The 72,089-nt window shown below is 34.7% G+C and overlaps 4 protein-coding genes across 4 annotated transcripts; 2 read left to right on the plus strand and 2 right to left on the minus strand.

Moving 5' to 3' along the window:
• Positions 1-16,729: 16,729 nt before the first annotated feature.
• On the minus strand, positions 16,730-24,631 carry LOC124642370. Its single transcript, XM_047180767.1, has 6 exons — positions 24,429-24,631; positions 21,506-21,641; positions 19,001-19,134; positions 18,397-18,512; positions 17,863-17,966; positions 16,730-17,516 (listed from the first exon to the last, which is right to left on the minus strand). Exons 1-6 carry the CDS (start codon positions 24,561-24,563, stop codon positions 17,416-17,418), a joined length of 726 nt encoding a protein of 241 aa, XP_047036723.1. The 5' UTR covers positions 24,564-24,631; the 3' UTR covers positions 16,730-17,415.
• Positions 24,632-41,168: 16,537 nt separating this feature from the next.
• Positions 41,169-42,945, plus strand: LOC124642377 (putative nuclease HARBI1). The gene is made up of 5 exons (XM_047180775.1): positions 41,169-41,689; positions 41,789-42,121; positions 42,199-42,343; positions 42,427-42,753; positions 42,829-42,945. Exons 1-5 carry the CDS (start codon positions 41,456-41,458, stop codon positions 42,888-42,890), a joined length of 1,101 nt encoding a protein of 366 aa, XP_047036731.1. The 5' UTR covers positions 41,169-41,455; the 3' UTR covers positions 42,891-42,945.
• LOC124642378 lies at positions 42,941-45,186 on the minus strand. Its single transcript, XM_047180776.1, has 9 exons — positions 44,606-45,186; positions 44,285-44,489; positions 43,998-44,183; positions 43,841-43,907; positions 43,727-43,762; positions 43,525-43,617; positions 43,373-43,447; positions 43,188-43,279; positions 42,941-43,095 (listed from the first exon to the last, which is right to left on the minus strand). Exons 1-9 carry the CDS (start codon positions 44,665-44,667, stop codon positions 42,943-42,945), a joined length of 969 nt encoding a protein of 322 aa, XP_047036732.1. The 5' UTR covers positions 44,668-45,186; the 3' UTR covers positions 42,941-42,942.
• A 15,729-nt stretch (positions 45,187-60,915) lies between these two features.
• LOC124642170 lies at positions 60,916-61,566 on the plus strand. The gene has a single exon (XM_047180483.1). It carries the CDS (start codon positions 60,916-60,918, stop codon positions 61,564-61,566), a length of 651 nt encoding a protein of 216 aa, XP_047036439.1.
• The last annotated feature ends 10,523 nt before the right edge of the window (positions 61,567-72,089 follow it).

A 72,089-nucleotide genomic window follows, 5' to 3' on the forward strand; every position in this document is an offset into this window, starting at 1 on the left:
AACGGTACCCACAATAGGTTTTCTTTTGGATTTTTGAGGTCTATCTAGGTAGTTCTGAGAGATTCATAAAAACCATCATCCTCCGAGCCTTTTTCCCAAACTATGTTGGGGTCGGCTTCCAGTCTAACCGGATTCAGCTGAGTACCAGTGCTTTACAAGAAGCGACTGCCTATCTGACCTCCTCAACCCAGTTACCCGGGCAACCCGATACCCCTTGGTTAGACTGGTGTCAGACTTACTGGCTACTGACTACCCGTAACGACTGCCAAGGATGTTCAATGACAGCCGGGACCTACAGTTTAACGTGCCATCCGAAACACTGTCATTGGTGTCTAAGATATACTTAGAAAGTACATACAAACTTAGAAAAGTTGCATTGGTACTTGCCTGACCTGGATTCGAACCCGCGCCCTCATACTCGAGAGGTTGGTTCTTTGCCCACTAGGCCACCACGACTTTTAGATTCATAAAAACCAAGAAATAATATTTTATGAATAGCCTTAAAAAAGCAGGAAGTTCTCAATTCGTCGGTTCTTTTTTGTGTGTTTGACGGATTATTCAAAGACGCGTGGACCGATTTGCATAACTGATTTTTAGATGTTTATTTATTTTTTTAGAATCTCTCAATGCGTTTATGGTAATTTCCTTCAGAAAGTGACAATAAATACTGATGAAAAATATTTGTAGATTGATTTAAATCTGACAACCTACCAACCTGCATAGGTAGCTCCCAATTTTTTTATTTACATCAAAACTTTTTTATTTTATTTATCCCAAACCTGGCATTTATAAACCCTCTATATAAATACAACTTTTTCAACTGTATCGGTATCTAACATGGCGTTTGACGTACAATATGTGTTCCTCCGGGTTCGGAACAAATGTTTGTAGTGCCTCCAGATATTTTTACCATGCCACTTTTGGAAATTGTGGTCAAATGGCCTTGCCTTGCTTGTGGGCCTTAAAAACTGGTAGCTGTCAACTGCACAAATGACGCGGCTGCACTTATAGTGGTACGAAATCTTTCGTGCAGTTGACAGATGTCAATTTTCAAATGATATTTTTGTTCTGACTGACAGGACTGTAAGTTGCATCAAAAATTCACCAGATCATACCTATGCATAGTTTTATACAGATTTTAGTTTTTCTGCTAGCCTATAAAACCCTCCATAATACTCGAATATATAAACCTATATAAATACAACTTTTTCAACTGTATCGGTATCTAACATGGCGTTTGACGTACAATATTTGTTCATCCGGGCCCGGAACAAATGTTTGTAGTGCCTCCAGATATTTGTGTCGGGTTTGGTCATCAGCCACTTTTGGAAATTCTGGTCAAATGGGCCTTTTATTATCTACATAATGAGAATGAGAATAAAGCGATGACCCAAGGATATTTGCAAAGTTTTGTTTTGTTTTGTAATCTGGAGTATTTAATGACTGAAGGCTCCAGAGAAATTAATAAATTATTTGTAGTGAATATATTAGTGTAGATAAGTATACTTAGGTACATACCATACGTTCTGTGCCTAAGACCGTAAAAATTATGCCTAAGCATACTTTCCCAAGTGGTCATCAAAATAATCGGACTATGGTTTAGGTATAAAAGTCAGTATTACGCCTATTTATAAACATATAGGTACTTGAAACAATTTTCATGGTATCGTAAATTCTCTTCGAGCAATTCCAGAAATATTTTAAAACTAGGTTTTACTACAATTTTAACGGTTTGAAAGCATTTCAAGCGTTTATGGATTTTTTAATACGGCCTTAAAATAAATGGTCACGAATGGATACGATCATAAAGCTAGTTAATATATTATAAAAAAAAAACTCTTTATTATATTTTTTTATTAGTATGGATTTCCAACAAAGGATACATCTTAACATTAAACACAAATCTTATCTACGACTTAAAAAATAGTTCTAAAAATTAAACAATTTTATTGGAAGAAGGCGCCCAAAGATGACAGAAGATTCGAATCTATAAAAATGTGTAAAGTGTGTTTTTGTAACAGCCGTTTGTTTAACTTTTTATAATAACACCAACAAGCTTTAGACTGGGTCTTTTAAGTATTCGCTTGGCATGATATAACAAAGATCACAGTCGCACTTATTTGACGGGTCATCATCCTCCGAGCCTTTTCCCAATCATGTTGGGGTCGGCTTCCAGTCTAACCGGATTCAGCTGAGTACCAGTGCTTTACAAGAAGCGACTGCCTATCTGACCTCCTCAACCCAGTTACCCGGGCAACCTACTACTTGGTTAGACTGGTGTCAGACTTACTGGTTTCTGACTACCCGTAACGACTGCCAAGGATGTTTAATGACAGCCGGGACGTACAGTTTAACGTGCCATCCGAAACACAGTCAATGGTGTCTAAGATATACTTAGAAAGTACATCTTACTTATTTGCATATATAGTACTTATTTGACGGGTACCGTACATAATAATACCTAGGTATAGGTATTTATTAACATAGCTACATATTACAACAGTTTAGAAACATTCTCTTGTAAGCAGTTGTGAAGCTTCAGACTAACGTTCGTGGCAACGTCACTCTCACACGTATGTGCCCGATGCACGACACTCAGTACTGACAGCACCGGTTTAACCGATAGAAGCTCGTCGATGCACATGCGTGTGTGAGTGACATTTTTGCGAACGTTAGTAGGTACCTTTATTATTTACAAGAGAACATATGTATCTAAACGGTGATATTACTATTGACAAGACCTCAAAACTTTCATACCTACTACTACATATATCACGATAAACCAACATATTATAGTTTGAAAGCCTGATATAAGGACGCAGCAATATGAAAACTCTCTGACAGGCTTCAAAGCGTTTGAGGTCGTTAAAATCCCGTCAGTTTTACGAGTGTACATCGGATCCATATTTTGAAAAGATAATAACTAGAACAGATATGAAATCGCTTTATCGTTAAGTTTATGAGTTAAATGGTATTATGTTTAAGACTTTATGTACTAGGCTTTACTTATCTGTTTTTGAGGGCTTCATGTTAACTCGGATTGGGTAATTTTGCTTCTGTAGGTGAATATCAGGTACTAATAAAAAAGAAAAAAAAAACAAAAGAATACTTTTTCTATATTCACCTTTGACAGAACCCAGTTCAGACAATTTGTTTCATTATTTCTCTTATACAAATATACTTTAACTAGCTTCTGCCAGCGGTTTCACTCGCATCCCGTGGGAACCTCTGCACGAACCCGGATAAAAAGTATAGCCTTCCTCGATAAATGGGCTATCTAACACCGAAAGAATTGTTCAAATCGGACCAGTAGTTCCTGAGATTAGCGCGTTCAAACAAACAAACAAACTCTTCAGCTCTATAATATTAGTATAGATAACGTCATGAAGTTCATTGATATTTCATATTATGAATATTATTCGGTTTCACCCGCGTCTCTGAAAAAAAACTTCTTCCTATTTAAAAAATAGCTGACAAATCGGTTCCGTAGTTTAGGAGCTATTTTGGGTACCTACAAGCAAACAAATAAATGTTTCCTATTTATTATATTAGTTAGTATAGATAGATATACCTTTAATTTGTTTTTGTATTACCAAAGGCTTCCCAGTGATTTCGATTATACAACCGTCTATTCCCAGAGGTAAGTCGGTCGATACGTAATCTGATCGCTCCATTAATCCATACGAAATCCTTTAACATGTTTGCCGAGGTTAAAAGGGGATGGATTGCTTCCGAATAATTATTTTTTGGTAGTCTTTGTTTTGGTTTTGTTTCTTTGGTTTGTTTTATTTCTTTGGTAATTTTGGAGGTGCTAGGTTTTTGTATAAGGCAAAAAATTATGAACATATTTTAAAATACATAGTACTAAGAGCTAAAATGTATTTATTTAACAAGTTGTCTGTTCTATGATACATAGCTATTGTTTGTTAGTCACTTATATTCTCCTGAATGGGTGGACTAATTTTGTCGAAAATTGAAAACTCGGTGAAGGTTGGATGGTCTAGGTGTGCTGATACTAATGTGATACTAAAGTACTTAATGACAAAAAGTCGTGATTTTTAATTCCAATATACGATTTAATTTTGAGTTGGAGATCAAACTAAATTTCCTTTCAAATATAAACTTAATGAAGCTTTATAGTACTATATTAAGAATGATTAAATGTAATATAATGCATCTGTTTATTTAGCGTTTGCCTTATCTTCCTCAGTAAGTGACAGTGCGCGAGGATCGTTAAGTATGATTTATGCAAGTCCGTGCCCGGACAGAGCTGAAATGCATTATATTATATTACAAAGTATTTTTGCTTGTTCACTGCACTGTTTTCATTTACTTTAAAGAAGGCAAAAGATGCTTGCACTGAGCATAATAATATGAGTGCTTAGAATATTTTGTTTCACTACCAATCAATGACCCTTTCACAGTCTATCGTCATTTTGACAAAAATAACCATGCTTCACTATCATCATCATCATCGCCCGAGCCTTTTCCCAACTATGTTGGTGTCGGCTTCCAGTCTAACCCGATGCAGCCGAGTACCAATATTTTGCAAGGAGCGACTGCCTATATGACCTCCTCAACCCAGTTACCTGGGTAATCCCTCCGTACTGGTGTCAGATTATTATAACTACTTGCTTTCAAACCTACCAAATTCATCCACCCAATCAAATTTCTCAACAAGAAACATTTCCATTCACGAAGTCAAACAGCCAACAGTCCCATTTTAACCTGATTCCGTCATAAAATATAGAATAGCACTCGTAAACGACAGTAGTGATCACCGGTATAAATGATACCCATTACTGGGGAGCGCGCGACGTGTTTGAGAAATAACCCTTTGGATGCAGCTGCAGACGTGGCGAGGGAAATGCTACTTTCGGACACACGGACCCGTGGGCGTTCTAGGGGTTAAGTTTATTTTAGGACGCTATTGTCTCGTAGTTGTGGTGCTTATAAAAATTATTTTGAAATTGGAGCTGTGTGACATACAGCACAAAATATGCCACTGTGACACAAATTGGAAATTATGTCAAATAATTTTTCACTAATTGCCTGGGTTGAGACGTTGGAAATCAGATAGGCATTGATCAGGCAAGAATGAGCCAGGCTACTAAATTACACATAAGAAACCCAAGGTCACAATGACAAACATATTTATTTATTCAATCTAGAAAGTTAACGTCAAAGAAAAGTAACTATAATGTCCCTTGTTGATACATTTAAGTACTACCCATAAAAACTTCCCAATCACAAAGAACTTTGACAGAAAATCGATAAATAAACAAAAGCACTAAAACTTTTGGAAAAATACCGAACCACGAGATCCATTAAAGTATCAAAAACAAAAATCCAAACTTCCTAAATACACCTGGATATTTCTTGAAGATTATTACGGGAATAAAAAGTTCAGTAAAAGTCTTAATAATTCCGGACTAGATTATTCTGGGCTCAAATGAAGGAAAGGCGATGGGTCTCATTGTAAAAATTGTGGCTCCCTCGCGCACAATTTGGACTTTATAGTATGCATTGCGTAATCAACTTGAAGATCAAGCTTGAAGACTTTTTTTTGTTTATTATCTTTGCCTTATGTTTCTTTTTAAAATATTGTCGTGTTAGTATAGTTTTCTGTGGAAATAAACAATAGAGTTAATGGTGGCTTTCACGTTTTTTGTCGCTTACATTTGAACATAATTGATGTGACGGGTAGTCAGAAGCCAGTAAGTCTGATAGACAGTCTTACCAAGGGGTATATGTTGCCCGGGTTATCGGGTTGAGGAGGTCAGATAAGCAGTCACTTTTTGTAAAACACTGGTACTCAGCTACATCTGATGCGAAAAGGCTAGTCAGATGATGATGTCAGTCAAGCTTAAATAGACTCTTGTGTACTAAGAGTCCTGATGTCTCTACAGAGCATTTTGGTTTTCTTTATGTAAACATCAGAATGTGTTTTGCTATTTAACTTCGAAAGCGATACAAACTAACTTCTTTTTAGTATGAATTGACACCTTCTTGACTCGTCGTATTATCTTAAAATCACCCCAGATTCAACTAAGCTTATTTTGTCTAGTTTCTCTAATTAAATAATTATATTATTCATATATTAATATAAAGCAAGTTATTCGCCAGTGTGTCGCGCTAAGCTATTACGCCATTGCAGCGGTGTTTAGAATTGTTGCTAATGTAAAAATGCATTTGTTCTTTGTTTCTTACAGGGAAACATTCTGATATTGTTTGTATTATAGTATTTGTTTGTATTGCTTGATTTCTTGGTCTGGCTTTGTACGACGATTTTGGTAAGATTTTCGGTTTTAAATATTGTTTATTTGATTCTGGTCTAAGTTCGATTTAAAAAGGGAATATGAGGATGATGTCATCAAGTATGCTGGGACTGAGAGATTGATCTGATGAAAAGAGCACGGGTGGTTTCAGTCATTAAAAGTTCGTATCAATTCATGCATGTGGTGTAGTGTTTTGTTTGTAATTTTTTTTCACTTTTATGAAGTCAAGGGTCAAAAATATCTGCATGAGCTGATACACAAGAAATGAAGAATGAAAGAATGAAGAAATGAAAGAAAGGTAAAGTTGATTTGCGTGAACTGTAGATGATTGAGCCGTTTGTCAACATAAAGAAGAAGTACCTTTTTTGTAGCGAGTAAACCTTAAAGACCGGTCTAAAAACTAACGTCAAACACATCCAAAAAAGCACAATAAAATAACTTATCAAACAAAATCGTACGTGACAAAACCAGCACAAACAATGGGCAAATAATTTCACGTGCCAGCTAAAATATCCTTGGAGCTCACTTGAAAGGACTGAACTACTATAGAATTCTATTTGTAAGTCTCAGGTCAGCGCCGACCACGAGCTGAATAATTCAATGGTCAACCCACTGGTGAATGTTATGTTTTAACTGATGAAGTCTTACTTCTACTGGGGAGTAGGTAAGTACTAGTGTTGTACTAAGGTCAATTCTTAAAGGGATGACCTATCGAAGTTGTCAATTCTGAAAAGAAAGGACCTCACATATTATACTCAAGATCATATTATTTATCGTCGAGGAAGTACTAGTGTTATATCAAGGTCCTTCTTTAAACGACGCACCATGACCTATCGAAATAGTCAGAAAATAACATAGATGTAAAGTTATAAGGTCAGATATATTTAAGGCAAGTTTATATATTTTTTTCTTTCATTCTAGCTAGTGTAAAAAGTTATTATTAAAATATTATGTCAGGCTAATTAATAATGATGAAGCTAAGAATAAAAATGATGATCGTCATTAATTGGAAGTTACGATGTCAAACTGCAAGCCAAATTAATGCAGGTTAATTTTACCAAAAACATTTTAATGTTGAAAGAACTTCGAGGAAAAAAATGCGACTTTTTAACCAAAAGCACCCGTTTTAACACCAAATGAATTTCGTTGTACAAAAGCATTTTTCAGGAACGCCGACACTACCAGATGCGGTTGGTCGCTTTCAGTGAAAACAGATAAGTAAATTAATGAATATCCGTAAATTTCATTAATAAGTCGGCACTTTGAATAATAAAGTAAAAATATAAATGTAATATAAAATTAATACCCACCAAAAATATGCTTTCTTTTGGTAATATTTGCTGGTATATTTTGATATGTTTTAACAAATGTTAATTCCTAGGCGTTATCACTTTTGCATTAAACAATAAAACAAACAGCAACAGAAGGGGTTCTTTTTGTTACTTTTTAATAATTATTCAAAATTCTCCTGGCTGGCTCCTCAGTAAAGTCAAAGTCAAATAACTTATTTCTTTAAGGCCTTATGGCCTTCATTAGGGCCTTACAAGCACTTATGAACGTCAAAAATATAACTGAGTTTGATTCTAGTTCAAGAGTTAGAGTGATTTCACAATGTCTGAGATCCAGTCAGTCCAGCCAGAGTTATAAAATTCTGGCTAAACTATTAAACTTACCTGTACATCTATTTTTAACCTAAAGTACAACATAAACGTAAAATTCCAATCCAAGACTATTTTCCAAACTAAAAGAAAAAATAACCATCTCACAGAACAAACTGTACAATTTAGTGCTCAAACTTTAAATGCTAAATGAAATTAAAACAATAAAATATCCGTGGATTAATTGGAGCGGAACAATAGTTCAACTAGCCGAAATAATTAAAATAAACTTTAGCCAAGTTATAACTAAGTTCATTCAGGTGAATTTCCTTTTGCACTTAGGTAAGTAAGTAGCCAGACGAACTGAATGTAACTCACCGTTAGTTTAAAGAAACTTGTAATAGTTCCATTTAATTTCTTAGTCGAAAATAAATGTGTGAATCACCCTTTTTTTTCAAGGTGTTTGGAATTTCAATTGCTTAAGTTAAGTAATTTTTGGCTGAATTAAAGACAACATTTTTAGTCTTTTTCCGACTACTTACATGTCTGTACCAAAAACGAAAATATCGGTAGGTTTGTTTAACCAATCAATCCATTCATTTGCAATTAGAGATTTTTTATTCTTTAATCAACGTAAACGTAGTAAAACAACCGATAGATCGGATATAGAAATCCGTGGTATGTTTAGAATATTTGACCCAATCTAAAGTTTGACCAACGTTCACGAATCATTCAACAACATACACGATACAACGATTGTATCCCATATACAAGAAACACCACAACAAAAGACAGTAAATCAATACAAAACAATAAAAAAAGATCCCCTCATAATATTCCCAAAAGAATATTCGAGAAACAAATTATTGCCAACCACCCAAATATACGACTACATTTCGCACCTACAAACGAAACTCCAACATTTATTAACTTCGTACTAAGAAAAGAAATAAATTCAGAAAATGCTTCGCTACATCATATATTTTTCTTAAATTCTTCCGAGAAATTTAACAAGTAGGTTACCTACTATAGGTCGTATATTGTAAGTTTTGTCGTTTGAGACTGTTAACGTTTTTGAAGAAATCGGTAACATAATATTCTTAGGATAGAAAGTTCTGAAGTATGCTATCAGGTAATGGTGTATAATATTGGGTAATGCCCGTTGAAAATACATTAAGTTTTGTTATATATTTAGGCATTAGAGTTTTGTTTTTGCTATTTACCTACCTCAGTTATACCTCACCTACATATTTCATTCAAATTCTTCATCTCAATTTGCTTGGCAGTATAGCAGGACCAATATTTCTGCGTAAATATTAACTAGAAGTAAAGAAAGGTCTACGATTCTAAAACTTCATATTATTTTTCCTTAACATAATTTTTAAAATAAGTTACTCAATTTAGACATTTGCTCCTTCTGAAACTGGTAACTACTCGGCTGCAGGTGGTTAAATTGGAAGCTGAACCCAACATAGTTGGGAATACGCTAGGCAGATGTCTAATTTAGACCTTCTTAGGCATGGAAATATCCCAGCCCTTGAAGTGTGGTTTCGATAGTGTGTTTTTCCAATATTTGGGGTACAATTAATATTAAGTAATATTGCTCCCAGCTTCTTACTACTGCACCAAAGAGTCCAATCTTGGTAATAATATTTCGATAAATTGCTAATAGCTGGTGCTGTGCTGCATGGTAAATAGTAAAGTTCTTGATAGCTTTAGTGGCAAAATTGTAGTTCACGAGTTACTGACTAGAACATGAGATTGGTCCAAGTTGTGCAATTTGGCGTTTTGAATAAATCAACCAATTTTCATCTATGCTAATATTATAAAGAGAAAAACTTTGTTTGTTTGGTTGTAATGGAGGCTACATTTTATCCCGGTGCGGGCAGTAGCTCCCACGGGACGCGGGTGAAACCGCGGGAACGGCTAGTAATAAATAAAATTGTGATGACTTAGAAAAAAAACCAAGGACAATAAATAAAACACACGCAACTTATTATTAAATAATTTATTTACACGTACAATAACACCTTTTTTTTTAGCGACGTAAAATCATCAAATGACCCCTCCCGCTGTGGGTTAGCAGCGGTGAGGGAGTGTCAGACTCTTACTGACTAAAACCGTCGTGTTCCGTCATAGGCCTTTTATGTACCAGGGCCGCGGTATCTCTTTCGAACAACCCGCAGCCCCGGCAGGCACGTACAATAACACCTTACTTACACTTCAGACTCAGTTGCACTATATAACCAAAACAAAAACCAAACTATGTATAACCAGTCGTCAAACGGCGATTTGAAAACTGACAATGGTTTGGTAAGCGTTAAATGGTGTAACTCATATTTGGTGTGACAAGCTGCGGAGAGATAAATATTACATACAGGACGAATAAAACTATTTTCTTCTCACTCTGCTATGATGAAAGTTAACACGTCTGTCCCTCATAACTTGTACCACCTAAAATATGAATCTAAACTCAGTGAACGCCAAATATTTAGTTTCACTATTTGTGTAAGCAAACTGATGTTTCAAATTGTGGTAATAAACATCAAAACCGTAATTTGAATACGGCTGTAAATTAAATTTTGGTTTGGTAACACTTCCTGGTTCGATATAACGGTGTACGGTTATTGGGTTTTGTTATTCAGTGTTCTAGTATGCTGTTTGTGGTTTTCTCTGCTTTTTAGATAAGTTTATTAATCGGCACTCTAGAGCTGGAGGCATTTATAAAAGGACATATTTGAAGATGCCTTCAAAAGTGGACGATGATGTCCACTTAGCGTGTAGTTCATAATAACTTGCCATAATGTGTAGCGTTTGGGAAAATGAAAAATAATAAACGTGAGTAAATCAAGTAAGTTATAGTGACTAAATAAGCGGTTATCTTCTTCGATCGAATATAAATATTAAATTTAGGTCCAATAGTTCTGGGGGCATATAAGTGGGGTGGCATATAAGTTTTTTTATGTACAAGACTTGAAACATATCGGGTTGCTAGAAAGTACCTAATTTTTTGGTGTAAGTTAGTAAGTTTATACACATTCGTAAATAGGCGTCCAAAATCAGCAATGGTTAAAAGCTGTTTTAGGTAAATAGCAGATTAGATGTCTACCATTAACGAAATTATTTAACAATGGCCAAATATTACACTTATCTGCAAATATACAAGCTGTTGATTTGCATCCGTGCCATAGTCAAGGACGTAATTATGCTAATGATTCTCGACCCAAATCAACAAAAAAATCGGTACGTAATTTTTATTTTTTAGTTTTTTTCCGGAATTCCGTCAATGTCATCTAGCCGTATTTAAGCTTGGCGCGTGTGTTACTGGCCTTAAAACCGTGCTGCGCCCTCACACAAACGCAAACACAAAGCATACGCAACGATTATTCATAAATTTCATTCATAAAATTGGGTTACTTCTGAAATACTACGACATTACAATGACAAAAAAAGCAGTGTATATTAGCTATTTCCCGTCTTCTATAATTCCAATCGATTATTTACGTATTTTATGTCCTCCTCCTGAAGTATGGCACAAATGCAAATCAACACCTTGTATATCTTCATTTGTAATAGCAGCTGTTGGCACTGAATCTATTAATAAAACAATTACAGCAAAGCTTTTAGTGGCCACAGTGAATACATTAAATTTGAGTTAGTTTACATTACTGTATGTGTAATCACTACTATATGTATATACTGCGGTTTTCATTAATGTTTCACGACTCACAGGTATGTATTAATAACGTGTTTATGAATTGTCACCAGAGGCCTAAATAGTAAATATTATATGACAGTTACAAATTATATAAAGAATTATCTTAAACTTGCAATCATTCTAGTACCTAGTAAAATATTGGTATCATACTTAATTATTCAAATAAGAACAAAACAAAATATCAACTTTTCGCATGATTTTTAAGAACACTGTATATAAAAAGAGGAGAAATATAACAATAACTACTATCAAATCCTTATTTATTAACTTTCAAACATCAATCTTTACAAATTATTATCGAATAAAAATCAAACACTGAAATCGATTAAATCGCAGTTTGTAAAACAAACCAGCAACAAGCCAGCAGCTTTATTTAACAAAAGCTGTCTTATTTATTTACCAAAAATAAATCTCAAAAAAAAATCGAATAAAAATCGAACAACCGAGAAATTGCTAAATGGTCGCCGTTTCCACTTGACGGAGGTAACAAACAGCTATCCTTTCAATATGTCTTATGACCACTTTTTAGTTTATAATGTATGAAATTAAACAACAGCGTATGGTGAATTACTATTTATTTACAAAAAATATTTTTCTAATCTCATTGTTTGTACCCGGAAGGCTCCAAAACTACTAAAACGATTTGATAAAATTCTTCACTGTTAGAAAGCTACTCTCTCCCCGAGAAAAAAACTCTATATTTTATCTAGGTACGGGCAATAGTTCCCAAGGAACGCACATGATGAAGAAAACGGCTAAATCGAATAAAATTGGAACTCTGGGAATCGATACCTACACAGACTAATCATACAACTTAATATCAGCCATCGAAATTGCTAAATGGTCGCCGTTTCCACTTGACGGAGGTAACAAACAGTAATAAATTTCGTGCGCACTATGCCGGAACTACTATCTCAGTGTGAACGGCCCGGTGCACTATGTCACAACTAAAGATGTGCTAGTCGAGTTGTTATTCGATTTTTAAGTCAAAATAAAATATCAATACCATAAGTATATAAAATATCGATACTATAAGTATCGATATTTTATTTTTTGGTGGAATAATAAAAAAATGAATATCTGATTTTTTGTTGTGCTTAGATAGAAGGAGATTAATTCGTGATGCTTAGTTTTTGAGTCAGGAATTGACTTACTGGCACCATCTTTGGTTGTTGTCTATAGAGAGTTTTGGGGTACTTTTACGTGAGTTATGCATTTGTCCGGATAAGTCAGTAAATACCTATTCATTGAAAGGGTAGCAGTATTCATATTTATTATATAAAAAATACTACGATTTTATGGTATTATTTATCATAGATACAAAATACTGATAAACTATTTCAAATGTTGGACAAATGTTGTTGTCGCACACCGAATTAATTAAAATCGACTAGAATTAGAACATCGATGTACACCCTCACTACACCCATCTCGATACTAGCATGTCTCTACTTTAAACAAAAGCTGGGAACTCGGTATTTTTAACGATACGCGAAGGTTTTTGTACATGAATTGTATTCGGATGTAGTACAAAGTGACAGGCGTAGAGATAGTCATGTTATAAAAATGTTTCCTCGTTGCTACCAAACTATTTGGAAGCTGAGGCTGATATGCGTAATGTATTTCGTTTTGTGACTGTTTTTTTGCTGTGTTTGGGTTGGGATAAAACAGGGTTAAAATAAGATACTTTTTGGAGGGGAAAAATAAATATAAGACATGCCCTTTGGTGAATTGTAGTTATAAGTTTTTAAACTGTATCTGTGAATTGAGAATTATGTGACAGAAATAATACTGAATACTTTAATCAATTTTTCATATTGAAAAAAAAAAATATCCCATACGCATTGTGAAAACAAAAAATTGGCATACCAATTGAGTCATTATATAAAATAAAGCCAGGTGCCAGATGACAATAGACACGTCCAAAAAAAAATGGCGTAACAAAATATGGCATGACACTCCAAAACTCTAACAATTAACACGCATCAATCTGAAATACGAGCACACTTTCCTTAGACCCCATTCAATAACGTACTATTCATCATTTAAAAAAAGAACGCCCAACCGGCCTGTAGTAAACAATCAATGAATTATTATCAGTCGGTCGCAGGCGCTCGCTCTATTCAATGACGCACTGGCAATACAAAAAGAAAAATAATGTTCACCTGTGCTATTATTGTTGTGGTGAAAATTCGAAATATGAATTATTCAAAAGGTAGGCATGTAGCATAGAGAACAAAATGATTGGCGGAGGTGCCATAACAGAGAATCTTCCAAGAAAGTAGCGTGCCAAAATGCGGGTGAGCGAGGACGACGAACGTTTCTGTTTCCACCCTTATGCCCTTTTGTAATATCAAATATCGTTTACAAATGTCCCAAAGACTCCGAATGCCTCATTAGTTCACTCGTAATTAACTCTTTGGTCATGCCCACGGTGCCTAAGTATGTGACCGAGAAGAAGGCGCCTCACCTACCTGCATTATGTCATCTCCGCACATCTTTCCTTACTCCGTGGCACACAGGCACCCAGTGGTCGTGATTTGTTTCCGCGGTTTTATTTCTTCAGAAAAAAAATCGGGCTTTCGAATTTAGAACGCAGTATTTTTCTTGGTTATTTTCTTTTAATTGGTCAAGGATTTGGTAACGAAGTGGCTTGCGAGCTTTGTTTATGATTGTTCAAATGGGAAGATTTTCGGCATTTCAAATTAAATGATATTATTTCATAAATTATAACAATGTCATTTAATCAGCCTATTAGTATATTCATCGTCGTACATTTGTAATATACATACTGTAAAACCTATACTTACTAAGAAATATTTCAGGTGTATCTTTAGTAGATACTGACTTTTAGAACTCGTGGTTATTATAACATATAATAATATCAATATGAATAAAGATTTAAATTGACATTTCATGTAGGTAAACGGTGTACTGGTCTTTGGCCTCTTATATATAGAAAGCTACATGTATCAGACTTTATTTATCTCCAATCGTCTTTATTAACGCCACCGTGCCTTCGAGACCAACTTAAACTATTGATCCTCTAACCGATTTTTTTTCCAGTTAAATTGTCTCATGGAGAACAAAACGACTGGATTCTGTCCCATAAAACTATGAGAGTTAGGGGCCTAAAGAGTGCACCTGTGGTCACGCCAGTTCATGCATGCATACTTAAGTACTTTTCAAATGCAAGAAGTATGAAAAAGATAGGTAAATGAAATAAAAAATCATGTATACAATTATTACTTTCTTTATTTTTTTAATTCCTGTTTATTTTATGAATACATTATCAGCTAGAATTATGTTCAATTTAATGCACAATTAGGTGAATATATTGTAGACAAGAATTTAAGAAAAGACAAAGAAAAAAGGAATGTTTATACAGACAGGATTACGATGAGCATAAATTAAAATCATTTTGAATTAAAATTCGCATCAAAATGAAACTAACATTAAGCAGTGAAAATAATTATAAGTAGGTATTTATTTTCGTAATAAAGTCTTCATTTCGTCGAATGTTTAATTTTAGAATAAAGTGAAAAAGTTTTTCATAAAAAAACATATTAATTTCGAAATAGGAATTTTATTTAATAAAGATGATATAATTTTCTTCGGACTTTATTGGTCAAATTAAAGACTGACAAATCATTTTAATATTATTTTAATTGGAAAATATATTATGGACACGAGCATTCGAGCTAGTATTTAGGTTATAGTGAAAAGTCCACTTTTCTCACAGTTTCTGGGAAATGTAGGCGTGGCTTGACACAGAAGTATGAATAAGACAAACTGTAGAAACAACTAATGTGACGTTTCATAGGTGCCTGCAAAGGCCTGTGTGAAATAAAAAGATTTTGATTTTTGAGGAATAGTAATAGTAGTTAGTATTTCTTCATTGGATAAAACAATAATGGTCTTACTACAAAAACTTAAACATGTGTCAAACACTTGTCAAAAAAATGTGGCTGCAAAATAGACCTTATTTCAACGTTATAATTTGACATTTTTTTAGACAAGTGATAAACTGACGTTTGACAGCCAGTTTCTTCATCAAAAGTTAAAGCCAAAGTAAAAGTCAAAGTAATGTATAAAGTGAAAGTAACGGTCAAATTCAATTTTTCTATTAGTTTTGCTGTCACTTTAGCCTTGAAAAAACGAATTTGACCGTTACTTTTACTTTAGACATTACTTTAACTTTAACTTTTGATGAAGAAACTGGCCGTAAAAGATTTTGTGGTAAGACGGTAAGCGTTCGTTGGTACTCGTTGGAAAAAAAGACATAGATAATAACATTTTAAAGGAAAAAATGCAATAAAGAAATTCTTTTTTATTTATTTTGCTTTTGACTTGTAATCGATAGTTGAATATTATTACAAATCACTATGTAACTTCCCTCATTAATACTTTGTAGTCATGCAGTGTGTAGGTATATTCTATAGCTTATAGTTTGCGATTTTCTAGGGTAATACAGTTTCGAAATAAATAAATCACTTATAGTTCGGCCATTCAGAGAATGCGTTCCTGACACGTCGCGATTGAACTGACGACGTAACTTTGCAATGGCGTTGCAGTTACGATAAAAATATTTTTGCTGGTTGTTTACCGTTTTAACAATTGAGGAGCATTAAAACAACATTATTATATCAATAATCAATGAATGTTATTACGTCGTCAGTTCAATCGCGACGTGTCAGGAACGCATTCTCTGAATGGCCGAACTATAATGCACAAATTCATGGTCTTAAAAACTTTATTACTCTTATCATTTTAAGAATTATTTACAATTAATAATATCGTTTACAATATTTAACATTTTATTTAATGCACCATCAATCTTAAAGTATAGCAAATTAATATAAACTAATAACAGTAACAGCTCGACCTTTTATTTTTAAACACAGCCTTTTAGCTACAATTTTCAATTTATTAAATTCAAAATAACAATCATAATTACGTATTTTCTCTATAAAATTTTAAACCAATAAATATTTATTAACAGTCTTCAAAATAATTGTCAACATATTTTTTTTTTCGCTAAATAAAAAGAAACTTATTTTACAAAGAAAAATAATCGAGATACATTTACAAAATGTAATTGTAATAAAAGTACAAATATTAAAGATAAAATACAATTATTATTAAAAACAGTATAATTTTATTTTCATTCCCCTCGCATACAATTATTTGGACTACCACCTTATTTTTACGAAATATTAACATTATTACGTTTAAAAATGAACATAATTAATAATTTCGTTTGTAAATCACAAACAGTAACTATTATATTTATTTACACAAATTATTCTATATAATCAGTCTATGTTAACAATATTATGTTCTATATAAGTATATTCAAGCGTGCATTTTCATTCACGATTACAAAAAAATATATAATAATTAATTACAATAAAAATATAATATTAAGTTATAAATAAAATATGAATAAAAAATCTATTATTTTTAATTATTTACAGTGAAAAATATATTACTTACATAAAAATGCACTCTGTAATATAACCATAACTTTATAATTAAACATTAACTATAAACATCGGAACAATTGAATTACGCTCAATTCCATTTTCAAAATAAAAATAACAATTACGAAAGAAAATAACAGGCATCCAAACTATTTCAACTGTCAGAAAAAATATTAGAATGTTCGATAGTCAAATTCATAAAAAAGGAAAATAATTCTTAACACTTATACATATTATCTCCATTCATGTACCAACACTTTATCTTCAAACCCTGACGTATCTAAATTTCGTATTACACGTACAAATTATTTAGTCTACATAACATGGTAGCGTTACAGCTATCTTATTGACGTCCCGCTGTACCTCTGGAGAAGAAGTTGTAGGAAGAATTGGAGAAGCAACACCATTATTGTTGGCAGGCAGGTTTCTGTCGCAGCTCCTGTATAGAGAAAAAAAATATTATTAGACTGAACCAAAATAATTATCAAATTAATAGAATCATTTGCCTGGCCTTTTCCAAAACGTTTCGAATAAATAATTAAAAACAAAGGACATTCATTTAGGTCGCAAAACTGTCACAACCTAAGCAAGCAAGAATTTCCCCGACTTCATGAGTAGGTATTTTTTTATCAGTCTAACCGCATGAAGCTGAGTACCAGTTTTTACATCGAGCGACCGTTTATCTGACCTCCTCACTGCCCGATCCGGTTAAAAGAGCAAAGTCGATACCACCGATTACTAGGACTGGTTCTTAGACTGACTAACTTCTAATTACCCATAATTACCTGTAAAACTTCTGCCCAAAGCAGAAGCAGGATTTGCGTTCCTCTCTCGTAATACTATCGTGTGACTTGTCGACCTCCATACGTCGAAAATTGACGCTTCACACCTGAAACAATTATATTTGATTTTTAATTTTTGTTCTTAGTCCGCTCCTCTTTCACAGTTTTTGAGAACCGAGATAAAAGAAACCAGCCTTAACACTTTTAGACGCTTTTAGAGAACACGTAAAGCGATCTGACTCGCAACTGATCAATCTTCTATTTTTTTGAGATTGCCTTCGCGTATGACTTCGAGAAAAAGGGAATAGATAGTGTTTCTGTGTCTGAGCATTCACTGAGGCTGCGTCTTGGAACATCAGCGTGATCGCGAATACATAATGACCCGATACTTTCACAGGCTTGGACTGTTTGTTACTTTCGCGTCGCGCTACGTCGCTTCGCGTTCCCAAATAAATCGCACATAGGACCCACCGTAAGCGCTGTAGGCATAATATACTTAGGTAAATACATATACATAGGTAAATAGTGTTATCTCACCGTATCATGAGTGTAGGCACTGGGGAATGCACGGCGGCCTCCAACTCGAGCGTTGCTAAGCTGGACGCGTAGCCGTTGCTGAAGTTCAGCACGTGGTTCGCTGTGAAACCGGGCACCTAAGAAAAAATACTCATTAGTCGAAACAAAATCTTGGTAATTTCTCAGCATAGTATCAATTTTCAAGTACGGTGTGCGGTTCCAGGGCAGGCAAGAACCCTAAGTTACATGTGCAGTGCCGGAATTAAAAGGTTCGTCAACTTGTAGTCACGTTTTGCTTGCACTATATAGAACTACAAGAATTAAAATTAACAAAGCCAGCTACATAAAACAGTATTTCAAAAAATGAAGTATGAAAAAGGTAAATTAGCTTACAGTACGTTAAACGAATCAATTTAAAAAACCTTTTCTTTCCGGGAGTATGCTGTAAGTATATTTTGAACACCAATGTCTGACTAGTAAAGGTGAAAAAAAACATCTAGAGGCAAGCTTTACTTCAAAGTCTGAAATCGACTTGACCAAGCGTGCTGGCTAGCTTTCATTCCTAAAAAGCCTGATGATTATCTCTCTGTGTACAACATCATCTGTGGTCCTTCTCAAAACTCACCATTTGCTCGTTGACGTACCACGTGATGTTGGCAGCGGGTAGAGAAGGTGGTGACGAGCAGTTCGCCCTGATGTGGTCACCACCGATGTAGGAGATACGATCTGACGTCACGTTTGGACTTGCTAGAGGCGGTTCTGTAGGAAAATGGTATTTATTAGTCGTTGTGTAGGGTATGTTTTTCTTTGCGAATGGTGAAACTTTCAAGAATGTTAAAGTATCTTTATTTTTCTTAGGTAAAAATTACATTTCACAAACTGATTTCAAATTATTGTAAATGGCAAAAACAGTTATCTGCCTAAATAAAATAAAAATTTTAAAATCTTCAAAATAAGAAAAGGACAACGGACCTGCTAAAAGAGACTTCATTAGAAATAAGCAGTACCTTCGTACTATTTTATGTCACTTCTACTTCTTTCATGTGTTTACTGTGTACATAAATAGTTAAATAAATAAAAATAAAGAAATAGGTTATGCTTATCAGAAATAACCGGTATTGATACCAGATAAAGCTATCTGCTTAACTACTGCCAGAACCCGGATATAAAGCCTATTTTAAATTAGGTACGCCATTTTGATGTAGGCATAAGCGTGAATACGTTTTTGCGTGAAAAAGTAATAAATATACATCCAAAAATTCTTACAAGCTTTCGCCTATATAATAATAGGATACGGACCGAATTTTGCAACTCAACACAAACCCAAAACAACTCGAGCCGGTTTCGATAAAATATTCCGGCTATATACACTCCAAAAGTACAGTGGAGCAATTCCAAAATTAGAACTGGCTAGCGAAAACTCTTTTCTCTTCTATTGAAATCGAACTTTTAGGTTTATTTTTGGCCGACAAAATGCCAGCTGTATTGTGAATATGCAATATTTCAACGAACCTAATAAAAGATTCGGGAAAGGGTAGGTACGGTGGCAGATGGTGTCCGAGCCTCCCTGACTGATAACTGGACGCTTTTGTTCGTAACTATATCATTTCGAAAGTGGAAGTGTTCCAATCATTATGCAGGCATTTGTTTCTGGTTTGATGAATTATGGAATACTGTGCCATCTCTTCTTTAAATTCGGATCTCATCATATCTGTAGGTTGTTTCTATATCATATCTGCATGTTGATAATTTGCCATTAGAGGTTACACAAATCCACACACAGTAAACAGACAGTACACAGAAATCCATCTCTAGTCATTCGTAATCATAAAATGGTACAGAGTAGCAATTATAAGCGATTTTTAAATAAAATATTTTTATCTAAATCAACGTTTGCACTGTAAATGCCATCCATTTTATAAAAGTACATAAGACAATACCGTTCATCAACGGGTTCGCTGGCATTGTCAGATTAGTAAAAGGGTCTAATTCAACAAAGTAAAACGAAATTAACATTATTAAATAAATAACCCCTACCTTTTATTACATCCCTAAAAATTCGACAAATTATTCAGCAGAACTAAGAGTGGAATTTAAAAGAAAATTTGCTTTACAAGACATTAACCCTACGTTTCGCGTTGGTGAGGAAACACTGCAATTTATTTATGTAAATGTTGGACTTTGGAATATTCTACACCGAAATTTTTCAACGGAATGAATTAAAAGTGTACGAGTTTCGCGAACAGCTGGTCGGATTAGGTGTAGGCTTGAAAAATGCGTTGTTTATATTATCTTGAGATATTGCCAAATCCCGGAGCTTATAAAAAGGATCAGAGGAAGAATATTCAGGATTGTATTTATAAAGTAAACTTAAAAATACGATTAATCGCCTTATTAATTTGAGAATAATAAAGCTTATTTTTTTCATCTGTAAAAATCCGTTCTGAATACGAATATTCAATTTTGAGATTATTATTTCCCTTTAAGATATATTTTACATTGAGAAAACCAGATAGGCAGTTGCTCTGTATAACACTGATTTACTTAGCTATCTCTGGTAAGCCTGAAAGCTGTCTTCTTATAAAGGGGTCGCCTGATTTTTATTTATTTATTTATTACACTCTGGAGGACTTACAGCTTAAACTAACTAAAAATAGAAGCCAACATAAACTACGGAAAGCCAATTACAAATCCTCACGTAAAGTGACAGACTTAAAATTAAAAAGTGAGCATATCAATATTTTCACAGTGATTACAGCTTATTAAACAAGTTAATTTCAAGGATCAATTAGTATTAACTAGAAACCTTTATAGTCTGTTTTTTAATCTCGTAGACTAAACTGACATTACGAGTGTGGTCAGTTTATTTTCTGATGATCAGAAATGCACGCATAACACTAGAGGAATCGCAAGCTTGTGCATGGATGGCCATTTAATAAGTTGAGAACATAAAACTTTACTAAAGACCGAGTCAAAACGTCTATCTTACGACAACGATGAGGACCAATATATTGACGCGCTTTTTTAGTAAAATTTTATGTTTTGTTTAGTTTAGTGTGTATGCACATATGTATAAGCTTAGTTTTATTTGAAAGGAAATTCTAGAGGCTAAGCAGATAAGGAAACTCACCGACGACTACCATCATAGCAGCTTTAATATCTGTATGGAATAGAGGTGCATCTGCAGAAACTTCACACTGGTACTCCCCCGTCAATGTGCGGTCTACTTCAGTTAACACCACTCGGTTTTGGTCTGATGCTGCTACCTGCGAAAATAGGATTAGGATTAGAGCCGACCCTTTAGGATTGTATTAGAAGGATGCCATTAGATCCTTTCTTTACTGTTTTATACGTAGATGCCATCGAACTTCTCGCTACATTTTATTTAGTACTAGATATTTTTCGCGGTTTCACACGCGTTCCATGGAAACATATTTCCATACTCCGATAAAATATAGCCCATGACAATTAAGTATGACGTAGTTTTATAACAGGAAAAACATTATAAATCGGTTCAGTAAATAGTTTCGGAGCCTTTTCTCCGTTTACTATGTATATGATCAGATTCAAAATATCCTAATAAATTGGGGTATATATGTTACCGTAAGATTACAAACATCGTTAGATTACAATCTATCTCGAGAGATTGTAAACTGTCGAATTATTGTGAACCGTAACATCTGATTGCAATTTAACGCATTATTTTTCGCTATATTATAATCTATCGATGAGAAATTGTCAAATTGTCAACTGTCCGAAAGCTCTCTCTGATTGGTCAGTCTTTTTGTAAGATCGACCAATCACGACCAGCCGTTCTGTTCCCATGGAGTTCCCGTAGAGTTAGGAATGAAATAGAGGTGTCAGTTAAATAAAATAAATGCTCTTCAAAAATTCTTCAAGTATTAAATTTATATAAAATAACTCTTATAAAAATACAGTTAGGTATTTTGTCTTCAAATACAAACTAATATTTAAAAATAAAATAAAAGGGGTGCTAATTAAACAGGCTTCTTTTTAATATCATTATTCGCCCCCAAAAATGTATGTTGCCTTCTAAATTACTAAGTCAGCCACAATTAATAAAGCGTCGAGCATCTAAATAATACTATCTTAGCCACGAGTTATCTTCCACTCTAAATACAACTCAGCATGATGGTTTTTTTTTGCATCTAAATTTGTAGCATGCATTCTAACAGTAAACTTCTTAAATACTATTAAATGACATCATAAAAATATTTATTTACCTTCTAATTTTTTAACTCGTACCTACTGAGTTTTTTGTTTAAAATATATCATCCTCCGAGCCTTTTTCCCAATCATGTTGGGGTCGGCTTCCAGTCTAACCGGATTCAGCTGAGTACCAGTGCTTTACAAGAAGCGACTGCCTATCTGACCTCCTCAACCCAGTTACCCGGGCAACCCGATACCCCTTGGTTAGACTGGTGTCAGATTGGTGTCAGACTTACTGGCTTCTGACTACCCGTAACGACTGCCAAGGATGTTTAATGACAGCCGGGACCTACAGTTTAATGTGCCATCCGAAACACAGTCAATGGTGTCTAAGATATACTTAGAAAGTACATACAAACTTAGAAAAGTTGCATTGGTACTTGCCTGACCTGGGATCGAACCCGCGCCCTCATACTTGAGAGGTTGGTCTTTTACCCACTAGGCCACCACGACTTTTTTTTTGTTTAAAATATAACACATCCCATATTAATTGACCCAGCATGGAAGTAAGCATGCAACATGCAGCAAGCATAACTTCTGTCACGGCTCCGGCGCTGCGGGGCTCCGGCGGTCCCATGCGAGCTTATCGTCGCAGATGGTTTTCACGCTCACCACCGCAGCTTCGGCTTGCTGGCCGGCGGAGCCGGCCAGCCTCAGCCGCGGCGGCGAGCGCTGAAACTACCTGCGCCTCAGCTCGCAGGCCGCCTCGCCCCTCCGCGCCTACGCGGTTTTGAATTGCACTCTAGGGGTAGGGCAGACAAGACTACGTGGAGTCGGTTTTGCAGCGATTCGTTTTCGTCACTAACTTCAATTTTTAATACAATTTTTAATTGTGTGTAATTTGAGTCTTAAAAATTAAGTACAATTTTTGATTTTATAAAAAATTAAACCGTCACTTATTTTTGCACGTCAAAGAGCTGTGACACCGGGAGTTGCAAAGAACATTGTCTTTTTTGACGTTCTACCAATCAGCGCGCAAGATGCATTCCGTTCTACGCCAGTTGACAATTTGACCGCTCTACATCGCTCTCGATCTTACAAAAAGACTGACCAATCAGGGAGAGCTTTCGGACAGTTGACAATTTGACAATTTCTCATCGATCGATTATAATATAGCGAAAAATAATGCGTTAAATTGCAATCAGGTGTTACGGTTTACAATAATTCGACAGTTTACAATCTCTCGAGATAGATTGTAATCTAACGATGTTTGTAATCTTACGGTGACATATACATTCTCTAACGAGTCTAAGTCATGGTGGCCTAGTGGGCAAAGAACCAACCTCTCGAGTATGAGGGCGCGGGTTCGATTCCAGGTCAGGCAAGTACCAATGCAACTTTTCTAAGTTTGTATGTACTTTCTAAGTATATCTTAGACACCAATGACTGTGTTTCGGATGGCACGTTAAACTGTAGGTCCCGGCTGTCATTGAACATCCTCGACAGTCGTTACGGGTAGTCAGAAGCCAGTAAGTCTGACACCAGTCTAACCTAGGGGTATTGGGTTGCCCGGGTAACTGGGTTGAGGAGGTCAGATAGGCAGTCGCTTCTTGTAAAGCACTGGTACTCAGCTGAATCCGGTTAGACTGGAAGCCGACCCCAACATAGTTTGGGAAAAAGGCTCGGAGGATGATGATACATTCTCTAACGAGGTACTATAATAATGTATATAGAAATATAAGTATAATGTACAAAAGTATCTATTACAGTTAAACTAGCCTGTGTAGAAATGATATAAAAATAACGTGATACTAAATAGGCATGTCCACGGAGGACAAAAGACTAGGGCATGTCCTACTGACAAACAAAAGTATAGTACTTACATCAACCTTAATCTCAGCTACTGGAAATACTTTAGTCGCAGGCGACTCCTTAGGCACAAACCGGTAGAACTCGATCATATTCCTGTACCATCGGATGGAGTACAGCTGTGCACCTTCCAGCTCGTAGGTGCACATTAGTTCTGCGTCGTGGCCGGTTAAAACCGCTTTGGGCACGTGGATGTGTAAGGATTTCAATGTGTTGACTGTACCTGGGAACAAGGATAAGAAAATGATTAGTAAAGCGATGTTGTTCAACAATAGGCTAGCCTATTGTCGGCTAAGGTGGCTGTTCTCATATAAGAAGATAATCCGCGCAGGATATATTATAGTGCTCAAGCATTTGTACATATACTGGTGCACTTCTTATTTATTCACTTTTCAAGAACTGTTGAATGGATTTACGCAGTAATTCTAGGTCTAATGACCCGTTTAAGGAGTGTCTTTTTGTAACATTTTCCTTATTTGCTTTTGCCTCATACAAAAAGCGGTTGCTATCACGAATTCGTTTTCCGCCTATCAAAACTATGCTATAACAGGATGACACATCTGCTTCTACGGGCTTATCTGATCATTTATATTTTGTTAAACTAATTTACAAGAAAAATAACACCGGTTAGCAGTCAAATAGAGGAGAAGAATATCCATATTAAATAGAAGAACACGGGAAGGGAAAAAACCTAGGATACGACCGTAATCATTTAATGAACAATGTTATGTATCAATACAGAGTCGTGGTGGCCTAGTGGGTAAAGGACCAACCTCAAGTACGAGGGCGCGGGTTCGATCCCAGGTCAGGCAAGTACCAATGCAACTTTTCTAAGTTTGTATGTACTTTCTAAGTATATCTTAGACACCATTGGCTGTGTTTCGGATGGCACGTTAAACTGTAGGTCCCGGCTGTCATTGAACATCCTTGGCAGTCGTTACGGGTAGTCAGAAGCCAGTAAGTCTGACACCAGTCTAACCAAGGGGTATCGGGTTGCCCGGGATACTGGGTTGAGGAGGTCAGATAGGCAGTCGCTTCTTGTAAAGCACTGGTACTCAGCTGAATCCGGTTAGACTGGAAGCCGACCCCAACATGATTGGGAAAAGGCTCGGAGGATGTTATGTATCAATACAAAAAAGTCAGAAGTCTTCAAATACACAAAATGTATGGAGGAAAATGACATTGTTGGTCCTATAATGAAGCAAGTCGTAATAGGCAATTTGTTTTCATTGTCACTTTTCTGATACTACGTATAAAAGTTAATAACTTACCCCCGGCACTGACAATGACGAAAAAGCTTCTGTGTTACTTTTTTTTCATGTTTTGTGACACAGAGTTACAAAAATTTAGACCTACCTTTTCTTTTTAAGGAAACGTTTTTGTGTCTGCAACATAAAATATAGAGGTACCGTTTTTTATTTGAGATTAAGTAACTGTTTTATTATGTTTCCTTTATAAGGAATTCTGGTAACAAAACAAAATGTAATTTTTGTTGTAATTGCGTAAAATGTAACATTCTTTTGTTCTTGCAAATAAAAACATTTGTAGCCTTATTATCATTTCGAATTACAGATTTAAATTAAAGTTGCGAAACGGTCTGATTCCAGGAACTGAAAATATTAACGTTTTAATAGCATTTACATAAAGATTATTATGTTGGCATTCCGAATTAAATTTAAAATTTTCCGATTATCGTTGAACTGGCGGTGAGGTAAAAAAATGTTCCTTAAATAAGCTTGAAAGTAATAAAATCACACCTTTGTTCTGGAAAACTAAGCAGTTTAAGTTACATCAGACTCAAAGATGCAAATTCAACCCGGAGTATTTCGACCTCTACACAGTTCTTGATCAAATAATTATTTGGTCAATCGGAATATTAAACCAAAACTCTATCACCCAATGGATCTAGCAGTGTAAAATAATTTGTACCACGATAAACAGCGATAAAAGAAGTTGAAAACAAATGAATGAGGACACAAATGTAATTAGCTAGTTCTAAACAGAAAGAATTTGAAACAAAACAGCACTAAAACCAGTAATCCTGCTATCTAGAAAGTTTTCACAAACACCAATTAACCTAGAAACATGTGGTATCGATCCCAAAACTCCACTTTAAAACGTGGTTAAAAATTTTGCAAAATGCCAAAACACTTCGTCGGTACCAGGAGACCAGTCTTGCAAGGAGGTAACATCATAAGATTTTATGATTACGCTCGTACAGTACATTTTTACCTTGAATCACGGAGTAAGGAAAGAGCGGAGATACCATAATGCAGGTAGGTCAGACACCTTTTTCTAGGTCAAATATTGTGGCAAGACCAAGAGATAACCCAAGTGAACTAGCGATGTGTTTGGGTTTTTTCAGTCTTCGTCAAAAATGAGCCACATCCAAAGAAGGCGTACCTATATAGGTAGGGGTGGAGGCAGTATTTAATTTTTTTATCTGTTTTTTATTTGAAATTTATTTATTTTCTCCATTTATTTGTCAATTATGCCCCATTTATTTATTTGCCTTTGCATATAAGTAATGTTACCCGTCCCTCGACTGATACTTACACCTGCATTTTGGCGCGCTACTTTCAAGCGATTTAAGCGATTTTCCGTTATGGCACCTCCACTAGTCATTTTGTTTTTTCCTTGCCTTGAACAGTGTTGAAGGTGCGTCAAGTAAATACCCAGTTTATGACAGCTCGTTAGAAGTTTGGCTATAACGCTAAACGACGTCCTTGCTGTTATCGTGGCTTTTTGCTCTCTCCAAATCTGCCACTTAATACTTCTTCAACTTATTATTGCCTGGTAGTTTGCGTCCGTATTTAGTATTGAAATTTATGCGAGGCTGTTAATATTGTAATTGTGATAGATCTGAACAAGTCTCATTTTGGTGGCCTTTGTAATGTTCCTGTTTCTCCATATTTTCCTGAGCCGATCCATGGAGGACCTGGTGATAGCCATGCGTCGTTTGATCTCATCCGCGCATCCACCTGTGTTGGTGATTAGTGTCCCAATTTGCCAAGGTTATTTTGCTCTAAAACAGGGAAAATTCAGATAACCGAATTGGTCAGGCAAAGCACGAAAAATGTACGTGTATTGTCATTATAATCTCAAATATCAAGATATTTAAAACAAAACTCAATGTAAATATTTTTTATTTCTCATTTTTTATTTTTTTGCATACCTTTTTATTTATTTACGTAGATATTTACAGATTAACAATACATACATATAAAAAGCTATCCCAGCAAAACAAAAAAAAAACACTTCGTGTAATTGAAATTATACGTTATAAGGGTCTACTTTGACCAGAGTCAAAAGTAATACTTGTATCATAATTGCGATTTATACGAAGCCAAAATATGCTTGCAACGATTTTCACCCATAAAACCATAACTGATAACATGTGCTTAACCAATGAATTACAGTGGATACCTAAAGATTTTTCATCTTTTATCGCCAACTGCGATGACGAATGGTCCATACATCCACGGTTTTCAGCTCAGGTTTAAGATATTCATATCAGAAATCGCAGTTAAACGTATCCCACATTGAGGCGTGATATTTTAAACACGACTTTTATATTCAACATGGTATAGCGCCAAACAGGGCAAACAAAGAGATAAAAGCTTTTTAAATCTCCAAATTTATGGTTTGTTTGTGCAAACGGAATACTATTTGGTAAATCCTAGCGTTTGTGGACCGATATTATTTTAATATGGAGGGTAGGACACATATTTTATGCCGAATCACGTGTTTGATTACTTTGTGAAGTTTCGGTGGGAGATCGCGTTCCAAAAATTTAGATGGATGAGATTTTTTGTTGCTGTGATTTGTGCTTTTTTGGGAAGATTGTTTTATTCTAATTTTAACGTTCTGTAGCCTGTTGTATGCGTACGTTTTATGTCCTTACAATATTCTTTCTTATTATACAGAGATAAATAGGTATAAGTTTCAGATTTAGTTCTTGGATATTGGCTAATACAATCCCCTAATAGGGCTTCAATAAAGTTCCCAGCAAAGTTAATAATAATATGGTGATATCAGTTATGTCGATCCAGTGACTAAAGAAACATTTTTTCCCTAATTGCTTACACTAGTGTTAATGACACCAACTCATATATTAAGCGACAACTCCAAAATCTGTCACCAAAGCAGTTTTAGTCACTGCGATTTCGTCCCCATTTCAAAGCAAATACATACAGGCTATGATTCGACGTTCTGCAACTGACAGCTGACGTTGACGTGGACTAGCTGCCAGTACCAAACTGTCGACTGCAAAGTGCCTTCCTTTAAGCGATCTAAAAACCATTACCAGCGATATTTTTTTGCATTTAGTTTAATCAGCTTTGATGTTCGTAAAAAGGTCAGATGTTGATTACGGTAGAGGTTTGTCTTTGATTCTGGACAATAAAGCTCGTGTTTTATTTTTATTAATGGGAAAACATCAAATGAATTCTCGTCTGTGAGGAGTAGAAGGAAATATCGGATGTCCTACTCCAAACTGAATTCAAAAACATTGAGTCCCAAATTAGCGAACGACAAAGAAATCTCATAACAACAATAAAATAAGTATAAATACTTACATCGAAATTAAACTAAAACCTGTAAATAAGGCAGTAAAATATTTCCAATCTAAACTACTATAATTAAGCTGAAGAGTTTGTTTGTTTAAATTGAATTAAATAGACCCGATTAGGTCCGATTTGTAAGGTTATTTATCGAGGGCGACTCTTTTCCAGGTGCGTTAAGTATCTCCCGAAACTGCAAGATTCAGCCAGTCACAAAATAAAGATTATCTGTACCTATATACGTATACCTTCTTTCCTAACTCGCAGACTCGCCAATATCGAGAGCCATTAAAACAAAATAAAACGGAACGGAACCGGAGCACATTCAGTGATCTGTAAAGAACTGATACGGCAGCAACACTATCGTTTAAATTTACGCGTTTACAATGCGAAATAAATACCGGAACACAGATTAGATGGTGCCGTACTAGTGGATGTTTCAAGTGGACGGCTTGGCGATTGTTATTGAGTGCGTTTTTTGCTCTGTGGCTTTTTGTTAAATGGGATAACCTATTTTTAAATCAAGACCAGTTTTTTTTTTTCATAATTTAAATTATATACTTAACAAGAAATTCTTAACAAACATAAATATTCTTAAGAGATTGGCTATCACCTTTAGATGCTGAATATCTTCTAAACCACGGGTGTAGCAATTAGTAGCTACTAATGGTAGCTGGTAGCAACTCTCTATGTGTATGTGAGAGAATCGTTGAGGAGTGACAACGATCGTGACGCTGACTACAAAAACTACAAATATAAAAAAAATGAGATTGAAAATTCTAATTCTAATATCACTCGATAATTAAACGTGTGGTAACACTCGACATATAAGGCACGACCATTTCATGCACTGATGAGTAGTACGCAGAAGTCTTATCAACGTTGATATGAGCTAATGATCCTTTTTCTAGGAAATCTCGTAGTCTGACATCGAGCTATTTAATGAGCTGTCAGCTTAAATTCCTATTGAATGTGGGATACTAATATTATAACATCATTTGCCGAGCGTCTATTAATGTCATCATTAATTCGATAATTTGAATATTGTATTGAAAACCTAGTTTAAGTATTCTGCAGTTAGACTTAGTTTTGCTAACTATAAGAAGTTATAATGTTCTGGAAAATTCGAACATCGCACGTTCGACGCACACTTATAAAATCTGCTACGTTTCATGCCATAAGCTTTTATATAAACGGAGCCCAGCTTCTATTTCGTCAGGTCATATACATATAAACGTAAATAAATGACACACAACAATCCCATTAAACCCCCAAATTGATATCATCCGCTTGTCCTCAAACTCTCATAAAAAAAAAGTCGGAATACCGTCATTCAATTCTCGCGTGTCTTTAACGAAGCACCGTACGTCCGACAATGCGCTGACACACTCTCCGTCAGTTTTAACGAATGGAAACAAAACACAGCCGATACGAACCGTGGGCTCAAAAGTGGAAAACCAATTTCACTTCCCCGTCCAACCGAAACTCGTTTGACACAAGTTTTAAAATAAAAACTATGGACGCCTGAATACGTTTTCAATCACGATTTCGGATGTTAGCCAAAGGGAGTGGAAGCGGTGGAATGTTGGGGACTCTTGTACTATTTGTTTTTTGTTTGAACCTCTGTTGTGTGCGTGCACGCAACGGATTTTGCTGGGCTTGTCAGCGAGTGGCGATATGTCCAGTTCAATGATTAAAGGTTTAGTTCAATTGCAGGGGAGAATGAATCTCGTCTCGAATTTTGAAGGTCTAATTTTCTTTGTAACTTTTTATCTTAGTGATTACTCACATTAACAATTAGGTTTGGTCTGACTACGGTTAAATTTGCGTCTATTAAATGTATGTATTACAGAAATACATGGTTTCGAAAGTCGCAATACTAATTGGTATATTGGTTAAGGCACATTATATTATACCTACCTATTATTTTATTAATGTCTTCTGCGTTTAAAAATAACTCGCGATTATCTTACTACGTTCATACTATTCTCACATATGAGGAATTTCTCTTATAATACCATAATGACTCCGCAGAATTTCAACGTTCCCTCTTGTAAATATACATACCTACGTACATATATTATATGTAGCTGAATTCCGCGGTAATAATATGCAATAAACTCCCCTAAATAGCTGAATATATAATTCCGAGCCATTTAACCGACCGCGGAGGTAATGTGAGGGGTTTCTTGATTCGAATTAATGTTTGTATATGTGTGAGTTCAAGTATAGTCGAAACGAGAGAAAATTTTCTGTTATCGAGTGATTTGAGAATTGGGGCTTGAATTTTTTAGCTATTTTCACTTAGGAATTGTTTTTTCTTTATTTAAATAATAAATTCGTCATTCGTCACTCACCCTTGCTGATGACCAATGAATGACCGATTTATAATATTACCTGTATCGTTTTTCCTAGTGCGTAGTATGTTGTAAATGTAGGTTAATAATAGACTGTATACTAACGAAACTTAAACACAAGAAAAATAATAAACTTCAGCAGCATATTACCCTTTATTATTTCAGTCGGCAAGTGGAGTTATAAAAACATCGATAGCTTGCTTCGCCTCGATATTGTTTTCAATAAAAACAGGAAAACCTAAGGCAAAGTTCTAGCAGTAAAAAGGGGTAAAAACCGGTAATTGTGCAACGCAGATCATGTTTCTTTATTGCGTTTTTTGCCATGTATTTCTTTGAACGGGTTTTCAAAAAACTGTAATGGATTTTTATTAAAGTTTCTTTTGGTATATTGTAGGTTTACTTGTTGATTGTATTAAGCGTTCCTATTTTTTTCCAAATACATAGATTTCCACATATACATATATATATTAATGTACTTAGTAGAGCTCTATTCATTACAAGAATACTTGTATTTAGACTCCCGTGGTACTCCCGTGGCTTTAGTGAACTGTTTTTGAGTTAGTGAGCTTTAGTGAACTGATCAATTAAAATAAAGTATCTTAAACAAATACATGATATAAAAAATAGCATTACTAATACAAAACAACCTACCAATCAGTTTAACGAAATTGTTTTCGCACATAATCAACACGGAGATATTACTATTCAGCATATCGCCGATGCATTTGAAAATGCATCAAATTTTCAGCCAAAACTAGCGAACATGATTACCTAAGCAAATATCTGTGATTGCGAATACGATTTTAATTGTTCACCGAATAGAGATTTTAATGCTTACGTATTTATTAGGTAGAACGTACCTTGTCTATTGTAACTAAAATTACTATGGTTTAATTTGGGTCTTGTATTTTTAATAAAAGTTATAAGTATTAGGTTACATTTTTCTCTGCTTATATGAAAAACTTTCTTTACAAAAAATAACACCGACTTCAATAATAGGTGTACGTACCTGAAACCTCCTAAATCGCACAAATACTATACTGAAAGTCGCATCAATCGGTTCAGCCAAACGTGAGATCGAAGTCGGTTAAAACAATTACATCTTCAATTAACAAATCATTTAAAAATAAGTCTATCCACAACCTTCAGTATACAACGACGACTTAAAATCTCCCCAAATGCTCTTAGGGGATCCCTAAATTTAAGTATTTGTTGGTGAAAATGGGCATAAGTCTTCAAGGAAATTCTGCATAGCCAGTAGTCAAAGACTACCTTTACTATACACCCACTACTTAAAATTGGCCACATATTGTGAGCTAAAATATTAGTAAGTACTACCATCAGTATCAACAAAAAACTCCTTTGAGTTAGCTCAAAAAAAAACTAAACGGGTGCTCAAAGCCGCTATCATTTTAACCCACAAAAGAAACTTAAACGGTCGAGTATAACGTGGTAACCCTTAAATACAGACTGAATAAAATGTGAGAGCACATGAATGATCTAGACAGTGACATCTTCAGTGCAAAGTTTCCTGGCATATTTTTATGTCACGGAAAACCTCCTTTTTTGAAGTCGGTTAAAACAACTTTTAATTACTAATGCCCGTTTTCACCAACAATCTCTTAACGTTTCCCTAACTGAGCGTCACTTAGAATAAGGGCTCCCTCCCCCAATAATAAAGGTTATAAGGAACACTTAAACTTTGGTGAAAACGAAATTTGTATTAAGTTTTCTCCAAATGCTCTTAGGGGATCCCTAAATTTAAGTATTTGTTGGTGAAAATGGGCATAAGTCTTCAAGAAAATTCTGCATAGCCAGTAGTCAAAGACTACCTTTACTATACACCCACTACTTAAAATTGGCCACATATTGTGAGCTAGAATATTAGTAAGTACTACTATCAGTATCAACAAAAAACTCCTTTGAGTTAGCTCACAAAAAACTAAACGGGTGCTCAAAGCCGCTATCATTTTAACCCACAAAAGAAACTTAAACGGTCGAGTATAACGTGGTAACCCTTAAATACAGACTGAATAAAATGTGAGAGCACATGAATAATCTAGACAGTGACATCTTCAGTGCAAAGTTTCCTGGCGTATTTTTATGTCACGTTAATTATAGTCCCGCAGGAAACGTGTGACTTTTTTCTAGAATTTATTTGTTAGTACATCTCTTTGTACAAGCTTTGTTAGTGTGTGTATGAGGTTGGAGTTTGAAGGATAGTTCTGGCTGTTGACGGGCCAGAATTTTAATGAAAATTGTGTACAATATTTTCATTTTTTAAATGGTATTTTTTTGTTTATAGCTAAGTTGAAATTTTACTACGAGAAAATGCTGTTATGATTGATAATTTTTACATATAAACTCAGATGCGATGTGATAACATTTATACATTTGTAATTTTAATATTTATTTAATCGTGTGTTTCAAATTTCATTTTATACGTTATTAAATGATGGTGACATTGAGCGGAATATAATATTTTTTTCTGATATTATTCCAAATAGCAATATAGTTTATCTGAATTCCGTTACCAAAAAAACTCTTTTCCCCTTACAAAACTTACCTACAATTCCCCCAAAAATACATCTTAAACGATAACAAAAACGCAAACTGATGCATTCTCCTTACCCCAGCACAAAAATATGGTATCTCAAAAACAGGAAAACGGGACAGTCCATTATTGTCCGATATATTACTTTTTCATGGTAACCCTACCGTTTGGATGTCACAAAAGAGAAATTTTGTTGGGAAGTTGTGATAAACTGCCTTGGTAGGAAGTTCCGTTACTGATTAGCGCAGAAAAGAATTTTTCGTAATGTTGTTTGGATGGCCGCTTATTCCTGCGTATGCCGTTTTTGTACCGCGTTTTTAGGGGTCGGTTGAATACGGGTATCGTTTTTGTTTTGTGTTTGTATGGGATATAAGGAATATAAAAATACTTATTTGGAGGCTAGTATTTTTTGTGATTTATACTAATGGTATTTAAAAATTATCATCTCTTTAAATCGATAACGTAAATATGCTTTTGTTTTCCGGGATGTTTATATGTACAAAAGTAATTCGATTGAGCGCCTTCACAAAGATAAAAATGATAAAATAATCGCAATCATGGCGGGATGTTGTTACATTAAGAAACTTTTTCACTTCTTTTATCTGATACTTTTTGAAATACGTATTATCACGTACAGAATCAAGGTGAGCAAAAATATCGTTGCAACAAAAAATACTGACACAATTAGGGCAGCGCTGTCATTCGCGAGCTGCAAATAAATTTTCATCTGTATAAAAATTTTACTTATAAAACATTAATGCCCATTTTCACCAACAAATACCTAAATTAAGGGATCCCCTAAGAGCATTTACGGAACACTTAATAAGAATTTCGTTTTCACCAAAGTTTAGGTGTCCCTTATCCATAGCTATTTATGTCAAAATTGGGAGAGCCCTTATTCTAAGTGGCACTTAGATTAAGAGATTGTTGGTGAAAATGGGCATTAGTCTACTTTTTACTACACTAAAATAATAATTAATCGACCAAGTATAAAAACAGGCTATTTTGAATCTCTGTATTTTCAATGAAAACGTCAAATTCATTTATTGAAATTAGGCTTATTACTACTTAAACTAACATGAAAAAGTGCTTATTAAAGCACTTTTTCATGTTAGTTTACATTGTAAACCACCCCTAAACACTTTCCCCTGTTTCACTTCTTCCAAGTGTTATGGTAGGTAACATCCAATTACTTATCCAATTAAAACAAAGTTCAATTATCAAATGTTAAATTAATTTATATTTTTCCGGAACTGAAAATTGCTTATTATATTAAACAAATTGGAAACCTTGAAGTACCTTCAATGTTAAAGACCAAAATTCTCTCCGGCCATTATTATAATTTTGCAAAACCTTAATTGAAATCCGTATTCCCAAAACGAATTTATATAACAAGATTATTTTAATTGTAATCTTTTCGAGTACCCGCACACTGGAAACTTTTAGTCGGCCGATAGCTTTTTTTAACGACGTCAAAAATCATCAAATGACTCCTCCCGCTGTGGGTTAGCAGGGGTGAGGGAGTGTCAGACTTTTACTGACAAAAAATCGTCGCGTTCCGTCGTAGGCCTTTTATGTAGGGCCAGGGCCGCGGTAACTCTTTCGAACAATCCCGTAGCACCGGCAGGCTTTTGCCCTACTGGGCGGTAGCTTGTTTGGGCTCATAAATCAATATGAAGATGAATGGTAGTACGCATATTACAAAGATCAGGTATTTAGCCGGTATCAGACCGACAGACAACTTTGACTGGAACCCAGATTTTCTTTAAAAAAAAATGTTTGCCAACCATCAGGTCAACTGTCGGCCGACTTTTTAGTCTACAGTTTGCAGCTACTTTTACAGGGCATTTGCATAAATTGCTTCAGGCATAAAATAATCAGTTTATGTTTCATTCAGTTATTATGAATTGAAATTGGCGATTTTGGAATTATGAGCAAAAAGGTTTTTGGAGATTTTGGTTCTTTAATGTAATGGTGTTTTTTTTTATGTTAATTAGATATCTTTTGTCGGTTTTCAAGGACTTCAGTAGCTGACAGATTAAAGTATTTTTTTTTAAATTAATAAAAGTACAGCACTGGTAGGTACTCAGCTGAATCCGGTTAGACTGGAAGCCGACCCCAACATGATTGGGAAAAAGGCTCGGAGGATGAAATAAAAGTACGACTACAGTTTATGTCTTCTTGATATTAGCCGTGTATCAGCAGCGAATGCCCTTAGATATCAATATACAAATAACATTTTTTTTTTGGTATCTACGTATATGCTCAAATGGCAGCCGGCACCCACCAATGTTTTTGTTGATTCCGAAACACGGAAAAACTCATCATGATAAGATGGTCACCCATCCATGAGCCGACCGCGCCAAGCGTTGCTTACCTTATGTTCAATTGAGCAGTTCGGCTATTTATTAGCCACACAAAACACCCAACTTTTCACAAGAATTTACAATATAAACACCTTCAGTTTACCATCAACCTACCGTAATTTATCTACAACAGCGAATTTCCTTTATATTCCAAAGTTCCCATTTAAATTTGAAATCCTCCAATAAACAAAAGGTGAGTGAGTCTTCAATCATGATATTTCACACGGGAACACTTTGATCCATAGATTGTTCCAGATCTCTCTTGAACGCCTTCTAATTTATCAGCTTTCCACCTCGATTGCTTAAGCGTGCCAAAATGATTCGGCCCATTAAGTACTTGTCTTACATTTGAACGCTGCGATATTTTATTTTAAGGTGAGATGGATATTTTATTGATTAATACCGTTTGTTCAGATATTGAGTTCAAGGGTCTTTATTTCTCTTTTATAGGTGATATTTAAAAACATTTAATGAAGTTAGAATTATTATAACAGTGGTTCCTCAATAATATCTATTTTTATTCATGTTGATATCATCATTTACCTAGCTTTTGCCCAAACATTTTAAGGTCAGCTTCCAGCCTATCCATATCCAGTGGATCGGGCAGACTGGTTGTCAGACTTACTCACTTCTGACTATCAGTAACGACCGTCAAAAGTGTTTAATGTGCCCTAAGAAACACGGTCATTTTTAATGTTGATAAATGAGAGTCACATCTTTGAAAAGTTTAAGAAGGCGTATGCCATAGATATTTGAGTTTCCTCGAGTGTCTTAAAACAAGATCTTACTTCCAATCTCAAATGTTAATCCTTTGATAAACTGTTAATCCAGATTGAATCTACAAACTAGCTTTGAAAGTCATAGTACTAAGTGGCAATAAAATCAATGCAGTGCAATGCAGATCAGGCTCGCTGACTGGAAATTGCAATCTCAAGACACTGGAAAGAATGAATTTGCTCTCAAAATGAATACCTGACCAGTTTCAGATGAAATAAGGTATCGGATATTGCAATATTGGAAGATATATTGATGTTAGCTTTAAAAATCTATACCGCTATACTAATATTAGAACAGGTTTTTTACTTTGTTATTAGGTACTCAAACGGCTTCACTATCAGTAGGTCTCATAGGCCAAATTTTATTCGCGTGCAAAAAGTAGTGTCCACGGTACGCAAGTGAAATCACTAGAAACTCTTCTCTACATTCGTGTACCTATTCAACAAAACTTACCACTACCACTTACCCCTTTCAAAAATATGTAATACGAACATACAAAAACAACCTTCTAACTCACAACTTCTCCCTATATTTTAAGCGCTCCCTTTGTCAAGTCACGTGGCCTAAGTGCAAAATCGCATTAGCATTCTAAAATATGCGGATACCCAAACTTTTCGTCTATTGTACCTCCATCTTGGTACCGAAGTCTTGAAAACAGTTAATCACTTAAGTTTTCGATAATGTCTTACGAAGTTGTGTGCTCGTGTTTCAATGTAGCGTGTACGCTTGTAATGAGTTCGATAGGTGTTAAGTTTTTTGGTTCTGTAGTAGGGTTTGGCTTCATTATAAAAAGTTTGGTTGATAAACTTTTAACTATGTTTTTAAACCTTTCGATCTGAAGTTTAACTAACTGTAGCATTAGAAAGTGGTTTATTATATTTTCTGTTACAGGTGGACCGTCTACTACAGTATAATATGTAAGTAAAACTCCTCTTTAAATACATATATTCAGTTATTATTAGGTAATATATCTAGTGTTATATATAGCAAGCCCAACAAAAAAAAAAAATTCTTTACAAGCAAAAAAATCAAACATATTGAAGAAACAGACAAAGCATCGTAAAGTGGTATGATACCAAAAATAAAATAAGCCCTATTTGATGAATTTTCTGTAATATGTTGTATCTTACCTTTATTGATAGCCAAAGGTTTGAGAACAAGAGATTAATAGGTAGGTATCTATACCTATAGATATACATCATCATTTCATGTACCTTTGCTCCAGCTAGTTTTAATTCGTGTCCGCTTCAATACTTTTAATAAAATGGTTCTTTAAATATTAACCGTCTTACCACAAAAACTTTTAAACGTCAGTTTATGCCTTGTCTAAAAAAATGACAAATTATGACGTTGACATATGGTTCATTTTGCAGCCAAAATTTTATTAGACAAGTGTAAAACAGGGTTTAAAGTTTTTGTAGTAAGGCCCTAAAAGGTTAAATCGACTAGGTTAATGAGTTTGATTCTCAAAAGTTTTTGTGCCATGCCGGTGAACTATAGTCGCCTTTTCTTAAACTTTTCATCAAAGTTCTTAAAGAAACTTCTTTGAATGAAATTATAATTTAACAATATGATTGTTAAATCATATTGTTCACTCTTCAAATGATCACCGGTTACAAAAGTCACTGTTTCCAAAGTTGTACGAATTAATAAATGACAATGATGACACGGCATTTTCCACCCTCGAACGCACGAAGTCTTTTAAAAATATCAAAATTGTTTTCGCATTAATATCGAACACAAAAACTGATTCTACGATAAAATATGACAACATATTTCACTTTGCTGAACAAAAAACCCGCAGGAACAAATTCTACAAGCATCGTTATTGATATTTATCACTGATACCTGACATGATAAATGGGATTTCGGCAATAATAATAAATGTAAGAAATTACTTCTCGTCTCTTATAATAGAGTTATAAAAAATCCGTGAAGGGGAAGTATGTCTCGGCTATGGAAACTTCGTTGCGTGGCTCGAGGCAAAGATTTTTATTATTCAAAAGCTTTGCCCGTGACGGCTTGATGAATGTTGTAAAGAAGTTCAAATTTTATTTCTCGCTAAAACGAATGGAAGTTATAAAATTTACGATTCGACTGTGAATAATATAATTCTGTTTGTTGTACGCCAAGAAACGACACTTTTAATGGCTTTTTTAATTTTTTTGAGAGGTTGTTTCGTGATGTTTATGATGACGTAAATCGCTTTTGAGTATAATTAATGTGCCAGTTGCATTAAACACAAGTTCAAATACATTGAAGTAATTTAAGTCCGTCTAGAGTAATTTTGTGCAATCCATTTTTTATGAAACAATCTTCATGCAACACTTTAAATATTTCATCTACGCGATAACGCTCAAGGGTGTAATATATTTCGTGAACATGGTCTACATAAGGATCCTAAAGACGATACAAAGCAACCAAATGTGCATTGTCTTGGGAAACACTATTTATAATGTGCGCTCAAATGTAAATAACCAGTTGCATTCCCATTACAAATTCCGACTGACAAGACTTGAAATGCTAGACCATGCACGTGGATATTTACAGCTGGAATTACCCAACACATTGTTGCAGACAGTGAGCCGAACATTAGAGGTTTTGCCTTACCCTCCTTTGTTCTATTAATTGCGACTGTAAGGACTGTTAAGGACCCTATTGTCGTTGTATAACCGTTGAAGACTGAGGCTTTTGTGTTTTAGTACTTTTGGCTTATCTCGATGATATCTTCATATTCATCCTTTATGGAGCTTAGTAGGGTTTTGTGGTATGTAAAGTAGGTGTCATTATATGGTTAAGGGGTACCCTTAAATTTGAAATTATATCCCTCATACTTATTTTATAATTAGGTTCTATGATGTCAAAGTAATTTCACTTGTTATGTGGAATATTTCTAATGTTTAATGCAACGTTTGCCTGTAGTCCAAATCTCTCTAGATCTACGTTGCAAGATCGCATCTGTCTTAAGTAGTGACATATTGCACTGTCTCATGCTTAATATGACAAATGATGCTAGCCATCACCTCAGGGGACACCTCGAGGAAGATAGCTAGATTATATGGACAGATAGACAGATTAATGATCATACAAAGATTAATGACGTCATCAATCTACGCGTCTTACGACATTTGATAGGTGATAGTGCATTTGGAGATATCGTGCGGCTCTCTAGAACTAATTACTTTGGTCTCTTAATATAGATCTTGATGAATATCCACGAAGCCGCAGCTAGTAGAAAAAAAACCACTTAGATTTTCCTCATACTAATCAGTATCAAATTAAAGATTATTTTATTTCTTGGAAGACGTAAAATAATTAGGGCCTTACTACAAAAACTTTAAACCCTGTTTTACACTTGTCTAATAAAATTTTGGCTGCAAAATGAACCATATGTCAACGTCATAATTTGACATTTTTTTAGACAAGGCATAAACTGACGCTTAAAAGTTTTTGTGGTAAGACGGATAATGTTTAAGGAGTCTAAATAAACCGTTCACGCTGTAACAACCAAAACTTAATGTTATTTCCAACGTGGTTAGGATCAAACAAAAATTTCATTCCTCTCAAATTAGCAAGAGCACAAATTTAAACGCTTGATTAAGAGCCCCATTAAACACCAGCAAACAGTAATTAGCAAACAGTCCGTGCCATACGAAATTGTCGAAAACACATTTCAACAGTTTTCATAAAATTGTCTCCAACGAATTGAAAAATGGTAATCACAATCCTAGCTCCCATTTCTGCAACTGAAATAAAATTTCAACTTTGTTTAAAGCATTAATCACAACGTCACGGCTTTCATGAATAATGATGGTTTTGAGATAAAAGTTTTATAACGTTTTCTTGTTAAAATGCAACTCTTGCAAGTGGCTATTAATTACAGCTATTGCCTTACTGTAAAGCCAGAAATCACCAACCCGCATTGAGCAAGCGTGGTGATTAACGCTCAATCCTTTTCCATGTGAGAGGAGGCTTGTGCCCAGCAGTGGGACGATAAAAAGGCTGATGATGATGATTGTCTTTTAAGCTGACGCATGACTACAATTTTAATTAAAATCTGTTCATGTCAATTTCAGTTGTATTGCATTTACAAACTTTGATATGGCTTCATCGGTAATCCTTTATCCTGTGATATGCTGGGCCTGCAGTCTCGACAAAGATAGCGATCGCTTAACGACAAAATTCGGTCGATAAGTCCTAACGATCCGATCGTAACGATTTTTGGTAGTCTCTACTGCCAAAACTATCGAGTGTCATCGCAAAGTTACCGAATATTTTCGGTAAGATAACGATTTATCGTTATGTCATAGAATTTCCTTGCGACAGTTTTTGACAGCCCGCTAAGTGATAGCTACTATCGATATCGTTCCTATATTTGTTTATTTTACGTCAGAAAATATTAAATAAATAGTAATTTAATAAATAATGGCTTCTGAATATTTAGCATGGGACTTAGTTGTGCTCGAGCACAGACGCGATGTGCTTATGGGTCGACAAATAGCACGAAACAAGCGAAACGATGAAAATCCCTTGGATTTGGAGGATGGCCAATTTCTTCAAATGTATAGAATTTCAAAGGAAATGTTTCACAGGCTACTAAGTGAACTGCGTCCATCTCTCCAAAGACGACGGCCTTACGGACTTTCTGTGGAGTCCCAAGTAAGTGTCTTTGCGACCTACCGTGCATAAATAATATTTCTATAATATATTTTTTCTTATAACTAAGGTTGAACTTTTTTTAAATTTTCTTCTTATTAGATACTGACGGCACTCCGATTTTACGCATGTGGGTGCTACCAACAACCTGTTGGCTTGCAGTGGGGTTGTAGCATGAGCCAAAAATCTGTTAGCCGAGTCATCCGGGCTGTAACTTCGGCAATAAATGAAAAACTTTTAAGAAAATATATTAAATTTCCAATGACTCAAGGAGAACGCCATGCGGCAAAACAGAAATTTAGAAATGCCCCACAGCCATTCCCAGGGGTAATTGGAGCCATTGATTGCACCCATATAAAAATTTTAGCTCCTAAGACCAATGAGGAGTCTTATGTGAGTGGTCACCATGAGGGCCATTCATTAAATGTGCAAGCTGTAAGTTGACCTTCAGTTCTATAATATCTAAAAATATTGTTTGAAAAATATGTACTTACATATTTAATATATTACAGGTGTGTGACCCTGATCTTATTATTTTAAATATTAATGCTCGATGGCCAGGAGCGAGACATGATGCTCACATATGGGCAAATTCACCGGTGCGCTCAACAATGAAGCGACATTTTGAAAATGGGGACCGCCGTGCTTGGCTGCTTGGTAAATAAATGAACATTATAAATCTGCCTCGAAGAGGTTGCCCATTCGACTTCTGAAATTACTTTGTATTTTTAATCTTTTAGGTGATGATGGATATCCTCTGGAACCGTGGTTAATGACTCCCATAAAACATCAACAGCCTGGCACACCGGAATATAAATATACCGAAGCACACTGCTCAGCTAGGAACATCATAGAAAGATGCTTCGGTGTGCTAAAATCTGTGTTTAGATGTCTATCACACCAACGCCAGTTAATGTACGAACCCTATATGGCTGGCCTAATAATTAACGCATGTGCAGTGCTCCACAATATGCGGATAACATATAAATTACCGGAACCAGAGTCCACCACATCCATGCAGCTGGTGGATAATAGTAGATTCCATGATGATATGTTAGAAGTTACAGGTAACTTATGAACTGATTTTTTATTTTACTATGTATGTATACCTAACACCAATACATTTTATTTTTGTTATGCAGGTTCTGGGCGAGCTGTTGCAGAGCGCATAAGAAGAAGGCTAATTAACACTAGTTTCACATAATTATTATACTTTTTTTCATTTATGTACTGTTTCAAATAAAAAACATTTTATATCATTTATTATTTTTATTTATGTAATTATTTATTGCGTCAGCTATTTTGTTTCCGACTTTTACCAATTGCAGCGTCGCCTCGGCTTGTACCTTGGCTGCCTCAGCCTGCATCTTGGCAGCATCTGCTTGCGCTTGAGCAGCAGTTGCCAGCATCTAAAAAACGTTGGATTTACTGAATGTGTCTTAATGTTCTCTAGCATGCTAGTGTGTATAATAATTAAGAGGAAATTTACACTATAACACACCTTCATTGTAGCAGCATTTGCTTCTGCAACTGCTAGAAATTCTCGTCGAGCTGCACTATATTGCTCAGAAACACTTTGGCGAGGATTCAGATCTGAAAATACCCAAAATTATTGGTATTGTAGGAATTATTGGCTGACCCACCTGCAGAACTAATGTTTTTATTATAAATAAAATTTAAGCTTACTCCTCTTTCTTCTGGGTCTCTGTCGCAGTGGTGGTGTTGATGATGCAACAGTTTCTGTCCTTCTGCCACGTACTGCTGGAATTATCAATTATAACACATTAAATAAAAATCAATGAAAATAAACATAGGTGAGCAAAATAACTGCAACTTACTCATTTGTAGTACTGGCGACTGAGGGGCATCTTGCACTTGTTCTTGGATGGGTGGTGGTGAAGAACCAGCCGTTGCTCTGCTGTCATTGATTGCTAAAATATTTTGTTAATTAATATTTTGGTAACATTAGTGTACAGATGTATACACATAATAAAATATATTATAGCAGTAACCAACTAGTTACTAAAAACTCCAACTTACTTGTTTCAGTCGGTAACAATTCCACAAAATCTCTAGCTGTAATAAAATAAATAGTAACATTAAAATTAAAATAATTATATTTTGAATTGAGTACCTATTAATTTAAAAACTTACCCTGAGAATGAGGTAAGGTGAGAACCTCAGAGATTACCACCCCAGCCTCCATCTCATGTTGTAATAACTGTAAATAACAATAAAAGTATTTTTAGTGTTATCAACATTCAAAGATTGAGAATATTAAATTGTATTGAATACAATAATCACAACTTACATCTTCCTCTGGCATAGCGTCCGGGCAGTCTGTCCCAAAGGAATAATCTGCCCCAACTATTGAAATTATCCGGCTCTCGGCCTCGGTCAGGGGAGCAGTGCTGACGCCTCGGTTGCCGGTACGTTTTTGTTCTTTTTTTAATTTTGCCGCCTTACTGCAAGCGCGGCTTTTTAAGTCTCTCCAAACCTACAATTAGAATAATTAACTCAAGTAAATAATAAAAAAAAACTGACGTGGCATGTACATGCTTATAATTAAAACCAATTCAATCTTTGAAAAAGACTTACCGTCATCCACTGCTCTGGTGTCTTTCTAGACCCGTTAGGGAGATTATTGAGCTCCTCGGCAACCTCCCTCCAGCCCGTTTCGAAATTTTCCCGGCCCTGCAAGCCGGTAAATTTCCGCGTGTGCAAATATGGACGCGCTTCTAATATTGATAGTAGTGCATCAATTTGAGCGGGTGTAACACGAGGGCTACGCAGACGCTTACGCCTGAAACATTAAAGTAGTCATTATGTAAACACAGAATACTTCGGATGTATACAAAGTATTCAATTTAGTAAGTACCAAGAATAGGAATAAAAAATTCTCGTTGTAGATGTACTTACCTGACGCTCAAGCTGCTGGCACCCGGCAGGCCTGCGCCTGTTTCAATGACTTCACCGTCCATGAATAGTAATGAATACACCGTTCTCCTTTATTATTATTATAAATCAAACCAATGTTCAAGTGCACAAACAAACTTGACATTGACAGTTTGTTTATGTTCTATGTCTGTATTGCAAGTACGCAAACTATTAAGATCTTTAATATGTGTTTTCTTAAAAAACGGTATGTTTTACTTACACGGTTCGATGCAAAAAGTTTTAATATGATAAGGTTCATCTATTTTCTTTATAATTGTCAAAGGAAACAAAATTGGTTGTGCAAATCTTGTCTACCATTTCTCCCTATAATACAAGGATTTTTTTTACATGCAACATTTTAATACAAATTCACCGCACTATGAATACGGTTTTCGCTATCGTACCGACACGAATATGTCATGATAATTAGCGATGTTGCCCGCTATCTCGGCTGTCGAGACTTGCGTTTATCGTTACTGTCGTTATGGCAAGCGAATATTTTCGTTAATATTTAGCGACTGTCAGTTTGCGATCGAATCGCTATCTTATGTCGAGACTGCAGGCCCTGGATGTATTACTTATCTAGTGAAATCCCATTATTTGATATGAATTGTGACAGTCGAATTTAGATATTTAGATTATATATTAGTACGTATATATCAGATATTATCATTTCTTTAGTACTAGGTTTCTTACAGATGCTGCGAGCTGTTGATTTGCATCCGTGGCATATTCAAGGACGTAATTATGCTAATGATTCTCGACCCAAATCAACAAAAAAATTGGTACGTAAATTCGGAATTCCGTCAATGTCATCTAGCCGTATTTAAACTTGACGCGTGTGTTACTGGCCTTAAAACCGTGCTGCGCCCTCACACAAACGCAAACACAAAGCATATGCAACGATCATTCATAATTTTCATTCATAAAATTGGATTACTTCTGAAATACTACGACATTACAATGACAAAAAAAGCAGTGCATATTAGCTATTTCCCGTCTACTGTAATTCCAATCGATTATTTACGTATTTTATGACCTCCTCCTGAAGTATGGCACAAATGCAAATCAACACCTTGTATAAGTCACTACCAAATATCTTATCCTAAAGTACTTTCTCAAAACACAAGAACATAGTTCTACAGCTTACAACGCGAATACGAATAAAGAAACCTACGTGGCCACATAATAAGCAAGAACATACATTCGTACGATTTTAATTCACATTGAAAATGTACGAGAAAAGAACAGTTGAGCTGCAGTATTCCGACTAGAACTACCAACTTTTCACTCCCATTCTTTAAGAGTTTAAAAAAGGAGGGCGAAAAGAGGTCGAAATAAGCTGTGAATGGCCGCATCTGTATTTTTGTTGTGTACCATTGTAATTATAGTTTAAAAAAAAAGTTATTTTGAACTATAGCAATTTTCAAAATGAGAATAACAACAAACTACCGTAGGTAGTTGATAATATGAAAAGTAGATCTAGAAAAATATGGAACTTGGAAATAAAATCATAAGTTTTAATTTGAGATTCCAATAAATTTTCATCATGTTACAACGTAATAAAATAACAAGTGAGGGAAATAAGATGTTACAAAGAAAAGAAACACAATTTGCTCACGTGTAAAGCTTGTTGTTTTCGTTTAGTTTGCTGAACAGCACTTAAAAAGTGTACTTGTAGTTTATTCTAGGGTTGAAGAATTCGCTGTTTTGAAATAGCTTGTACCCATTTTTGATCAGGTATTCAACGATCCAGAAAATTGGTATTCACAAATAGCCCTGGATCTATTATTTTAAAGGCTAGGTTTATTTATGAATACAAATATTAACTTGCAGACTTGTACTTAGAACTTACAGCAAAACAAGAAGCAGTACAAAAATCCTTGAAACTCTCAAACTATAAAACTTCTAATATTAAATTTTTAAACGCTAATTAACTATAAAGGGATCTAAACTACGCTAATTAAACAACTCGATCCGAACTTCAAGTCGAGGAACTTTATTTAATTTACTACGTAAGAATTGAAGAAACAAAGTGGGAAGAAAATAAGCGAACGTGAGAGAAGTTGCCGAAATATCGGCGGAGTAATAAATCCAAGTAAATACTGGGACTTAAAGCTTGCTGCCAGAGGTGTATTGGGTAGCAAATAAAATTGCCAGTGAATTCGAAAGCAGCTTAGTAAATGCCGACACGTTAATACCAACTATCGTTGTGTTTCTTAATGCTTCGTTTGCTGTACGCTGATTCTTTTGTTTAGGTTTGTTTATCTGATGCTGAAGGAATAATGAAGTGTACAGTGTCTTCTTGTGTCATTTGTTATTCTTTTGTTTTGTGTCGTTATTGTTATTCTTGTTCTTTTATTTTTGCTAATGTCTTGGTTGTGTCTGTTTGATTGACTCTGGTATTCCTGTTGGATATAAGGTCTCATTTGCTGATATATCTTTCAATGGTTTTGGTATTATAAAGATCTGGGAATGTGAATCAACATAAAAGCATTTTAAATGAAACATATTTAAAAAGAGTATTTCAATTAAGAATTTACGTACAGTAAACTTAAATCGCGTACTTACTTAAGGTACATTAAATTCCTCATTAATTTAAGCACCATTGAAATATTTACTACGAATTTTTTTATATTTCATTTCTCATCAGTTCCAAAAACTGTTTCTTAAATCACACTTTTTAATTACAATGTTCTTATTCCAACAAATGCTTAGATCCGGATCAAACCGCTTTGCTACCACTATCGCAGATCAAATATGTGAAGTTCACTGTGTTAACTGAGTTAGGCTAAGACGTTACGTTGGAAACCATCGCTTCAGTGAGCTATCGATGTTTGTCATCTTATGATTTGATAGAAGGCAGGGAACTGCAGATAGTGAAATTATAGGTGACTCGAATCATCTTGTATTTTGATCAGCCTTTCGGCTTATATGGCTAGATGGTAGGTGTTAAGGATGGTAGGGCAAAAGGTAAATTACAATAAAATTATTTGTTTTTTTGAAATGTATCACGAATTCTTTAACTCGTACATTTGTGATGCAGACAAGAGTGGAGTGGGTGACAGATACATCCAAGACTATGATGATGATGATGAAGAAAAAATGTGTAATAAACACCAGACGTCCTACTCTTGGTGTTGACAATATGTCTTAGGTAAAAAAGACACTGTTTTTATCAATCCATAACGAGAATTTGTAATAAGCTCATTCATTTCCGACTCACACTCATAAGCGCAACTCAATCTTGTTTCGCCAAAAAAGAGCACTCATTACTGAACATAAAGAGAGCACATTTTTTTAAGCCAGTGATTTGGTTTATGAGACAAAATGTAAGACACGATGCGATTCATTCCCCGGCCATGCTTATCAGATGTTTAGCTGCTTGAGCAATTTATCACAAGTCCTTGGAGAGAAGGAAAATGTTTAAAACGTGTGAGGTCAGACGACAACTGTTAGAATGAAGTTTCTTGTTGAAGTAATAGAACAGGGTGTAGCATTCGTCTTCTTGAATCTCGATACTGGCCATCATCAAGAAATAGAAATCATTAATTTTCAAATAATGCTTGTTACAAATATGGTGGAAAATAATTTGTAGTGTTTCAATATATTTCGCCTTGCGGCTTGCAAAATATTTTGTTCTTTTTGACGACAACGATTAGTTGTCAATTTTATATAATTGACAGCGTAATTTCAGCTATTACAACTTAATTACTTTAAAACTCATAAGAAAAGAATTGAAATAAAAGAGATATATCAATCAACCAAATTATATAAGGCTTATATAATTTGGTTGATTGATTTACTTTTTTGTTGCAAACCAATTTTACCTGGAATTGTTTTAGAATAAGAGGTGCGAAAGCTTTATGCTCTCATAGCCTTGAATGCAGACATCGGTAGTTCTGCGAAAGACCAATACAGCTTGGTAAAGTTGTTTGGAAAGTATAAACGCATTTAGTAGGTACTTATACATCGCGGAGTATTTAAAACAGTATTGCGTTATTCTTTGAAATGCGCAAACCACGTTATTCTTCATCCGAATCTATTCAAGTCTAGATAGATTTTTCTTCGTAAACAATGATGAATTTTCATCATTGGTAGATTATTTTCATGAAATTGCTCTTTTTAGGACACGCTGTTGATTCTTGGTTTTGACATTTAAAGATTAAGAGTATTTGGAATTTAGATGCGCAGCAAAGAAACTGGTTTTAGAATTCTATTTTTGTAAATATATTAATGGCCTTTGATAACACAGTCCACAAAAACCCGCACCCAACTTATTGGGTGCGGGTTTTGACACTTGATTTTTTTACACTTGATTTTGATGTTAAAGGACTTATCCTTTAACATCAAAATCAAGTGTTTAACCCACTTGATCGATGAAAGCGTCGTGTAAAATGAGTTTAGGCAAATAGATGCAGGCTCCAATGAACTGCTTAATGAATATGCAAAGTATCTGTATGACGTGCTTTACCTACAAGCCACAACATGGTGTAGCTTAGTCACACTGTGGTAGCAATTTTATAGTATAGCAACATTTTGGAAGATAACTGTGACAACATTTATGAAATCTATTCTTCTGCAATGTAGACAACGTTGCAAAAGAATATATTTGAAAAAATTGAATTTAATAAGACTGCTATATCTAATAGGTAGGTTATAATAAATCTCCTTCTATGCTACCTACCTACGTGTACTTATGTATGTTGAATATATATTTGAATTTATATAGCGATAATAACATACAGGTACCTATGTGGATTATCTGCCAAGATAACTAGGTACACCAAGAATTCCCAATCAATAAGTTAACTAAATTAGACGAACTCAAAATACCTGATGAACGAATTATTTTACGTTATGACGATGTAAGCAGATAAAAGAATATCTAGGAGTCGGGAGGATAGTCAGGTAAGGAGATATGGGACGTATCATAGCGTTCCATTTTGCAATCGAATCTATATCTCATTACCAGTTAATACGGCACCAATAAGTTTTCATTCTCTCAATAATCTCCCCATTGGTTTCCCCATAACAGTTATATAACCCCGTCACTATCTAAACGCGATCCATATGCTCACATTATGCAATATCACGGAATCTGCCCAACATTTCCGAACGTAATGTTGCCAGCGTGAAATTCTAATCACTCTACTTACATTAGTACCTAACACATTCAACCTATTTGGTCGCACTGGCCATTTTGCCATGTTTATTGGAACTAATAAAAGTAAAATTTGGATGGCAAATTCATCAGTAAATTGTGGCCTCCATTAATTATTGGAGTGATTAATAATTTACTTTGGTGTTGCGGTTCATATTGCGAGTGATGGCATAATTATTTTAAGTTCTTTTCGGTACGTGTTACATATAAAATTGACTGTATACGGTGCACCTTAGTAAAGGATGAAAATATTTCAAAAGACCACTCACGCTAAGTAGATCAAAACTCCCACTGCATCAGCCGACAGCATATCACAAAATATTTCAAGGAACAATTTTGAGCTTAATAACCCCGCGTCAGAGTGCCTCTCACACCAAACATAACCTTAAAAATAAATACGCGGAATGTTTAAAGCCGTACTTATAACGAGTACGGTGTAACAAACGGCCCGATTATGCCCTTGGCATAACGTGGTGAGCTTTCATCCGATGTAGGTTAAAAGCAAGTTGCATTAAGGTGGCTTGATACGGCGATACAGTGAGTAAATGTGTTCCAGAATACCTCCCGTCGTGACACGGTAAACGCCAATATTTAACGTCATTTGTTTTATTGAGGTTTTGAGTTGTGATTGTTGTCGTTCAATTTTCGAAAAAAAAAAAAATTACGAGAACAGGCCGAATTTGGGTATGTTCTATTTTTAATTTGATAGAGGAACTGTTAATTTTGTTTTATAAATAAATTCCAGCACATATTTGTAGAATGCACAGAAAGTGGAAGGAACACGGATTTGATCAATATGAAATTGACATATTCTGTCTCTCTGTTCACTGAAAACTGAGAAAACTAACTTGAATTAAACAAATAAGATTATGATGTTAAGTATCTGCTATTACAGTTATTGATGACATAAATGTATTTTTACCGGTAATAACAGCTTTTACCAAACTACCACATAATGAGCCCTGAGAGTGTCATAACGAGGAAAAACAAATGACTCATAACGAGGTCGTTGACATTAACTTGATGATCTGTTACATGATTAAGGGGAAAAGTGTAATGAACTATTTTTGAAAATTTTATTAATAAGTCACTAAAATAGAAGTATCAGATAAGTGCTAAATGAAAGTGTGTTATCGTTAGTTCGAAAGCTTCAACAGTTGTTGAGATATTTACTGGCGGGATAGTTATACCAACTATAGCAAGTAAAAGGAGATAGGCGATTAGTTAGATTTGATATATCTTTATTTTTTAGGAATGAAATAATCAATCACCGCAGTCAATAATTAAATACAAGTTAAAATAATAAAATAAAAAAGGAAATACATAAAACATTGCGATTATAAAAACTCGTACCTGAAAATACTACAACTTATTCATTGCCACTTTGCCGAATTTAATTTTACAAAAATTCTATCCTTTTTTGAACTTTTATAGAAAAATTATACCTAGAAAGCATTTGGCAAGGCATGTCGCTTCAGTTCACAAATTGTCCTATTAGAGCAGCTAGAATATGTAAGGATTGCCCACTAGAGACCGCGGGGGCAGACTTGCACGATTTCTTCTTGTAAATTGAAGAAATAAGTGGCCTTACGTGTATCGGGGCTATTACGAACAAATATTATTAAGTATTGAATAGCTATTTAAAATATTTGAAAACAAGTTCCCAAAGGAATTAAGAGTAGGTACTCGTACATTGGAAACTGAACGGTTCACAATTTTTAAAGTTTTCACTCGGACTGATACCGGCCAAATACCTGATCTTTGTAATGTGCGTTCTACCATTCATCTTCATACTGATTTCTGAGCCCTTTTGAAATATCGGCCGACTAAAAGTTTGCAGTACTCCACACTGCAAACTGTAAGGATATGAAAAAAAGGAAGTTGATCTTAAGATGAAAAAGCAAAATAAAAAATATTGTATCTGTTTAAATGAATGAAAATTACGTAAACGGACAAACAATGAGAGTTAATATCCTTTTTAATGAAAATGATAAAATTGTGTGGGAAAATAAAATTCGGATAGTAACAAAATAAAAAAAAAATATAAGAATCTGTTTCAGAAGTTAATATCAACTTCGTCTAGATATAAATAGAGTTTTTAATACAGCTTCTTTGAGGACACAATTCATTTCAAATACGATTAAGATCAATTATGTATGTACAAAGAATCAAAATAAAGAGAGAATATTAAAAAGTGCAATTTATTAAACAAGGAATGTTAGGAGATAAAAGCAACATCATAATTATAACGGTTATTAGAAATCATTTATCCGTAGTTATAAATTATATAAAAAAATAATTCATACAGTATTTTCTTTGTACCGTTTAATCAGTTTAAAAGAAAATAAAGGCACATTGTAACGTAATTCACAATAACAAACACATATAATAATTAAATCACATGAGATGGCCTCAGAAAATCACAAAAGCCATATCATCATCCTCCGAGCCTTTTCCCAATCATGTTGGGGTCGGCTTCCAGTCTAACCGGATTCAGCTGAGTACCAGTGCTTTACAAGAAGCGACTGCCTATCTGACCTCCTCAACCCAGTTACCCGGGCAACCCGATACCCCTGGTTAGACTGGTGTCAGACTTACTGGCTTCTGACAACCCGTAACGACTGCCAAGGATGTTCAATGACAGCCGGGACCTACAGTTTAACGTGCCATCCTAAACACAGCCAATGATGTCTAAGATATACTTAGAAAGTACATACAAACTTAGAAAAGTTGCATTGGTAAAATCACAAAAGCAATATACAGTACATTTAAATTTTACTTTTTTTTAATTACAAATACAAAAACAAACAAATGAAGAAAAACAATGAAGCGATGTCCAAAACAAAGAACGAACGACAAAATTAAATAGTTACTTTCAGGGAAACCGAGCTTGAATTTTGTTTTGATATTGGAAAATGGGCAAAAGAAGTAAAAGGTGGCCTGGGATCCGATGATGCTTTTAGTTCGGATTACAATTTGCTTACACAATATGGCAAGCTTCTGTTATAAGCACGGAGGAAGGAAAGTTAGTGGAGGTGCCGTAAGAAAGATAGGTCAAGCGCCTTCTTGTAAGTCAAGTAACGTACGGTAGTCGTGATCAGTTATATAGATAAATATTCTATATTAGGGACACCAATTTTACTTGTAGGTGACATAATGGGCGGTCTTATCGCTAAGAGCGATCTCTTCCAGACAACCTTAGGACGGATTGAGACGACAAGGAAAAGATTATACGGTAGGCAGTTAGGCAAAGTGTACTCTTGCTCCAGCAATTTCTAGTTTAGTTACTAAAACTAACGAGACTAGGGTTCCTTGCCAAATTACCAATCTGTCAATGGATGGTAATTGTTGATTTTGTTTTGAAAATAATGCGACGGTTCCCTTGAATACGTGTAAGTTGAGTTTCGTATCCCGAACACACGCATCTTGAGATTTTGCGTTATGACTTCTCCGCTAGTAATTTTGTTCTCCATGTTTATAACCGACGTCACAACGTCTTTCTTTTGGCAACATCAAATTAAGGAAATTGACTGATACGCTTGGAGCAGAAAATATTAGGCGGATGAATAATTTGATTGATTTTGATTGTGGCTTGTTTTAGGATGTTTTTTGGCCTTTGGTATAAATTGGTTTGATATTTTGTTGTGAAAATGTAGATTGGATATATCCTAACTATACTACATACTACTATATACTACTATCCTAATCTATACTTATAATAAATCTGTACAGAAGTCAATTCTGTACATTTAATATATTTCCAAAATAACTATTAGGGGGTGATTAGTGATCGATACTGATGCCAAAAATGCAATCAGTAAAATTTTTGTCTGTCTGTATGTTCGTTATGGAAACAAAAACTACTTGACGGATTTCAACGAAACTTGGTACAATGCTTGGTATGATGCTTCATACTCCTGGGCAGGTTATAGAATACTTTTCATCACGCTCAATAGGAGCAGAGCAGTGAAGGAAAATGTTGGGAAAACGGGAGAAGTTACTCCATTTTTTATGCTTCCGCTAAGCTACACAGAAACCATGTATGACGGAAAAGTACTACTTAAAATTATGTAAAAAATATACTATGACATTATCCGTCTTACCACAAAAACTTTTTAACGTCAGTTTAAGACTTGTCTAAAAAAATGTCAAATTACGACGTTGACATAAGGTTCATTTTGGAGACACATTTTTTTTAGACAAGTGTAAAACAGTTGTTAAAGTTTTTGTAGTAAGGCCATAAATGTCTATCTTTTATGGTTGGCTCAGAATAAAACGTTTAACTCTTGATAGCTTAGAAGTTCGGAGCTTTCTAATTACATTTCTACTATTACGAAGTCCGTATCTAACGCGGACGAAGTCGCTGGCAGAAGCTAGTCTTAAATAAACATATATTAATAAAATAAAATTAAGAAAGAGATACTCGGCTGGGTCAAGGGAATGACTTAGAGTACAGCATGTATTGCGAGGTTTCTATTTCTGAAGCGCAACTGCCCGTTGGTTGGTCTCTCTTTGGCTGCCTATTTCTTTTACATAATGATTTTAAATGTATGGCATACATAGGTATGTTATAGTGGAATAATAATTACAAGTGCAGAGTTGTAGTAACATTGGTAATATTATAAGTATGTTTAACGGAATTCAAATCTAGGAACAGAAAAATACCCACTAAAATCCAATATTAAAATTTTCATCTAAACCAAGGAAAAAATCTATTTCTAAAACGCAATTAAATCCTGAAGAAAAGCTCAGAGAGACGCAAAGCTAATTACAAGAACTGTGGCTGTTACAGGTTACTTATAAAGTCAAAGTCAAAGTCAAAGTCAAAATCATTTATTAAAATAGGCTAATACGATTAGCACTTTTTAACGTCAAAATTTTACAAGAATGACAGCACCCCCAAAACGCCCCCCTTTCACCACTTCCTAGTGTTATGGCTGGAAAGAAGAAGCGGTGAAGAACAAACTTCCCAGCAACACAGCTGTCTATTACAATTTAATTATTATTAATTTATTTTACAGTTATACAATTCAATTTTATTTATTATTAATTTAAAACACCGAATAATACAAAATAAAATAAAGCACTTTTGTTCCACTTCAGAGCTGCCATCTGCGTTTATCTGTGAAATAATCATTAACATTATAATATGCCTTTTTAACAAGAATTTCTTTAATTTTATTTTTAAAAGAACTGTCCGTTAATTCCAACAGATGAACCGGAATTCTGTTATAAATGCGTACACAAAGCCCCACAAATGAACCGTGTACCTTATGTAAACGATAATTAGGTGCGGTTAACTTGTGTTTATTTCTAGTATTAAAATGATGTACGTCGCTGTTTTTACTATATGAATCTAGGTTTTGCCTTACGTATATTATATTGGCATAAATGTATTGAGACGCCACAGTCAGAATACCAATATCCTTAAACCTTTCCCTAAGGGAGACTCTAGCACCAAGTTTGTATATAGCACGGACAGCGCGCTTCTGTAGTACGAAAACATTCTCGATATCGGCAGCATTGCCCCACATAAGAATTCCGTAGGACATGATGCAGTGAAAATAGCTAAAGTACACTAAACGCGCCGTGGCTACATCGGTGAGAGCTCTTACTTTCCTGACAGCGTACGCAGCAGAGCTTAATTTACCCGTGATGCCAGTTATATGCTCACTCCATTGAATTTTGGAGTCTACTGTTATCCCTAGAAAAGTCGTAGCATGTACCGTTTCAAGTTCCTCATTGTTCAAAATTACACCGGGACCGAGATTTTTTACATTGGGCAAAGCAAATTTAATACATTTTGTTTTCTTCGTATTCAAAACTAAATTATTGGCTGTAAACCATTGCGTTACTAGTGAAAGACAAGAATTCACGTCATCAAAATCTACTCTATTCCTATCAACTTTAAAAATTAGAGACGTGTCATCAGCAAACAATACTACATCACACAATGATTTTAAATAATATGGCAAGTCATTAATGTATACAAGAAACAAAAATGGACCTAAAATCGACCCTTGCGGTACGCCCAAACGAACGGGTAGATTGGAAGATTTGACACCATTAACGTCAACACATTGCATTCTACCGCTTAAATATGAGCTAATAACACTAAGTGCGCTGTCTCTAATACCATAGTACTTTAGCTTCTGGGTAAGCGTTTCATGTTGGACGCAGTCGAACGCCTTGGAAAGATCACAGAACACCCCGATAGCATTCTGTGACTTCTCCCACGCACTGAATATATGTTTCAGTAGAGCAACTCCGGCATCCGTTGTGGAGCGACCCTTTGTAAAACCGTATTGTTCCGCATGTAAAATATTGTATGAATTAAAATGCCGGAAGAGTTGATTTAAAATTAGCTTTTCAAAAATTTTGCTCAACGCGGGCAGAATTGAGATCGGTCTAAAGTTACCTAGATCGTTCTTGCTCCCGGATTTAAAGAGAGGTATAACTTTACTGTATTTCATAAGTTCAGGAAAGGTACCTGAGTCAATGCACTCATTAAATATACGAGCTAAATAGGGCGCAATATCGTCAATAATACAGTTTAAGACTTTAACAGAGATACCCCATAAATCACCTGTCTTTTTTGAATTTAATGACTTGAAGGTTCTTACTATGTCATAAGGTGAAATATAACTAAAGGTAAATGTGGCTTCACATTGACTAACACTACTACGTAAAAGTTTTTCGGCGTTGGTGGCAGAGGAGTCTAAGCCGCTAGTGGTCTTGATTGGAATATTAGAGAAGAATGTGTTAAATTCGCGAGCTACATCAGAATCTTTCTCATAAACTTGATTCTCATTAATGATTTTATACTGATTATCACGCTGTTTGATTTTCCCGGTCTCGCTATTTATAATATTCCACGTCGCTTTTATTATACTCTTACTATTCTTAATTTTATTACTGAAATTCATTGATTTTGCCGCATGACAAACTTTTTTAAACAATTTAGAATAATTCCTAACAAATCTAATAAAATTTTCATCAAAATTATAATTTTTCATTTCATACAACTCATACAGCTTAGCTCTACTCTTGTAAATGCCGGGGGTAGCCCACTCATTGAAGTTAGCCGTTTCTTTTAGTACGAGCGTTTTGGTTTTAAAACTAGAATTAAATTCGTATTTTATTATATCAAATAGTGCTCCGTACATTAAATGGGGATTGTTTTTATTTAATATTTCACTGTCTAGTTTCGCGTTAATATTATTTTTAAAACTATTAAAACGACTGGTTGTTAAGGGCCGACATGTTATTTCCCGCTTGATTTTATTCTTTTTATCAGGAAACCGCGCCAGTTGACCACAATGATCGGAAGTTAGGCCATTGGTAATCAGAGTCTCTGTGGCGCTAGAATTAGTAAATATATTATCTAAACAGGTTGACGAGGTTGCCGTAATTCGAGTTGGTTCTAGAAATAAATTTACTAAGTTAAATGATTTAAATAAGTTTAGCAGCCTTGTAGTTAAAGAAGATGATTCTAAAATATTAACATTGAAGTCACCGCAAACTAAAAGTGATTTACTAGTGGAATTAAGTTTAGAGAGAGAATTTTCCATTACTGATTCAAAAGTGTTAAAATCACCTGAAGGAGGCCTGTATACACAAATTATAACAAACTGTTCCAGTTCAACACATGATAATTCTACATTGCGCTCGACTGATAATTTTACTATATCTGAACGTTCCTTACATTTTAAATTATTAGTTACAATTATAAGAGAGCCACCATGGATGGCTTCCTTTCTAACGAATGAACTTTGTACTGTATAATTACTGTTATTAAGGAATATTATTTCACTATTTCTGTGCCAGTGCTCAGTTATGCACATAACTTGTACCATATAATGTTCAATGAATAGACTTAATTCTAAATATTTGCCGGAAAGGCCCTGAATGTTTTGATGTACAACATTCAGTTGATGTGGCCCACCCTTTGTCGCACCATGTAGTTTAAACTATCAGGTGTATCAATAGTTGTATTAGTAGAACTACTAATATTATTAAAAGAAGAGGTTACCATAGTAGAACCCGGGTCAATTTGTATATTATTTGCTATCAATATAGCAATTTGTCGTTTATAATAAAAACTAAGATACATTGTATCATTTGTCACTACAAAATTATTTATAAATTTATTTGTATCAAAGTACATTATTCTATTATTGTATTGCCTGGTTATATTGTACATTAATAGATTTGAATTAAATATGTACTGATTTTGTTCTATAGTAAAATTTTTAGAATATGGTAAGGCACAGATGATAAACTTGCAATTTGTTGTATTATTTAATTTTATCATTAATTCAACACAATCTATTATATTTTGTTTATTGACTGCTAGACTATCTCCAAATAGCATAATGGCAGTTGAAGTGGTATTAAGGTTTGTCAATTTAATTGTTTCTATTATTTCATTGTAGCTGGCACCGGGTGAACAATTGTTTATTATTTTACTTTTACAATATTGAGAGATTAATTTACCAAAACCAAGACCAAATCTATCAGAAAATATTTGTGATATATTGTTTTGATTTTCCGAATTATTATTATATGAAAACAGAATGACAGAAGAATAAAATCTAACCCGTTATAATGTCCTTTAGTAAAGCTTTATAAGGGAAAGTACGGCTATTTAATTGTATGGTAATGTTTAAAGAAATATCGGTTCTCTTACATAGAGTATTATATTCGGGTTCAGTTGACAATATATTTACGTAATACCTAACAATTTTTTCTGGTCATTGAATCACGAGTGAACGGTTGAACTGATACCGATATTCTTTTTATTGTGTTTGTTTTATAAAAAATGCATGAAATATTTTGGATAATATATTTTCATTTTACACGTACACTTGATTTCTAATGAGATAATTACTGTTATATTTCAAACTGCACCTTCCTAACTAGTGATGGTACATGGTTGGAAAAAGGCTAGGCTGATGATGATCTACTAGAAATGGTTTTAATGAAACGCACAAATGAGCTGAAAATAAAGTTGAATAATGCTGAATTTATTTAAATAATGAGGCTAAAATTGCTAGCACGCTGTCATTTCCTAGAAAATATTTTATAATATTACTCCGAATATATGTCGGATTATATACGGTTACGATAAGCCTTTGTTTCTAAAGTAACTTTGGAAAATCTACCCTAAGCTTTGGATGTTAGGCGTCCATCGTTCGTATGACGTTCATATTTTATAAGACTATATACCCTTCATTTTATAATAGAAAGTTGACTGCCACTCTGTAGTAGGTACTTATTATAAGGATTATGTTTTTTTTTGAGTAATTAATATTATCTTTTAGTATTTATAAGATGTTTTCCGTAGTAAATACTCCCCGTACCGGGACAAAATATAACCTATGTTACTCGGGAAGAGTGTAACAAAAATGAACTGTATGTATGATGTAACTCGAAGAATGAACAAAAATTTCAAATCGGTTCAGCAGTTTTAGAGGCTGAAACCAAACAAACAAAAAACATGATTTTTCTTTATTATATTAGTATGGAAGTAGGTATAGATTATATTTTGTCCACTATTTTTATAATTCAAAGTAATTTAATTCACGCAATTGATTAGAAACAACCCTTAAACTTTTTCTACGACCCCAAATATTATCTTACTCATACTTCACACACCTTTCCAAGTTTCCAGTATTTCAATAAAGATCGACATAAATAGACAGTAGGTACGAATTTGTTTGAATCTGGTTCAATGCATTTTGTTCTAATAAACTTGGCACAAGTGTACGATAGCGAGTATTAGTGGAATTAATTTTTGCAACTTGGAAAGTTTTTATTGCAAGCAATTTTGTTCAGTAATAAAGTTTTGAGGCAAAACGATTCTTCGGATGCAATTAAAATTAGTGTTTGTTCGCGAACATTTCTATAGTTTTGAAGTTTATTTCAATTATTTTGTTGTTCAGGAATTAAATAATATATTTTAACACGTTTTTAGATTATAACAGGCCAATTACTATAATGTACGTCAGGATATAAAAATGCTTTTGAACTTCTTTATTCAATTATTGAAAGCATAAAGACTCAAAATATGTGTACAAAATATTAATCCCACAAAAACATTAAATGTAAAAAAAGCCAAGCCTCTACGCAATTCTTCCACCGTAAAAAGTTTTGAGATCGTATAGAAGCCAAGTCCTGTTCAACTTTATTTGTAATAATAAATCAATATTTTGTGACTATATCAATAGTTTTGTTCACATTACAATAATATTGACTTGGCCATGAGCACAAGTTAAAAGTCGCTCCTTGTAATTATGTGTAAATACCGTTATGGACACATAAATCCTTTGATACATAAATCCACGTGGCTGTTTAATATTGAATCTTAAAATAACATTAAATAATTGAGGAAAATAAACGCTTAATCCTTTTAATCCCGAAAAGGAAGTCGATTTAAATAAACATCTCAAAACGGGTTCCTACTAAAATAAATGGCACAAAACGTCATTGACATACACTTTCAAGGAACTGAACCATTTATTACATTACAAATTCCATAAAAGTACGAGTAAGTATATTACCAGATTTAACATCCCAAAAACGTCTTGTTCGTTACAATATTTCCGAAGAAAACTCAATTCTCTAGAGTTCACCCGAAACTTAGGATAGGAGGCTATGTGCCAAATTCGACAAAATTTGCTTAACTAACGTTGGTACTCGTTAGGTATCATAGGGAGTCTGATACTAGATTATACCAGTAGCATCCAGTAGCAACCAGTAACAGCTAGTATTGCTATGCGTTCAATGCAGGTCGGCATCGACGCTTATTGATTTTGGCAGACTGTTGTACGAGTAAGTTTTACTTGTTGACGGTGTTATGGGTTAAGTTTCGGGGTTACATCTTAAGTCAACTTATGTATCTTCTTCTTCAACTTTGCTCTATCCAGGACTTCTTCCTCTACATTATCATCATAATCAGCTTACAAAAAGATGCCGACAAATTGAGATCCTACTCCTTTTTGGGAAGCCGGTTAAAAAGTAGCATGTAACCCATAACTGGTTACGACTGGTCCGTGAGCTCAGCAGTACACAGGTAGGCTGTTCAATTGATGGGGTTTTCGTTAACAATATAAGTTACGCTGACGATATGGTACTGCTGAGCCCATCGATCAGTGCCCTCAGGCGCCTAATAAAAGTGTGTGAGTGCTATGCGGAGGCCCATGGGCTCAGGTACAATACGAGTAAGAGCGAACTGATGGTGTTCAAGTCCGGTACGAAGAGCTACGACACCGTGCCGCAAGTCACATTAAACGGAGGTGTTCTTAAGAGAGTGCCGCAGTTCAAGTACCTGGGCCACTGGATCACCGAGACCCTCACAGATGACGTGGATGTGGAGAGGGAACGCAGGGCGTTGTTAGTCAGAGCTAATATGTTAGCCCGTAGGTTTGCACGCTGCACTGCACAGGTTAAAATAACCTTATTTAAAGCGTACTGTCAGTCGTTTTATACGTGCAGCCTATGGGTGAAGTATACGCAGAAGACTTATAACGCCTTGCGTGTTCAATACAATAACGCAATCAGGATGTTGATGGGGTTGCCGCGCTTTTGTAGCGCATCAGGCATGTTTGCGGACGCACGAGTGGATGGCTTTGCAGCAATACATCGCAAAAAAATTACGTCGCTGATGCACCGCTTGCGGGGCAGCCCCAACAATTTCCTGCAACTCATTGCGGGGAGAATGGACGCTGACAGCTCTTTCATGGAGTACTGGACAAAACAGCATGTCAGGTGTTCCTGATCCAGTATGATGTATTGTTAATTTTTGTGTTAATTATTGTTTATGTATGTGTTAATAATTGTGTATGTATGTGTTAATAATTGTTTTGTGTTAATATTTTATTAATGTATGGACTCTGAAATAAAAAATAAAATAAAATAAAATAACACCGTCCTAGTCCCTACTAATATTATAAATGCGAAAGTAACTCTGTATATCTGTCTGTCTGTTACACTTTCACGTCTAAACTACTGAACGGTACAGATATAGAGTTGACCTTGAGAAAGAATATAGGATAATTTTTATCCCGGACTTTTGAAGAATTCTCTTGGAAACGCGATATATCCGAACTATACGCGGGCGAAGCCGCGGGCGGAAGCTAGTAGAACATAAATAGTAAAGAACCAATCGTCATTATTATCCTGATTTTATCCCCATTTTATTCGTGATTGGTGCAGCATATCTTCCTCTTCTACTTATGCTTCTCTGTCTGACGAGATCTTACAAGTAACTTTAATAAGTAGAACCAACAGTAATGGAACGAATAAATCATAGACACTTGACCTTCACTGAAATGGATTAGCTTGAAGCCGATCATTCTTTTCCGGAGAGAGAATTCGTCTGTATGAAGTTAAGTTTATGTCTTCGCAAATAGAGGATTTAAGTAGTTCTTAGAAATTCCAAACAATATGTAAAGATTCATGATAGTAACAACGATAATTAACAGGAAATACTGCAACTTCCCTTATGCTGCACAAATCTTAAAAAGTGGCAACACAGCTATCTGTCGTATAGCCGAACCTCGAAACCCAATAAATTACTTTTTTAAATTAATGTAAATAGTTTGTAAATATGTTTCTACTAAATAAACTACCTTATAAATTACTATAAGGACCAAAAATAATTGGTCCACAATCCTACACGAACAACAGTTCGGAACAAAAACGATTCGTTAACCATCCGCTTCAACTTCGTAAGAAATTAGAAACCTAACTCAAAAATCACAACAAAAACAAACCAAAAATTAATAATCAAATTCCGACCGCAAAACTTTGCGACAATATTGATGCTACAAGCCAAAGTTTCAACTAATAGTGTTTAACGTGTAACAATAATCAGGCTACTCTCTAGAGTACGTTGCCAAATTAAATATGAGGAAAGTTTTAGCAAACGCCTGCGGTAGGGTGAATTGGCTCACCAGAGGCAACTCGTGCAATTTACTAGTACGGAACCCGCTAGCGATAGTCGAGTGTGCGTTTCGTTGAATATTAATTATTGCTTGTCAGTTTGTTGCTCCAAAATGGAATTTATATGGCTGAACGTGGCTAGATGTTGTTTGGTTCGTATCAAATATGTATTAAATAGTTGCTTTGATGTTTGTGTGTGCAAAGATGTAATGAATTTTCTGTGGTGGTGTTAACAATCGTTGCAAATTTTCATCAGTCGCAAATGTATTAATACCCCACTGTTTTTTTACATTATTTTTATTTTCCAAAAGTCAGTTACAGTTTCATAATGTGTGCATATTGAAATAACGGAACGCTTAACTTTATCGACGAAAAAAAATATTTAAAATTTCTAGAAAACTGTCGAATAAACCATGCATTGTAATGCTTTAAAAATCTTATAGTGTCAGTTTTTGTGAGCCCTTTATTTTTGTGAACCACTTCAAAATTGTTCAATACTTCAACACAAGTCCAAAATTGAGTTGCAATATAACCTAAAACTAATAGAAACTTATCACAAATTATTTCGACTGGCATCCCGCGAACATTCTACACCGCTTAGCGGAGTTTAACACATTGTTCAGTCTAAATGAGTCTAAGCTTATCTTGGAATCTGCTAACCGCTTGTTAGCCAAGCTCTAATGTAGGATAACGTTTGAAAACTTCTTAACTCGTCTTAAAGATTTAAGTGTGCACATATTACTTTCTTAAAAACAGTGTCATTTTTATGTTGTCAAATTACTTTGCCCCCTGAAGACGAAGAAGAAGAAGAAGAAGTTACTTTATGCCTCATGTGGTAATGTGTAGTTCATATAGGTATTTGACGCAAGCTGAAGGAATAGTATTTAGAACTAGCTACTGACAGCAGTTTCACGTGCATCCCTTGAGCAAATATTTTTCGCACCCAGATAAAATATAGCATTATAGCGTTTCTCGGTAGATGAGATATCTAACTCTGAAAGAATTATTCTTACCGGTCCTGCAGCTCTTGAGATTAGCGTTACTTTTTATCAGCATACGTGAACCCTAGTCCTAACTAGACGTAAGTGAAATCGGCGGCTAGTATTAGTGTATATTCCTATGACTACTATTTACAATAACAATACACTACGCTTGGGTTATCGTCCTTGAAAGTTTACGTCGACACACCCCCACTATATTGTTGACTTTCAAAGTCTATGTAATAGTGTGTGATTCTGTGACAACGCTACTACAGGAAAGGAATATGAAACTTGAGGTGACTATGGAGAAAATTCTATAAATATGAAGCTTAGTAATCGAAGAACACCTTGATATTTGTAAAGATTTTTTGACATAGGTACGCATTTTGCTACTATTTTACCTGATGGCAAGTACCGTGGTATGGTCGAAGATGGACCATGCTTGCCCGCTTGCTCTAATGTCTCATACAAAATAATAATCTGCCTATGTCAACATATATTTGTATACTAAACTTTTTAAAAGGCTTTTCCAAAAATCTCCTCCATCATAACAAAACGGTCCATCAAATAAGCTAAACGATACCTAAAAAAATTAAACAGTCTGTCTGATTTGTGGTGAGGTGTTGCAAAATTAACATGTACGTATTGATGAATTTTCAAAGCTATTTAGTTTAGTCAATATATGGAACGATAGGAATCCTTCATTGATAATCTCATATCGTATTAATTTTAGGATCATGTGGTTTGAGATGGTATTTATTACGTATTATGTTGCAAACATGGCTAAAAAAGGTATTAGTATACCTATTAAAAGATAAGTCTTGTTTTTCCCTTTTTTATTGATGACAGTTACCTACTTATTTGACGACTACCACCTCTATAATTATCCCTAGCTGTACGCATAATAAGAGTCACGTAAAAATTTTTTAACGCGTGCTAGCGTTTATTTATTTCACAACAGTAATTATTTTACCTGGTACAAAACGATCACTATAGTTCGGCCATTCAGAGAATGCGTTCCTGACACGTCGCGATTGAACTGACGACGTAACTACATTCATTGATTATTGATATAATAATGTTGTTTTAATGCTCCTCAATTGTTAAAACGGTAAACAACCAGCAAAAATATTTTTATCGTAACTGCAACGCCATTGCAAAGTTACGTCGTCAGTTCAATCGCGACGTGTCAGGAACGCATTCTCTGAATGGCCGAACTATAAGAACTAACACAGTATTTTCCAAATTCATGTCAACTTGATTAATTACAGCCAACTTAAAAGATTTTTTGCGGCATACATTACTTTCCTCTTTACTCGAAAACAAGACCTAACTTTTGTTAATAAAGTTCAAATTAATTTGTACACGTCAAAAGTTTTGACATAAAGAATTATGGGCAGGTTACAATTTATTAATTTTAATTGGCCCTTACTTGTAACTTCAAGAAAATGGTATTCGTGACATAAATACGGTTAATATTGTTATTGAAAATGCGATAAATGGCCCGATAGTGTCAGGTGATAATTTAATTTGAAATTGTTTTTGATATTTTTAAAGAAAATTTATTAGATTTTATAATGGCTTGAGACTGGAGTTGCATGACTTTTGAATACAAGTTTAAATAATTTAAAAATAACAACAGACATATTTTTATACTGAGTATAAAATAAATCAAATGCTTTTTCAGTAGGTATGCTTATCACGCATATTTTGCAATAAATATGTTAATTGTTAAATAATCAGCAACATTCCTCGATAACTAGAAAAAGGAGCCATCTAGATAAAATAACACAAACCGAAAAATAAAGACGGAACCAAAGCCTATTAAATTAACCCCGTAAGACAAAATCCCTTCAAACAAATTTAAAATTCAATACTTTCATAAGCTGAAACCAAACAAAATGAATTAAATCTACTACGAAAGGTACATTAAGGTTGAAAATATTCCATCGCGACGATGGGAGACCCATCAAAGGCAGTGGTACCACAAAAGTGCATTTCATTTGCTGGCCACCAATAAATCGAAGGCTTTTCAGATCAAGATATTACGGTAATGGGTTCTTGTGGATTAAAAAATAAACTATCATCGGCAAACGAACTAATGGGATTGAAATGGAAAAACGTGCAAAGTACGAGTAACTGTTACCACGATTTGCGGTTTGGATTACAGAATTAAGTGTATCGGAAGTCAAGTTTTTATAACAGTCTCTTGATTTATTTTGCTGTCTTAAATAGTATTAAGAACAACATGCCATTGTATCGTAACTAATATTATAAACGCGGAAGTAAGAATAGGTTGAAATATTGACACAAAGATTAACCCTCTAGGGACAATTATAGACTATTTTTATCTGCGTGATGCGAGTGATGTGGACGAAGCCACGATAAGGCTAGTTATAACGTGAAATGAGAAGTCAAAAGTACCCAGTTATAAAACAATTGAACATGTCGGAAAGTTATACGAATATATTGCAGAAGCAACAATTGAAGAACACTGGGATAAACCCAATGAACTAGATGAGCGACCACCATAAACTAAAGATGAAGACAATTCCACCTAAACTATAATCAATATTAACCAAGCTGAAGCCAATTAAGCCAAATGTCAGCGTTAAGTGGAATCAAACGCTTACAATATTAGAGGACCGGTATCAATTATATGAAACAATATTTAGGCAGACACGAACTGCGTTAAAATGCAAATCGGAATCAGAGCCTATTGTGTGAATGCGTATGTATTGCCGTAATGGTGCTGTGCTGTGGGATGAGTGGGATTGTGAGCGGGGAGGGCAGCGGAGCGATTAATAGATTAGTATTAAATAAGGACTGTGATTGTGAAACTTTTAGTTTTGGATTAAATTATTTTCACCTCATCATCCTCATCATCCTCCGATCCTAAATTATTTTCACCTACGTGCAAGATAAAAAGGATCTACGGAAAGTTTCGTTCCAAAAGTTAAGTATACTAGTACAAGATAAAGATTTTCAATAAACTGCTTTCAGAAAAACGTATACGCAGTCAACGATGCATACACGTCTTTTATCATTAGGTACTTCACCATCAACCTTACAATATATGATACACCAAGTAATCTAACAGTCATACCAGAACGTAGCATTTCTAAGACTGAATATTAAATCACACAAATGAACCGAGGACCACAGAAGACAGGTTCTCCTAAAGACTTGGCATGATGAAGTGGAGATTAAGACAGAGTTGATGGCTTGAACTAGCTGACTGGAACTTGGCTTTCAAGAAATTGCTGGCTTAGGCGTCATAGCTAAGTCAACCTGTTTTCCAAGAAGTGTTTCTCCGTATGCTTTGCTACACGTCATGTGTAAGATTTTGACATAGTTATGAGGATGCTTGCAGAATAACAACCGCTAGCTAAGTCGCCTATCGTGTCTTAAACAATGAAGATGGTTGCCTTGTTACTCGTGTGTAAGCACCCTTAACTACGTTATACAATTAATGTCTCAATTACATTGTATCACTATTACGAATATTCACATAACTAGGAAAGTTTAGTAATTGGCATTCCATAAGAGACAATGGAAAGAGCTGCAACGACAAGAACTAGGCGCCTAAAGAAAGAGAGTGTCAAAGGGAATATACCAAAATACACACACATACATTACAGCACACACAAAAACAAATTCATAATACGTACACGACGTAATCATACCCATGTTTGGATGAATAGAAATTGCAACACGGTTCTTACAACACCCAAAACCATGACCTTCAAAAAAACACAGTCACAACTTCACAAAATTAATTCCACAAACAAGTTTCTCAGCTCATTTATCCGTACATAATCCGGCTATTAGACAAAATTGGGTTAAAAGCTCGCCTAATCAAAACAAATAGATGAACGTTGAAACTCGCTAATCCGACTGTCATATATCCGCACCATATTTTCCGCATATAAATTAACTCATAACTCAACGAGAGATTCAGGTCAAGCTGTCCTAAATCATTTGGGGAGGACCGTGTTACTTCTACGCAAAATTACCCCGTTGAAATAGAGACTGATAATAATGTAATATAACGGTTTATTTGTGTGATTTTTATTGAAAACTGCTAGTTAGATTGAAATGGGATTTTGGTATTAAAATAGCTTGCGGCTTGATGCGTCTCTAGTTTTGTTCGGAGTGAAATTTAGGCACATTCTCGTTGATCCAGCTTTAATTTTAGTTATATTTTATTTTAATTTTATATTTTAATTTGTATGTATAAATTAACTCATAACTCAACGAGAGATTCAGGTCAAGCTGTCCTAAATCATTTGGGAGGTTCGTGTTACTTCTACGCAAAATTACCCCGTTGAAATAGAGACTGATAATAATATAATATAACGGTTTATTTGTGTGTTTTTTATTGAAAACTGCTAGTTAGATTGAAATGGGATTTTGGTATTAAAATAGCTTGCGGCTTGATGCGTCTCTAGTTTTGTTCGGAGTGAAATTTAGGCACATTCTGGTTGATTCAGCTGTAATAACATTTTATATTTATCAATTTTTATTTGTACAATATGCTATGTATGAAGTAATAAACTGTAAGTACAATTAATTTAATTTCTCGACTAGTACAGGAGCCAAATAAAACTATGACTTATTGTTTGCGATGCATAGAATGTTTTAATGCAATCCAAAAATTTTACAACAAAACACTTTAAAATTATCTCCAACAACTACATTCACATAAAAACGTACTAGATAGGACTTTTAAGATTTACTTTATTATTTAAATTAGCCCTACAGATTAATTGAACATAGAAACCTAAAGGCAAAAAGGACCAGAAAAAAAAAAACACATACCTAACATAATATTTATTTTCCCTTTATGTTTCAAATGCCTCAAGTCCGTTCCTGTCATTTCTAGTACATTAAACAAAATATAATCTACGTTTGTTTACTTTTCTGAAATAAAGATACGCATTTAAGGCAGGATTAACCATTATTTATTACGGTCATATAAAAAGGTGCTGAAAACAGCCTGAAAAATGGACTCCTATTATTTACATTCACATTAGCGAATTAAATAAGTTTGAGTGTTTGTAATTATATTATATTATATAATACATTAACTCTAGGAAATGTCACTTAAGTATAAGTGGTACGGAAAAGGTTGTTTGTACTATAATTATAAGTTATTATAAAGAGATTTCAGATTTTAAAGTTTTTTATATTTATTTTGTCGAACTAACTCAAGGTTTTGCAATATACAGGCTTTATTCAAAGTCAATTTCATATTAATACTACCCCATAACTCAAACAAAGCCTAAGCCATAAAATATGAAACTAGAACTCCCAAACTACCAGAAGTACGTGTAAACTCTATAAATCATAGATAGGAATCGGCAGTGAAAACTTGTGAGCAAATTCCTATAAGCTTTGCAATAAACCACTTCCTTCCTCACAACTTGTGGATATATCTACGTCATTCAAACAATTATGTTCAACATGATCTCACCCGTACCCGGTCCGTAAAACTAATTTCATTCGCTCGACCTATTTCCAAGAACATTAATCTTTTACTTCAGATACGCAGGAAAAGACCACGAAATCAAACCTATGGCTATTCCTGCAATTTGAAGGTAATTGTGCCATTGTCACACTTAGAATACCCACAGAATGAAAACTAGACAGTCGGCCGACAGTTGGCCGATGACTGGGAAAAAACATTTTTTTACGAAAATCTTGCATTCAAACAAAGTTTTTAGTTAGTCTGATATCGGCCAAATACCTGGTCGTTGCTATGTGCGTACAACCATTCATTTCTGTACTAATTTATGAGTCGATCAGACTATCGGTGGACTAAAAAGTCTATAGTGTGCTGGTACTCTTAGAAACAAAAAATGACCAAAAAAGGGCTCACGGCAAACAATGAAATCGCTGTGTTGCAAATGATATCCTCGAAAAATAATGAAGGCTGGACCTCACTTGAGAAAACGACCCACATTATATGGTTGCGAGTAAAATGTGTACGTGCATTGGACATTTTAAAAGGATAATATCTTGGAGGGCCTTTGCGCCACTTTTAACGGAATTATGGCGTTTTTGTAAAAGTACCTCTGAAGGCAAAATGCTCTTTTTGCCATACAAAGGGCTTACATATTTTGTGACCTTGAACGTACCACACAATTTGACTTTTACAGATCATCATCATCATTATCATTTGCCTAGCCTTTTTTCCAACTATGTTAGGGTCGGCTTCCAGTCTAACCAGATGCAGCTGAGTACCGGTATTTAACAAGAAGCGACTGCCTATCTGACCACCTCAATCCAGTTACCCGGATAACCCAATATCCTAAGTAAGAGTGGTTATCAAACATACTGGCTTCTGACTACCCGTAACGACTTTCACAGATCATATACCTACTTCTTATTAGTGAATTCCATGGATGACTTTGTATATCTCGGGGCATAAAATATAATAAGACCATAGCCGACATAACCTTATTGGAATAAAACATGGAAAAGAAAAACTTATAACATCTCATTAAATGTAACCTGATTTAAGCTTGTTACAAGATTCTCCGTTGGAAAATATTATTTTGTATAGAAAGAAACTCAATAAAATCAGTGAATATTCAAACCAAAAGAGAATAATTTTGATGTATCGGAACGTTGACGTAAGCGCATTTAGAGTTACGAGTAAAACCTTCTCTATTATAGATATTAATTCTTCTTACAGTTTTATGTTTATTGGGCAGGAATATCCAACCACTACTATCCAACCAACAGTACTACCTTGCTTCTGTGGTTCCACCCATGTCCCGAGGTATCTTTTTCCTGTAATCAAATAAATAGTAGCCTATGCCCTTTCTACGGTTCTATACTTTTCTGTGTACAAAAGACGTGACAGATAGAGCTATTTTCACATTTGTAGTGTAAAGGATAATGGATACTATCGCTTGTCAAACTACTCAAAATCAAAATACAATCCCAACCGGATCAATACATCAAAATACTTGTTAGTAATCACATTGTCATCGACATACGCAATGCGACAATTAATACCTATTAAAACCAGGACAAAATAACGCTTGTTAGGGAACGAAATTACAGTGTTATATCATTAATCATCAGTTCCTTTGAGTATTATTCGCTAGCTGTTGGCTTAACAAACTAGAAACAAGCTACTAGTACATATTTTTCTTTCGATACGAGCACAATAGGGGTAATTGTAAACCATCGTTAAAAAGCTGCAGTGTGTTAGGAACTGAATTATATTTTACTACTATTTTGTAGCTTTTCAGCTGTTTATAGAATAAAGGAGATGGTTAAAATAATGTATTCAGTTATAATAGGGTTGCATGTTTTGGTTTATTATTACCTTCCTTTAATATTCCTGTACATTTGAATGAAATTTTTGAACAAAGCATTCTGCATTATGGCAGATAATTAAGGTGATACAACTAAGACTATATTGTTGGGCAGCGATGAGGAGGAGTTTTATGATGCAATTTTTTAAATATTTATAGTAAGTGTACATGTGTGTAGTAGGTTATAAGTTAGATAATAGGTGTATATAATTTTAAAATTTATGTAAATATTTCAGTTAATTTAAATAAATATCTTGAGACTACGTTGTAAATTAATTCATCAGAATTGAAGTAAAAAATGAGACTTTGGGAAGAATTGATTGATTGATTGTAATAGACTTTGGGAAAGTTAAAAATAACTTCTAATTCCTTGAAAAAAAAATAATCGTATATCGTCGAAATATTTGTAGAGTAGCAACGGTACCTATTTTATAGAACAACGTCGTCTTCCAATTTATTTCGTGACCCGTCCAACCGAGTTATTTTCTTATTTCTGTCTGATTGCCTTTCAATATACTTACAACATTATTAGGTTCTATCAGGCGAAAGAATGATCTATCTTTATAAAAAAATATCTGTAGATAAATATATAAATATTAAGATAAAAGAAATATTGCGAAATATATATTTTCATGCTTATACCATAATTTGCAGAATACTATTGCAAAAATGCTATGTGTATGACTGTTTTCAGGAGGATTACTAAAACGGCAAGAGAGATTTTGACAACAGATAGCATAAAAAAATAAAGATAGGCGCTTCTTGAGCTAGTATTTACTCATGATGTTGTAAATTATGAGAACGAAAAATGACTCCTGTGGCCAAACCACTGAATGGATTAGGTTATTTTTTTTACGATTCGCCATAGAATATCATTAAGTACAAGTGATAGGATTTAATGTGATTAGATACGACACACCCGATATATTCATAATATGAAGTTACGGACAAAAGCTAGTAACAATAAGAAACAAAAAACTGAAAATATTACCCCATCAAAAATACATTTCACAAATCTCGTTTCTGAAATTGAATAGTCTAGAAAC

Source organism: Helicoverpa zea, chromosome 24, assembly GCF_022581195.2.
Source record: "Helicoverpa zea isolate HzStark_Cry1AcR chromosome 24, ilHelZeax1.1, whole genome shotgun sequence".
Lineage (NCBI taxonomy): Eukaryota > Metazoa > Arthropoda > Insecta > Lepidoptera > Noctuidae > Helicoverpa > Helicoverpa zea.

Excerpts from the sequence above, each read along its gene's own strand:
- LOC124642370 (XM_047180767.1), bottom strand. The coding sequence starts at position 24,563 with ATGTGCACCTACGAGCTGGAAGGTGCACAGCTGTACTCCATCCGATGG. Across the intron at positions 21,642-24,428 it reads TAGCTGAGATTAAGGTTGAT|GTAGCAGCATCAGACCAAAA; the intron begins GTAAGTACTATA and ends CTATTTTCGCAG. Across the intron at positions 17,517-17,862 it reads TTTGGGCAGAAGTTTTACAG|GAGCTGCGACAGAAACCTGC; the intron begins GTAATTATGGGT and ends TTCTCTATACAG.
- LOC124642377 (XM_047180775.1), top strand. The coding sequence starts at position 41,456 with ATGGCTTCTGAATATTTAGCATGGGACTTAGTTGTGCTCGAGCACAGA. Across the intron at positions 42,122-42,198 it reads ATTCATTAAATGTGCAAGCT|GTGTGTGACCCTGATCTTAT; the intron begins GTAAGTTGACCT and ends AATATATTACAG. Across the intron at positions 42,344-42,426 it reads CCGCCGTGCTTGGCTGCTTG|GTGATGATGGATATCCTCTG; the intron begins GTAAATAAATGA and ends TTAATCTTTTAG.
- LOC124642378 (XM_047180776.1), bottom strand. The coding sequence starts at position 44,667 with ATGGACGGTGAAGTCATTGAAACAGGCGCAGGCCTGCCGGGTGCCAGC. Across the intron at positions 44,490-44,605 it reads GCCAGCAGCTTGAGCGTCAG|GCGTAAGCGTCTGCGTAGCC; the intron begins GTAAGTACATCT and ends TTAATGTTTCAG. Across the intron at positions 43,448-43,524 it reads GTCGCCAGTACTACAAATGA|CAGTACGTGGCAGAAGGACA; the intron begins GTAAGTTGCAGT and ends TGATAATTCCAG.
- LOC124642170 (XM_047180483.1), top strand. The coding sequence starts at position 60,916 with ATGGTACTGCTGAGCCCATCGATCAGTGCCCTCAGGCGCCTAATAAAA.